The sequence below is a fragment of the Rhipicephalus sanguineus genome, chromosome 3 (genome assembly GCF_013339695.2).
Source record: "Rhipicephalus sanguineus isolate Rsan-2018 chromosome 3, BIME_Rsan_1.4, whole genome shotgun sequence".
In the NCBI taxonomy this organism is placed as follows: Eukaryota; Metazoa; Arthropoda; class Arachnida; order Ixodida; family Ixodidae; genus Rhipicephalus; species Rhipicephalus sanguineus.
Window position 1 is genome coordinate 196,618,506 of NC_051178.1, and position 63,937 is coordinate 196,682,442.

At 45.4% G+C, this 63,937-nt stretch overlaps 3 protein-coding genes and 1 long non-coding RNA gene across 5 annotated transcripts in view; 2 read left to right on the forward strand and 2 right to left on the reverse strand.

Annotated features, from left to right (window-relative positions):
• The first annotated feature begins 37,134 nt into the window (after positions 1–37,134).
• LOC119388007 (U6 snRNA-associated Sm-like protein LSm6) lies at positions 37,135–39,635 on the forward strand. The gene is made up of 4 exons (XM_037655612.2): positions 37,135–37,227; positions 37,371–37,480; positions 37,550–37,663; positions 39,542–39,635. Exons 2-4 carry the CDS (start codon positions 37,390–37,392, stop codon positions 39,574–39,576), a joined length of 240 nt encoding a protein of 79 aa, XP_037511540.1. The 5' UTR covers positions 37,135–37,227; positions 37,371–37,389; the 3' UTR covers positions 39,577–39,635.
• A 4,329-nt stretch (positions 39,636–43,964) lies between these two features.
• Positions 43,965–48,889, reverse strand: LOC125757735 (uncharacterized). The gene is made up of 2 exons (XR_007415494.1): positions 47,345–48,889; positions 43,965–44,812 (listed from the first exon to the last, which is right to left on the reverse strand). It is a non-coding gene; the product is annotated as an uncharacterized LOC125757735 (long non-coding RNA).
• A 32-nt stretch (positions 48,890–48,921) lies between these two features.
• On the reverse strand, positions 48,922–60,628 carry LOC119388006 (ankyrin repeat family A protein 2). Of its 2 annotated transcripts, none has more exons than XM_037655609.2 (7): positions 60,414–60,628; positions 59,850–59,976; positions 58,592–58,658; positions 56,460–56,513; positions 55,549–55,775; positions 51,010–51,157; positions 48,922–49,473 (listed from the first exon to the last, which is right to left on the reverse strand). In XM_037655609.2, the coding sequence occupies exons 2-7, from the start codon at positions 59,949–59,951 to the stop codon at positions 49,409–49,411; spliced, it is 663 nt and encodes a 220-aa protein (XP_037511537.1). In that variant the 5' UTR covers positions 59,952–59,976; positions 60,414–60,628; the 3' UTR covers positions 48,922–49,408. The 2 variants fall into 2 exon arrangements, with proteins under 2 accessions (XP_037511537.1, XP_037511538.1); XM_037655610.2 differs by having other exon boundaries at positions 48,923–49,478.
• Positions 60,629–62,154: 1,526 nt separating this feature from the next.
• LOC119386233 (DNA polymerase IV-like) overlaps positions 62,155–63,937 on the forward strand; it is a 16,238-nt gene continuing 14,455 nt past the window's right edge. The window contains 2 exon segments of the mRNA XM_049414263.1: positions 62,155–62,331; positions 62,333–62,374. Coding sequence (XP_049270220.1) covers positions 62,155–62,331; positions 62,333–62,374 — 219 coding nt within the window.

The following is a 63,937-nucleotide window of genomic DNA, read 5'->3' on the forward strand; positions in this document are numbered from 1 at the left end:
AAAATGATAATATAGCTTAAGAGTTAAATTTTCGCGTCTCACTCACGATATTAAGACATCAGTCCCAGCATAGTATAGGCTGGGCGTCACAGCCAGTATTAAGTCTTGTTCAGCAATACGAATACGCGCTGATCTAGTGACTTAGGCTACGTTACAGATTAGGGCAGGAAGTTAGAGCGAGAAGAACAAAAACAGCAAAAATCGGGCATTTATTTCGTTATCTCCTTATCCTCGTGCATGATGCGCAAATAATCTCTATCAAGGATTTTCAAATAGCTGTTGCGCAACCGGTCTGTTTTTTTTTGTCTTTCACTCACCTTTCATTGTCCCCCTTGCTTCCAACATTTCACGGAAACTGCACCATTTTTTTTTTTAATTTTGCAAACGTATAAAAGCGTTCGGAAGCAGTAAACACCAGCTTTAAGTTGGTGGCGGTATTCCTCGAGCCGCTCGAACCTCTGTGGCTCTACAGTTGATTGCAGTTTATTCTAATGCCGGTCAACCTAGCTGACCTCACTACGACCCGCTTCTTCGTTGCCGAAGGAAGACAACAATGGGAAGAATGAGCTTGCGTCGTAATTGTACATTGGTCTTCGTTTACAAATGTACACCATAATTCACATAATCAAAAAGCGGTGCATGACTCATTCAAGCGTCTGTCAATATCACTATCCAAGCAAATGATTTTATTGCATTGTGTCTCATATTTCTATGTGCAGGGGAGGGCGGCGGGACATACGTAAGAAACGCGCATAGCAAATGAAATTTCCCGCATACCCCAGTTCCTGAATATAGCCGCAACTGAAGTTCGCTTACTTGTGTCTCCGTGAGGGCGAGCTTTTTATATTTCACCTACATTCTTGGCATCTTTGTCCGAAGATATCTGCCTCATAGAAACCGTACACGTATACGATCACCGCAACTATGCATTTGCATTTCTTTATTGGGCACGCACGTTTGCATGCACCGGACAGAGTATAGAAATAGAAAGATCGAAAGATGCACGAGAGATGACGACGCGAGCGGGTATTCATAATGCACGTCGAGTGCGGTGGAATGTCCCCATCGTGAAATACGTGCACTCTTTATGAAAGTGAGCGCGTGGTTTCGCAAGAATCTCATTAAATCGTATATTTTGTTTTCGCGATGCTACGATATAAGTATTCTTGAAACCATACTAAAACAAAAACAAAAACAAAAAACTTGGCTATATATACTATGTCAGCATTCACATGCGGTCTTAAAAACTTGCAGAAGCCTAGGATTGCATTACACATAATTAAAGCAAAAATAACAGCCGTGACAGCATAAGTATTTGCGAATGCTTCTGATGCGAGTAGATGATACTCTAATCGAGACTAGGAATTAAAATAGCCAACGTTGTAAAGGCACCGTAAGGCGTAAGACGGATTATCGTATAGTGGATTGAACTGGTAGAATTAAGTGCAGCCGGAGGAATGCATAGTCGGGACGGTGAGTGAAGTGAACGCGTCGACAAACTGGTCTGATTACAGAATTTAAAGCTGTACTACGGTGGGTTGTCTGGCGCAAAATAGGTTTAATTAGAGATGTCTTACTTTTTTATTTGTAATTTAATCATATTTGGTTAGCCGATCATGATAAAGACGCTTTCCGAGGCATTCTATGCATACGTGAAGTACTCAGTCAAAATCTCACGCGTGTGTTCTTTACGGCTCCTGTGATCACGGTTGTGGTTCAATATACAGGCGATTGAACGGTCAGCCTGCACCGTTTATTGTACATATAGCTAGGATGCCTTAAGTGGGGCGGCAAAGAGTTTCTGCTTTATCACAATCTTAGCTGATATAATTAGAGCTAACTCAGCATAGTCCTATGCTATCCTGGTTCAAAAATCACCTCGGCCATCAATATATTCTAGTGTAGCATGCAAAGTACGACACATATGACGAGCTCTTTAAAAATACTGAGACTGTAACTACAGCGCACTTAGCTGAAATCGCACTAAAGCTTAGACTACTATTCTCCACTGAAGTCTAAACTACGCGCATACTGTCACACACGCCGAGCCACCCCGTCAATGCAGCGCTACACGCAACACAGCTTGCTATCCACAGCGCGCAAAGGGAGGTATTTCCTCCTCCTTCTCCCCTCGCTTGTCGCGCATCGTCAGGGCGAAGCACAACCGCCCGCACGAAGCCCACCTGCACTATATAGGCGTGGGCACCGGGGAAGCATCCATCAACAGCGACTCGCGGTAATAAATAACGCAAGAAAAGGGGAAAAAAAGTACTGGGCCTCGGCCTTTCGGTCAGCGCTTTCCGCGGAGACGCCGGCTCGCGGGTGGGCCGGGTTACATCCGGGTTGCATCCGATATTGCTGAGTCACTCAAATGGAGACGACTTTATTAGACTACCCGTAGCGCCGGCTTGGCTTCCCTGCACGAAAGGCGCCCGGAAAGGAAGCGCCGCGCTTGCGTCAGGGGCGCCCCGCAGCGGCTGCCGGCTCAATTAAACGGGAACCCCGTCGCACGCCTGTCACGCTTCCGCCGGCTACGCACACGGCAAAGGTCGTCGCGTCGCGTGTCACGACACGTGACCTATTGCGTACGCATCGCGGGACACCACGTTTCCCCAAAAATGGTTTCACTCTGCTGTGCCCCGCACTCGTGTGGTCTATAAACTGTCGCGGCGCCTGCAGGTCCACGAAATACGCCACGGGGCAAATGCTACCCGAAAAAGTGTGCGTCCAGCCGTCGGAGAAAACAGTGACGAAGGAGTCACTGAGATTCAAATGATCACTGCATGCCCAGGAGGCTCTAACACAGTATCGTGTTTTTCCTGGATGCTAATTCACTCGCTTGGATGAGAGCACACTCTCAGAGGAAAAGGTCCTGGGACCACGCGTTTTTGCATGCACAGGGCTGCGAAATCCCTCCTACTCTTCTTAAAGCCGACCGGGCTTCTACGAACGCTTGTGAATTGTTAGCGACCATTCCTATGCGTGTTCACATTAACGGCATTTTTGTATTTTTCTTAACTTTCCTTTTTCTTATGTAGCCTATCTGTTATATTCTCTTTATTCCTTCCCAACTGTAGGACAGCCTACCGGAGCCATCCTTGTTTAACCCCTTGCATTTTCTTTATTGTTTATCGATGTCCATCTCGTATTATTTACCCGCTCCTTTTGAAACGCCCTCTATAGGATAGCGATTGTTGGCCTGCTTAGCTGAACTTTCCCTACGTTCCATCCGTTTCCGTTACATTTATCTATTCCGCCCACTTACCTCTATGGGAATGTTCGGCTTCTTTTTTATAAACGCACACGCATAATTCAGAATGAACCACCGATGTAGTCGGCTATCTTTTCATAAAACAATGACCGCCATACCGCCCTGCGAACGTGAATGTGCAGCGCAGCTGCGTCTGCTAGCAGAGAAGTACGCGAGCGCGAGCGTCTGCTGCTGGTTTAGGGGCCTGGCATTTTGCGTTTACGCCACGAAATATTCCGATCAACGAGACGTATGCAGCCTCGCTGTAAAACGGCTCATTAGGAAAGATTCGAAAATATGATTGTCTAATCGCTTTAACACTCCTTTTCTGCTATTATGTACATAACTTCGTATTGAGTGAACGTCCCCACTCGAACAAGCGTGAGGCCTTTCAGCTCTTTTAACTTTTTACAATTGTATAAAGTCAAATATTGCGAACTACGCAATGCCGCTAAACAAATATATTAGCAGTAAAAAAAAAAGTTTACTGAGAATGTGAGGAGACATAAAAGAGCGCGCTGCAAGCATCATGACGCAGCCAATACAGACGCTGTATCAGGCCCTACCCTGCGGATCGGGAGCAGGGCGCAGTGCCGAAACGTGGCGTGTCCCGCAGACCGTTAGTACCGTGGCGTTATTGGTATAAGCGCCGGGGACCGTCGAGGAAACGTGGCACGTGCCGCGCGCGTGTTCGGCGCCGCCGGCGTTGTCGCGTGATTCTGTCCGACACTGACACCAGCACACACGATCAGTGGAGCCGACATTCCCCGTACTCACGGACGTGTAATAGAAAGAGCGTTGCGCGCTCGCTTAGCTGCGGTTTTGTTGCTTCGATTAACGGCGCGGATAATATTGCGTCCGCCCTCTAGCCCTACCGCCGTATCTCCGCGAAACCACGAAGAGCTCTTGATTTCAGGTGGCTTGGTTCACGAGTGAGCAATATGGATTCATCTGACAATGAGGAAATGACGCAAAAACACAAAGAACACGGCGCAGTGCAGAATCACGCACTATGGTCTCCATGCGCTTCTGCTCAAATTAAAGGCCGAACTTATGACGATTATGATTCCGGAACTGAGCGCTCGACTGGGTTCTGGCTCATAGCGCTACCACAAGTTTTGAAATCAAAGAAAAGGGCTGTGAACCTGAAGTCTCCATAGTTTCCCCATTCCATGAGCGTAAATAAAACGCCTCCTCGTACACGAATCTTGATGGCATTCGGTTTTAATATACTCGAGAATTCTTAGCATTCCTCCTTTCATTACTTTTCCGACTTCACTGCAATGAACCAACATAACCCAACCGGCCGTACCTGAAAATCAGGATATTAAAAAAATTCACAGGGCTTCAACACCTTCCAGATATCACATGGGGGAGGCAGTTACTTAAACGCTTACGGCACGTAGTCATACCTTCCCTGCTTCTACATGGCAGTGTCCTTCCTCTTGATTAAAAAAAAATTAGCAGCTACAACGTGGCAGGGAGTTGGGATTAATATTCGGGGTATGTTAACATAACTTGTTTATTGGACATAAACTTGCTCATGGGCGATCTCTAAATACAGTTTGCGTCAGCTAAGCTAGTCGAACACTGTCTGCTGAAGTTCCTTAGGACGACATCATCCAACGCGATACGGCACGTATTCTCTCTATTAATGGCATCTTATCAAAATGCAGCGTATTAATTACAGGATTAGTGTCGGCATAAGGCAAACACCTATTTAGCAATCACGAGCTCACAGCAGCTGATGTTTCATTGGAAAATCAGGAAGCTATCCTTACGGTTATAGAGATCATTATTGGGCACCATTATCATTATAGTGTAAGGAACATTTTCTTTGTGAAGTAGAATAAATAATCTAATCATATCCGCTTGAATACTAATGAGGTACCTTTCCTAAATGTGGCTCATCTTATACCTGAGTCGATACCCACTGGTACTCGATGGGGCGGCTCCTTTTATAAAATAAAATGCAAATCTTTTTTTTTGCCTTCATGGTCGCCGAAAACTCGTTTTGGTTAGCATATCTAAGGAAACTGTGGGTCGAGCATATCGTGTATCTCTTAAAGGTAAAAGAACATGTCATGAAAGGGAAATGACAGCATTGATGACGCATGCCTAACACCGAAAGGAACGTTAGATTCAACGCCTAGTACTTCCAGGCAGCGTCAGGACTTAAATTTGTTCAATAATCTTTGAAAGTTCTATATGCTATTCAAGGTATAGAAAATGCTCTGTGTACATTGCACTTCTCGAATTAAATTGTTACGTCGTGTGGTTAATGAAGTCCTTAATTCTTGGCTCTTCTTTTTTTATTTTACGTTTTCTTGCTCTTCTAGAAACAGTTTATCATCCTATTACTTACGCACACTGGCATTATAGTGACTGTACAAGAGCCTGAAGAAATATTTGCGTTCTTGTCAAAAAACATTCTCTCTCTTTGTGTGTTTACATGCTGCACCTCAATAACGCCATGTAAGTAAAGAAGCACGCTTTACAGGCAGTAAGCCATCGGAGTTTTAATTTGCGAACGCGTGAGTGTTTACCCATATTTAGGGAACAAGTAGCGTTTAGCGCTATGAGAAATGAAACTGGAAGTGCACCTTAAGTAGCATTCTTCTTACAATGAATGACACGGGGCAATGATAACTCGAACGAGCTCACGCATCCGACTGGGGTCTCTGGGTTCACATGGCGGTGTGTATGTGGGGCATGGTAGCCGACTGGTCGGAAAACAGCGTACGCCCCTAGGAGGGCAGAATTTCAGGACAGAACGCAGATGCCGCGCGGAAATTGGGGGCAGCGCCGTCGGAAGTCAGGGCAGGAAACGGGTGGATGACGACACCGGAAGTGGGTGGAAGCGGCGGCGGCTGCGTTTGGTTCGGGAGTTAACAGCCGCACAAGGCGTGGTTCGAACGCCGCTGCTCACTCTACGGTTATTTGTCTGGACCTCGTGTTTTAATCGGAAGCCACTGGGGGGCGCTGACAATGTTTGTTACTCTAATTCAGTCGCCCTGCCCGGAGGGATTTAATAGCATCCGACCGGCAACAGCCGTCATTAAGTGGCGTGCTCTTTTGCAACTTCTACCACTGCCCTATTTGTTTTCATCTGCACTTCCTTTCTGTTTGGAGATGATCGATACGTGTTCCCAAACTTGAGAGCGATAATATAACACCCAGAGATTAGACAGCTCGTCCGCGTCAATTGAGCTGATTAGCTTCAGCAACTTGACAATGGATGTTTCCATTCCTATCTTTTACAAGGTTGAAGCCCGTTGTTTAATGTTACACAAGCTCTCGAATGAGCCAAACTTAAGCTATATCGGCCGGAAATTAACAAAAGAGTTCGGTGCCTCTCACGTCACTATTTCTGACGGATTTAATCAAGTTTAAACAGTCTTATTTAACGTAGTCCCCGAATGCGTGGATTCATTTAGATTCGCAGAAAAAAAAGTTTTTTTTCATTTTTTTTAATGCTAGACATACAACTGTAAGCGAATAATGGCTAAAACTTCGGGATAACTTGCATTTACATTCTTTCTTTTTTATGTTTTAAAAATTGAACTGCCACATCACTCATCCGTTTCACCTGCACTGCTGTGCCGAGTCCATCGGGTTTGACGTATAGCAGAGATTAGATACATATAATACCGCTCGTTGATTAGTTTGGAAAAGATATTTCGAAGTTGAAAGGGTTGAGGAAAAAAAATAGACAAATAGACTGAAAGGCTGGAAAGGGCGAGCTTGCAGATTGACTCACATCCAAGGAATCTCTGACGAGGAATGAAAGGAAAAAGATATAGGCAGCAAACTTTAATGAGAGGTTGAAGAGCCCGCGCCCACGTGCGTGAGTAATAAAAAAGAAAGCGGGAGCCAGGATATAGAGTAAATGAGAACGTATGTAGCGAATACAAGCCTGATACGGCGACAGCCTCTACGGTGCGGTATGGTCGTCGAAGCATGTCGAAGCAGGCTGGGTTAGATGGGAGGCACACGCCCCCCAGATCCTGCGATGGGTATCAAACGTGCCAGACCGATACGAAGAAATAATTTACGTGAAATTGTTCTTCAGCTGAGACTGGAAGAGTTTTCAGGCTGCACGCTATATTCTGAAAAGTTTTGCCGATGAACATAGAAATATACCATTGCGTTGATAGCATGACGTATTAGCTGTGAGATGCAAAAGAAAACGGCTGTTACACCCTGTTTTTTTTTTTTTTTTTGGTATCGGAGAGAAAATTGCGGTATTTTACGCATGCTCGATGTAGTACGCGAAGTGGTTAACCCAGGGAGAGAGAGAGAGAGAGAGATGGACTACTTCCCTTTATAAAGACTTTGGTATTTCTCCTACACGACAGCGTACCAATATTTTCTTTGTTCTCTGCTTGATGTCCTTTTGAAAATTCTCCGTTGGAGTTCAGTGTTCTTTCCATTTGATTTTTTTAAACAGGGCCCTGTTCGGCTGCAATGTACAAACATCCAAGCCTAACTCTAAGCCATGCCTAGTTTCTCGCTTTGAAATGTAGGGTGGAACTGATATCGCAGCCAATTTTCTACAAAGGTTCAGACAGATTCATCACTTTTGTAGATAGATTTACATATGCAAAGTTCCTCCAAGTTTTCTATATATTTATGCTTTGTGCCGTATGAACAGGCGTAAAGTACTTTGCGTGGAATGCTCGTGACATGTGTGTGTGTGTGTGTTTCCGCTTTAATATTTATTTCTACCTAATTTCCGTGTCTGCATTACTTCTGAAGCTGAGTCGATCGCTGTGTTTTGTGCTTGTTTGTGGATTTATTATTACGTTGTCAGACCTCTGGGTTCGTATTATTCGCATGTTTGCATATTTCTGGGTTTTTACATCCATATATTTGTATTCGCGGTTTGTATTATTCGAAATTTGTATTAAAAACGACTGATCATGCATGCGATTGAGCAGCACAGTCAAGAAGCGACAGCTTGCGTATATACAGATCATGCTATCTCTATGCCGGTGCTGTGATGCGATGGACAGTTGGACCACGCGTTGACGCCACAAACCCTTCATGCCAGTTATTTATGCGCTTAGCGAAGTATGTTTGGTCAGTACCTTTGAAATGTTTTATCTGCTTCGTGAATCAGCGTTAGCAAAACATCTTTGTAGATCCAATCAAGTGATGCATGAAGCGCTGATTAAAAGGCTTTAATGAAATAATGTGTCATTGTTTCCAGGTGCGCGCGCGATACTGTTCACGTTCTCGTCTCAGCGCAAAAGGGCTGTGTCGACTGGTTTCGCGGAGCCGTGCTTTCAAGATCTGCGGCCGTCAGTTTCCAAGCTGCGCAAACCGGGCGACTGCGGATTGCATGCACTGTTTATACGGGGTCAGTCTTCTTTACTATTATAACAATTTGCATAAACGTAGCGAGTGCTTCGTTACTCAAATTTAAAGTCGTCACAGCATACCGTCTATTCGACTTCCTTCGGCAAGAAGCAGCTCGCCAGCACTTGTCGTTTGATAGCCTTCGTCATCGCATATATATATAGATATATATACCCCTCTTAGTCGACTACCTGGGCCGAAGTTTCGCGGTCGTCGACATCGTGGACCCTCCGTCCGCCGCACGCGTCACAATCCCACGTGTCTTCCTTGCCTCCGATCCCCACTCCGCTTGCGACTCGACCAAACGTTCCCCGCGATTGCGAGGGACGAGATGATCGAAGCCGCCCGGAGGAACGAGCTACCTTCGCCGCAGCAGTAAACGCAATAGAGGGCAATAAACGCCACCGTAAATGGCTGCTAAGGGTTCCTCCCCTTCCCCGCCTCATCCGCTCTATACGAAGCCTCAGCTACCGTGTGGTCTCTCTTCCGCGAGTCCCATAAAGAGGCAAACGATGAGGGCGTAGACACGGACGCTTCTCTGCTGCAGGGAGGCCACTTTTCTCTAGCTGCAGAGCACGCAGGCTCTGGTACTGCGGACGGGTCGAAGCAATAGCGTTGGCGCGAATATGACTCTCGAAGTCGGTTACATTGAGTCTATATGGAAAACATACGACAGTGAAAGAACACTTTAAAAATATGACTTTGTCGTGCATGCGTCTTATTTAGGAGGAGTTGCCGTGCGAGCATTCCACCTAGGGAATTCTGCGGAGTGGTCGGTTAAAGGCAAAAATAAGTACCCCTAAAACGTGAATTCTAAACCATAACGTTTCTCAGTAATTCAAAGGGTTACTGATATACTGCCACGGCGGCTACATAAAAAAAAAAATGTTCTTTTCTTTATGTAGCGGCCTTGGTATTACTAATCGAGCACTGTTGCGAACCACAGGCTTTTTCCTTTTTTTGGGGGGGGGAAGGTGGAAAAGCGTAATAAATTGATCAGCTTCCGGGATAACTTCGCACATTGTATTCGCGTAACTCCCCAGTCCAAGCTTTAGCGTTCAATACACGTGATATAGCACAATATAAGGCACTCACGACGGTTATTCAGCGGAGCAACTTTCAAGGACATGTAGTTTATGAAGGCGCCTGATTATTATGTACCTGTCATCTCAACATGTCATCTTAAGAATTCTGTATGACCAGAGCAATATTTGCCGTGGTGTTTGTATCTGTTTTCCAGTTCGTTATGGGATATTTTAGTTCTCCACACGCAGCTATTGCTCATCTTTAAATCACAGAACTATTACTAAATATAGGTGCTTGATTCTAACGTTCGTAATCTGTTGATGCTTGCTTAAGGTGTTTTGTTAACGATTCATTCGCGGTCGAGAAGTCGCCTTCTTTATTGTGCTTCTGTATGGATCGCCTGTGACTGCCAAACGCGCGCGATCGCCAACATGGCTCTCCATATTTAGGCCTCCGCAAAAAAGAAAAAAAAAGAATATGGACTAGACATCCTGCACACTGCCAGTTTTATGACCGGACATCGCGCCACAGCAAAGCCTGTACAACGTAAAAAAAATCAGCAAGAATAATGTGTCAGAGCAATATTCATTTCATGAGCAGTTTGTATTTCACTGGTGTTCGTTGCCAAAGCCAGTATACGGTGGGCCCCTCAATTCTCCTTTCCAGCAGCTCCTTTTTATGGCCGCTATTAAGGGAACTAACTGCCTCGTAATGCGTCCATCGTGTTCCCTGCTCCGCCGATCCGGACGTCCACTCTGCGCACAATGAAGCGAGCGGCTGCGGCAACTGGATCGAGGGCACACACGGTGTAGCGTCTGTTCGATGCCTGTCCAATGCCGGTGAAACTGACACTATGAGTACGTGACATGATAACGCGCGCAGTGCGCACTCTCGTTCGGCCTGCCGCAGATACGGTTTGAATCAGGACGTACGCGGAATATTAACGCAGTTTTCAAACAGCTTTCGTATGTTCCACAGTCTTCTTGCCTCTGCAGGGCTTCCTTTCATCTCCAATTGTCGCAGCTAGGTGGGCTGAATTTTAATATGTCCCGTAATTAATGTCTCAGCCATATGTTTCAACCATAGTTTTCAACCAATGAAGTAAGGCTGCAGCTGCAGTGGGTGACGTTGTTATTGTAGGGAATAAGGTAAAGTGTCGCTTCGCTATGTGTTTTGAGTTGGCCTTTCTTAATTTTGGATTCGAGAGAGAAAAGTGCAAGTACCGCGTGCTGGGATAAAAATGCTGGGTAAAGGGCATGCAAGAACTCCGCACGTTCTTATGAGATCTTTCTAATCGTCTGTGAATATATTTGAGACCGAAGGTGAGGGATGTAAAAAAAAATGGTTATAAGTAAATTAAATTCAAAGCTAAATTATTCCAGTATTTTCGTGTATTTTTGAATAATTATAGCTCCCCCATTCTTATTTCAGGAAACGACCTTGGTTTACATATAAAGAACTCATCTTATAGTGTTGTGCTCCGATAGAACAAAGTGTGCGTGCGCGTTATCCTCTTACTCCTCTACAAGATTTCCATAACAAAACTTTAAAAAAGCGTCAAATATTAAGGTGGAGGAGGTGACTAAGAGCCTGCAGTAACTGTCCACCTCATTCAGCATGCGCATGGAATATTCACCTGGAACTCTACCACGCCTCGTTAACAGAGGGTGACTGCTGAAGGCTTGAGACATGGTAATCTCCTGAAAAAGTCCAACACGCTGACACCGCTAATCATTATGCTCAAAGTGCTCTTGAACGAAATGTTTTCTTGTACATAGCAACTGTATACCTAGTGGTCTAAGTGTTGGTTTTAATTTGAAGCGACAGTAGGTAAACGTAAAGTTATTGTAGAGTAGGTGTTGGAAAAAGAAAGCGAACACTTGCTGCTTGTACACAGTTGGCTAGGCGTTTGAGCGAAGAAAGCTACAGCTTTTCTCAGCAGTGATGCGTCTTGTAGCCTGCTTTCGGGACGTTGCTGAAACCATAGAAGGAACTTCCGGCTTCGCACATATGAGCCTTTGGTCATGTGCCTGGCGTAACAGCTCCGGCAGTGCTTTCTCTCCGCCAGGTTGCCGTCTATGTGTAACGGAGTTTGCCATATATAACGTGGCGTTGTAGGTCGCATCTTAAAAGAAGGTAGGCGTGAAAGCACGGATACAGACCTGTCAATCCGGCACATGGGGGTCTACGTGAGAGATAATTGTTCAGGCATTTTATTTCGTCTTTACGTAAGTTAATCTACGGCTGGCTGACGCATGCGCTTCCATTACTATCAGTACGCCAGGCCTCAACCGTTAGACGCATTTCCTCATTCTTGTACCTGTATAAAACTGCGTATTCATCGAATTTCGTCGCGCATTTACACTCTCGACAATGTAAAGATAGATTAGATGATGGGCCTCTGGTTAACGCCCTCTTATGTTCTATTAATCTCTCATTAACACCGCCGCCCGCCTGCCATAAGTGGCCGCAGCTAAAGGGAACTTTATATGCTACCCCTGTATGGCAATCGGTAAAAAAATTTATGTGTTTTACGGAACAAACGGCAGTCCGCCTTTTGTTTATTAAGGGCGAAGCTCCTCTTAGTCTAACCTTGTCACGTCTCCGTTGTCCGGCGTAACCACCTTTGTAAACTGCCCACTACTTCGTCTTTGCAAACATCCCACTACGATCCATCACCGATCCATTACTTCACCGACCATAAAGCCGTTATAATGAAGGGGGAACGGAAGCCACCTTTGCAAACTGCCCACTACTTCGTCTTTGCAAACATTCCACTACGACCCATCACCGATCCATCACTTCACCGACCATAAAGCCGTTATAATGAAGGGGGAACGGAAGCCACCTTTGCAAACTGCCCACTACTTCGTCTTTGCAAACATTCCACTACGACCCATCACCGATCCATCACTTCACCGACCATAAAGCCGTTATAATGAAGGGGGAACGGAAGCCACGTCTAGCTACCACTTACGATTAATAAAATTTCTTGTATAAATATATACAGTGTTTGTCACGTCATTGGTGATGTACTGGGCTATCGCTTTGATTACAGCTGGGCGAAACCACTGAAGATTTCACGGTGTAACCATGATTGCTTCAGGAGCTTCGCCCAAGCTCTTCATCATTCACCCGTGGATATGCTGTGAATTTTTTACCTGCTCATTCTTTCTCTACACGGCGGCGTAAATGTTACCTAGCTTATTGGCGAGCTACAAAACACATTAATGGGGGCAACAATACATATTAGTACGACGACGATGGTAGCAAATGATATGGGCGTCTCGGGGCTGACGCACAGTACGTGGCGTAGCCAGGGGGGTAGCTTGGGGGGGGGAGGTTCCATCCGCCTGCCCAGCCAAATTTTCGCATTTTGTATGTGCATATGTAAATATGCGAACACATGCAAACACACGAACGACAGTGGGTGGGTGGGCAATTTTCCACATTCGTTTAGCTGCCTTGAAAGAGAGTGGAAAAGCTGCAGAGCGTGGAGGTAACACGCGAAGGTTATTTCAAAATTTGTGAAACATTCTTTTGCATATCGCGAGTGGCGGAACGTGTAACGGATTGTGTTCCCTTTACAGTATCTATATAATGGATGGATGGATGGATGCGAAACTTTATTGTAAGACCTGAGGTGCACGACTCGTAATTTTTTCTTTAACATGCACTTATCCTTCCCGTCATAACGGTAAGAGTGATCAGGCTTATCGCCGTTAAAGCATTGACAAAGCGAACGGCTCGCTTCTGCAGATACAAGGCTCGCGCGCCATGTGATGCGTTCGTCTTAACCGGAGCTTGCTCGTTTCGGCGCCGCGTGCATTTCTCAGGGTAGCTGCCGGTAACCGGGGGGACCGCGCTAATGAGCCCAAGAAGCAGGTAAACAATCAGCTCGGCTGGAGGCAATTAATCACCAGCTGCCGTTGTGTTCACCGACTTCATTTATCTTGTGCACGACCGCCTGGAGGCGGAGATAATTAATTAATTAACGACTCACAATTATTTTCGCTGCTCGTTAGCGCTCGCGCGAAAAACAATGAAACCGTTGTTTTCTACCCACTTTGGGCACTCCAACAACGAAAAGACCGTTTCGAACAACAGCAAATATTCACAGTGTGTATGCGCGTCTGTGTGTGTGTGTGTTTTAATTGAACGCCATGTTCGTGACAACCAGTAAGTTTAGCCATTTCTTAGGCAAGTTTTGTCCAAGTATCAGCCACGCACCAGACATTAGTTGTTCGAATGTTGCGTTTTATTCAGTGTACACGTATATGCTACTGGTTTATACTGTATAGTTACTGGCATGCGCGCAATGCGTGAGATCGGCTGCGTGACTTCGAGCGGAGAAAGAAGGAGAGAAAGGTAAAGGAAAGGCAGAGAGGTCAACCAGATGAAATCTCCGGCTATCTATTCTGTAATCGGGAAGAGAAAAGGGGGTGCAAAAGAATGAAAGAGTAGAAGAGAGTCTGTAACGGTGATACAGAGTCATGACAACAGCAGTGGCTATCCCACCCTTCATGGGTCAATCTGCATGTACTTTAATGAAGCGTAATTCGCATAAATTTGCGTGTGATGCTTTATTTCAGGAAAAAGAGATAACTAAGGGATGAAAAGAAGGCAGTCTACCTGTTCTTGCGCCAAAGTTGTAATCTTTATGTCGAGCTTCCCGGTATCTTGACATTTTCACTCCATTTCGTCCCCCACGTCAGGCGTAAATGTCAGTCAGGTCGTTGGGAGATCAGTGCAAGCGTGTTGAGTCTGATACCTGTCAGTGAGACGCTGAAAACACCGTCTGGAGCCGACATATCTTTTTTTTTTCATGGGCACATCATACTTTCTGTACGTAACGCGCGAAGGCGGTACAGGCGCTCACTGCTCAAAACTTTATGAGAGCTATGCCAGCGCACGACACGGCTTGGCAAACAAAATCACGTAGGCCAGGGAAATAAAAAAAAAAAAAACCGCCAAGGGAAGTGACCCATCGTAATGTACGGCGAAGTCGACAGCGAGAGAATTCTAGCCGCCATTTCGAAAAGCGAGGTCGCTTACGCGCTCTCCTCTGCGCGCTACCGTTACAGAAAGTCTCTAAAACCTTTAAACGGACGAGCTGAAAACATAATAAAATCAAGAGTAAGCAACGACAAAAAATAGGTATAAATAAAAGGATTGGGATCGCCAGATAAAAAGAAAGCAACAGGACATGAGAAGTGCGGACGGCTGGCCCGAGCAAGCGGCGGGGTCCACCGGGAGTGTGGACTCTCCGGCCAAGCAGAGCCAGTATAGCGAAGGTGACAAATCACGAACCGGGGGAATCATGAATGATGAGGCGGAGGGGTTCCTTCGCCGCTACGCACGCGCGCCCTGCTAGGCTGCATCCATGAGTTGAAGCGAGCGCTCTTTCGCCGAGCCCACTATAGCGGTGGTGGCCGCTTTGGTCGCGGGTGGGGACTGCTACTGTAGGCGACGTCGGATCCCCAGGAGACCCACGGCGAGTCCCCCTGGGCTGCCGGCGCTGGTGAGGAGAGAGGAAGAGAGACGCCGTAGTGGAGAGCCGAGCCCGTTCACGCTGTATATGTGTAGTAACTACGCGGCAAGCAGTGCATATATATGACTGCTAGTTCCAAGCACGGATGGCAAACCGAATAGAGACGGGAAAGACGAGATCGTCCGATAAGAGTAGTCACTTTCGCGCAACTCGTCAAGCGTACGCGCTCTGATGTGGTTGTCGATCGTCCTTTGTATTTTCCCGTGAGTACGATGGCGGAGCGCAAATGGATGCCTGTGAAGTCGCAGAGGTTACATAGAGTATACCACCGAGAGGCTACCCTGTATAGACAAGAGCTTATATATATAAGGACGATCCGATCGCTGGTCGAAGCCACTGCCATACTGCGGAATCGAGAGGCGGCTTGTCTTGTATTAAGGACACTTTTCTTTTCTGCGATCGAGTTGTTTGCGTGAGCGTCTTTGTTACACGAACGTTGCGTAATTTTATTGTGCGCTGGAATTTATTATCGACTTATTGCCCTTAAGTTCCTTTCTCTGTTCTCTCTACACCACCTTCATTTATCTGATTTATCTGAAGAAAGAAAGAAAGAAAGAAAGAAAGAAAGAAAGAAAGAAAGAAAGAAAGAAAGAAAGAAAGAAAGAAAGAAAGAAAGAAAGAAAGAAAGAAAGAAAGAAAGAAAGAAAGAAAGAAAGAAAGAAAGAAAGAAACTACAACTGTTGAATTTTACGACATAAAAAAGTCTCAAATTTCGGTGTTTTACAAGTGTTTACTTTGTATTTTCTCGTCTACTCTTCATATTAATTCAATAATTTGCAACCATGCTCACATTAATAAATGACTTACCGTTAGCTTGAATATACACTTCCACTTGTAATGCTTCAATATAGCGACCGTTAAGAAAGTTGCGTTACACTGTTGTAACAGGTGCTTAGCCAGTCAGTTTTTATTAATGCCCCAGATTTTGGTCCCGTCGTAAGTATTAAGTGCGAAGCATTTCTTAGCGAACCAAAGGCACTTTTATCGTTAATATCTATCTATCTATCTATCTATCTATCTATCTATCTATCTATCTATCTATCTATCTATCTATCTATCTATCTATCTATCTATCTATCTATCTATCTATCTATCTATCTATCTATCTATCTATCTATCTATCTATCTATCTATCTATCTATCTATCTATCTATCTATCTATCTATCTATCTATCTATCTATCTATCTATCTATCTATCTATCTATCTATCTATCTATCTATCTATCTATCTATCCGCCTACGTCTGCGCGCTTCGTGGTCCTCTCTGTAGCTTGGCATATACCGAAATTGTCATAGGAGGACATAAGTGCATGACGAACACGATGCACGGGTCACGAAATGAATAACATGACTTGCCTGCCGCGTACGTCATGAAACCCTTTCCACCAGTCACGTGTGGCACACACCTGCATAACATGGGCCGTGGAATACGGGTATGTGCCACAGGTGATTCACGATCTATCTCAACCGAGGGACAGTGAAAATATACTTGGGAAATCTTAACGAGATAGGAGCCCGTGTTGCAAAAAATACGGTGCCGTTGGCGACAGCGTTTTTGATGAGCGAAAAATCCCGATCGAATGAAATACTAACAGTCATAGCTCTAGCAACAAAACGAACCCAGGCATTCTGCGTGGCAGTCGAGTATTCTACCACACAGCCGCGGCAGTGCTTCAGATTGCTTAGGAAAAAGACGCTATCAAGCGTCATGTCGGTGGTCGCCATGTTGGCTATCTGTATTTATAACAATGTAATAAACATTGACGCCGCAGGTTATAGTCAAGCACTGCTCGAATACGTCGACGACTACTACATTGATTTGTAGATCATCCAACCGAAGCGTGCATTTCGTTGCGATAAAAGTGACATCGCTTCAACGTGAGTTTCGACCTTACTCTGAACCACGAGCTACCCATTACACGCCAGTATAGTCGACCTGTCTGCCAAGCTAACGATATACGCACAACTATTAAATTTACCCAATCAATCGACCTCGCAACGCTTGACTCAAAGCAAAAAGTACGGCATATAGGCTCCTACTCGCCGACTGCTTCGCATGAAATCGATTCCCACAATGCGTGGGATCTGCCGAATTTTTTTATCCTTCTTGCTTTCCACTGACTAACTCGCAAACCACTTAAATATAATTTGCTGCAGTCAAATGAGTGTGAGGCGAAGCCGAATTCAAGTCAGTTCTATACACACTGAGTCAGCTTGCATCCTGGCGTACCGAATGAAAGAAACCTCATAGTTAGCACATTATAACCCCTTTAATACCTGTATTCAGTTTTCTAAATTGAAGTTTGCCTATACTGTATACAGCAGGAAGAGGTAACCCATTTTTGAAATGCTGTTGACTTAAATTTCGGCACCTGTGCAGATTCGGAACGCTGACAATACTCTCCGCCCACCTGGCTGACAGGAGAGTTTGTGGCTAACGATATACGCACAACTATTAAATTTACCCAATATATATATATATATATATATATATATATATATATATATATATATATATATATATATATATATATAAAGAAAACCTTAGTTAATACAACGGCAAACGACCGCAAAAAATATGTAGCGTGATTGGCATCAGTTCAAGACAACATGCGTAGTAAAAGAGCGTAGGTAGCACTGCTAGGACAAACTCAATAGCAACGAATGACAGAGACGTAGCGATGGCGGGGCGAGACAACATGGCGACTGAAGGCGAGACAAACCAGCTGCATCAAGTAAAAGAGAAACAACATACCACAGCGCGGCATGCGTGTTGCCCGAAAGAAATGTTGGCTATAGGACCCACCGTTGTATCTATACGCTGTAGCCTGACTTCACGTATACGCGACACTAAATTAACCTAACCTGTCGCCTGTGCTATGCATTCATAATGCCAGCGTGCCGGGCGCAGCTTCATAAATCAGAGTGTTGGTGTTCTTTAATATGAATTGAAACTGAGAGCTCATTTTTACAAGTCCTACCCGCTCTCTTGTCAACAACAACGTCACGGTAAGCCCAGTGGTGCTTGAGCGTATAGAGTTAAGCGTTGCTTTTTCGGGTGTATGGCTCACGTCGTGCGGTTGTAACGCTCACCGCGTTAACCCTTACCACGTTTCTGCTGAAGCGTTGTTTCGTTCATTTTCTGCTGAGAAATACGGAGGTGGATATTGCGACGCTGCTGTACTCTCGCCTGAAACGTGTTCTCACGATGCTGTCGCAGCTTTTTTTGGGTGTCGCCTGACAGTGCATGTATATTCTCCTGACTTGGCATACAGACAGTTACGCGCCTGGTATCCTCAGGACGTACATATTTTTTTTGTCTTTCATTTCTCGAACACAGACATATTTCTCGAAACCGCTAAGTAATACTGCATAAATTTTCCTCTAATATATGTTTCTTATCTTGGCAAAGTATCCACGAGGCCCTTGATAAGGTGGAATGCGAGTTCAGCTATCAACAAAACTATAGAAACAGGATAAAAGACATAAACTGATACAGATGATGACGACAACGACAAACCACAACGTAATCAATAACAATGATAACAACGACGCCGGCGACAGCAACAATCAAAGCAAAAACAAGTGGAATTAAGTTCCGCTCATTCAAAATAACAACAGGTGGAATAATGCTTCATTCACCCAAAACAATGACGACGGCAACAACGCTGACGACAACAGATGGAATTACGTCTCGGTTATTCAGAACAACAATTCAGAACAAGTTGACAAATCAGAAGGCAAGACAACCCTCCGCCCCTCCTATTCGCATTCGACCCGAAATAGCTCATCAGGTTAATTGTCTGAAATTTAGTGAGCAGTGTGGCCGCGAAAAAAGTGAGTTGCGTTGGACAACATAGCTTTAGGACTTTACTAGGGGTCCGTAAGCGATCGCGCCTTCCATATATGCGGTCTCATGGTGTCGCTTTCTACAGACATGTTTAAGTACATGGTAAATGTCTTGAGTGCATGGAGACACCACGCTAAGCTTAAATTCTCGGAGGTTGCTTACCCGCGAATCCGCGTTTCGCATAAAGCACCTGTTTCTTCTTACGCTATACTCTCGCTAGGCTTTTGCGTTCGCTCAGAGACTGAAGTCATGCTTCTCTTGGCCCTCAGCCGCGCATGTCCGCTACCTTCGACAGCCTTCTCCTATACAGCGCCTCGTATGACGCCGTGCACGAGATCAAGAAAGATGACGCGCGTGCAGTTTCGAACCTTCGCTGGTCTAATGTAGCCACTTCTCCTGACTCTTCTTCTATTCGCACGTCCTACGCGAAGTGCAGGAGCGCAGGCTCGGGTGAAGAGAAGCGGGCAAGCCCGTAGGCGTTGTGGAAGGGTGATTTCATGCTTCGCCTTCTTGAGTATGCCGATCTCAGTGCAGCCTGAGCAGCGAACGCGGACGACACTCGCGGTCTATACCTGCCACCCCGCGTCCACCGCAGTGAATAAAAGCAAAAATAAAAAGATAGAGTGTATATCGAAAGCGGTTTCAGGGACGAGAAGGCTCCCCTTCGGCAGATGGGACCATCTATCTCGCTGCACCTCTCATAAATCCAGGTTTCGACGTCGACTCCGCAAACTTTTGACAGGTGCCTTCCACGCCAGACTTTGCCATCGAGTGGCGGCGACCCGTACATTTCTTTCTTCTCCATATTACTCTCTTTATTTATATCTTTTCGGTGCCTGGCGCTGAGTTGACGCGCACTTGGTTCTGTGCCTGCGTGTGAACCAAGCTATCCGAGTAGGATACAGGAAAAATGCTCTCGGCTGCACGTGCTCGCGCGCGAAAATCCGTCTTTTCTTGGTTTACTACTACTCTTTTTGTTTTTTGATATGTTTAGATTTTGACGCAAAATGTAAGCGCGCATGCCTAAAGCTAAAATGGTGAAAGGCGTGGTAATGGAGGCACCGGAAAATGCGGAGAAAAACGTAAGTAAAAAAAGCAAACAAATCTTTACAGATGATAAAAGCTACAAGCTCACGTTGAATACTGCCACTACTTCGAGGCGCCTCTATCCGAATTTTTATGCTGAATGGCGGCGTCATGAACGACCCCTTCCCTTCAACGAACGCTTTCATCACTACACAGCGCCTGATACTACACATAGCACTTCGGCCTTAGTCAAAGAACAACAAAATGCGCAGTTATAATATCGGTTTTGTTTCGCCATTGCATATTTCACCGCTGTGTATAAGGGGAACTTGTAATAGCAACCCGACTTAGTTGTTTTCGAAAACAATATTTGAAACGGCAGTCCGTCGCAGTGAGCGGTTACGGTGCTTGGCTGGTGACCTGAAGATCGCGGGTTCGATCCTGGCCGCGGCCGGTCGCATTCGATGGAGACAAAATGCTAGAGCTCCGTGTAGTGTGCGATGTCAGCGCACGTTGAAGAGCACCAGATGGTCGAAATTTCTGGAGCCCTCCACTACGGCGTGTCTCGTCATCATATTTATTTATTTATTTATTTATTTATTTATTTATTTATTTATTTATTTATTTATTTATTTATGATACCTCAAAGGCCCCTAAAGGAAGGGGTTTTACATGAGGGGTGGGCATATCTACAAAAACGGTTCTTCTATGATGCGTTTGAAGATGGCTAGGTCGAAATGAAGCACTGCCTTGGTGGGAAGGTCATTCCAGTCCCTTGATGTCTGGTTAAAGAATGAGGAGGCATGGGAGACAGTGTGAGCTCGAGGGGGGTATACGGTCTTTTCGTGGTTGATCCGGCTTGAGTGGCGATGTGCGGGAGCAATGAGATCGGCTTGGGGTGGCTTGTGAAAGAACTTATGAAAGAGAGAAAGGCGAGCGACTCGACGGCGTGATATAAGGATGGGAAGGTTGGCTTGGGATTTGAGTTTCGATGAGCTAGAGTTGTAGGAATAGTCCAAAAAAATGAAACGTATGGCACGCTTCTGTACTGATTCAAGCATGGTAAGGTGATTATGTTGGTATGGGTCCCACAGGGCACTTGCATATTCGAGCTTCGGTCTTACTAAGGAGCAGTAGGTTAGAAGTTTGACTGAGGGGGGTGCTAATCGGATATTACGTCGCAGGAAACCAAGAACGCGATTAGCAGAATTTGTTATGCTGGTTATGTGGGTGTGCCATGATAGGTCAGAAGTGAGATTAATTCCTAAATACTTGTAGGTGTTAACAGCGGATATTAAAGAGCCACTTATTATATAATCGCGAGCAGGGTATGACTTCTTTCGATGAAAACTGAGAAGGGAGGTTTTTGATGCGTTTAATGACATGAGCCACTTGCGGCACCAATCTTCAATTTGACTGAGGTCAGATTGTAGGGATAAAACATCGTTATTATTGTTAATAGGGCGGTATAGCACGCGGTGTTTTTTCGCGAAATACCCCAGATATTATAATATTTGAAACGGCAAGAGAATGGCAATAGGGCACGAAGTGGCGTTTACACAGGCAAGAACAGCTTTCTAGCGCGTGCATGTTGTACAGCTATACTTACGAAAAAGCGTTCTGAGCCCATATGCACTGGTGCTTTCGCGAGATATCTGCCACATCTTTCTCCAAAAGCCACACGTTCGCACGCACAGAGAGAGAGAGAGAGAGCCGTAGCGAAAACATTGTGGCGTTAACAGTGAGCTAAAAACTCACCTTCTGCTTCAAAAATATTACAAAGAACGTGACAGATAGTTTCTGCATTTACCACGTGACCGCATCAGCAATGGTACAAATATGCCACTTTCAAGTTTGTCACCAAAGTATTCTTCGCCCTCCGCTGACGCATTATTGGGAGTCACTGGCGGGATAACCACTACAATGAGCACGATTCGTGCCTAAAGACAAAGGCAACTCCGTCTATACATGCAACTCCGTCTGTACATGCAACTCCTCTATACGTGCATAGGAAATGCTGCATAAATACTGCGCACGCGTATTTAAAGGGTGCGCAATAATCCTCCTTGTAGAACATAGTCTATGACTCACTCTGCTGTTGATATGAAACGAGTCAGACAACTCTTTAGGTCACAGCGCCTGATCGTACTTTAGTGACGGGGAAACAAGGCTTGTCACTAAGCGCGGCAACCCTATTCCCTGTTACAGCAAGAATTTAGGGCGTCCCGTTGTATTGTACGCGTGCGTACATTCACCGAGTTGCAGGGCAGAGACATCGGGGCTCCGGCATTCGTGCACCATGCATGTCGTCCACGCCCGGTATAGGCGCCAGTGGCAACATTCCTACGCCGCGCGTGGCAGGCCGTCCGCGGCGTCGGCACGGCTGATCCCCGGACGATTAGGCAGCCGGAGTAAGGCTTAATCCCGGATTAAGCGTCGGCTCCGATCGACCGCCGCCGTTCCCGACGCCCATCCATCAGGAAACCAAGGGGGCGCGCTTCAGCGAGGCATCGCATCGGCGCATCGAGGGGAAGCCGAATGGCGTGGGCTTCGAGGCCAGTCAGCCTTACGCCCTGTGGCGAGGGTTTATTACCACCACCCCGACACCTCTTCGAATCGCGCGCACGTGATTCGTTCGCTTTTGTTTTTATCAGTGGGTCGCCAATAAGCGGGGTCTATACCGAGGTCCATACAGGGCAGACGACGGCTTGTTTTGAGCGAGAGCTCCATGATAGGCATTGAAGCGTTACAAATTACCTTAGCGCTGGCCACAATATGTGTTCAGATTCGTTCAGTGTGTGTCTATTTTTTCATGACCAAAGTGAAACCATTTCATGCATTGATAGGTCATGTTTTGTATTCCCAGATGTGGCCAGAAAGCCGGCACCCAACAGGTGCCGTTAATAGAGAAAAAAAAAAAAGAAAATTTCGGCAACACCCATGTCATGATGCACGAAAGTCTCGCTTTATTTCAAAATATTCTTTCTTAATGCGATTAGCAATAAATCAGTGTAACGAAACACCGTCTCGTTAAATTCTTCATTTCTGCGACGCCGACTTCATATTTCTGTTGCCGACAACTTCATTTCTTCCTCTTCCTCTCCTTCTTCTTCTTGACGTTAGATGGCTCATACCCAATACAGGAAATTGGCCAGGTTTTTCCAATATTTGTATTGGAAATTTTTCCAATAAGTTGTAGCAAGTAACACTACCAGATCCTACACCGTAACTAAACCCTGTCCACGTCACTTCTTTCTCGACACTCGGCCGCTTTTGACGGTGACTTTGTCACTACACTGCAGTTCTTTCTTTTCTCTTTGTCTATCCGTTCACTTATTCCAGTGGCACACAATCCTGGAGGATTGGTCAATAATGTTCACACGTGCAGCTGTTGATGTCTCAACTCGTGAACTGTATGTGTAGCTGAACTAATATTAGATTGTATGTAAGAGCCTCGTTAGCTTCTATAAAGGTAAAACCCAGCTTGAGGGTACTATCACGCAGTGTGATGTTCGTTTTCTTCCGCTATAGAAACTTATCAACAGTGACACATGCGGCTTTCACATCGGCACTACGGTTGCGATGTCGGTCGATGTCGCCCACGTGAGAGCGATTCGCAGCTCTACAGGCCGAACATGCGCGTGTCACTTTTTTCACCAAACGGCGCTCGTGCTGACAACGTATGCTGAGCGCTGCAGTCTTCATCGCCGCCTTCACGACGGTCAGAGCTGCCGGCTAAGCATAAATACAAAATGAGGGGGCTACATTTATAGAAAAAAAAAGGTCAACGCGAGTGGTAAAAAGAGAGAGGGGAAGAAATAAAGAAAGAGAGCTCAATTTAAATTTTTACACGAGCACCAGGCCGTGACAAGAATAAGCAAAACATTTTTTTCTCCATCGGACAATTTTTTTTAGGCCTGTGGAGTCCAACCGATGCTTATGATGCATGCTGTCCTTTCTGTTCACAACTGTTGTCCACTTTGGGCTGGACGCATACTTGAAATCACCCATCACCAAGAGTTACAGGCACTGAAAGGGCAAGCGTTGAGACGTCGAACGTCGGATTATCGGATTATCACCCTTGTGAGCTTTATTTACATGAGCGCTCGGAGGCATCACCAGTCAGTCGTCGGAAGGTCGGTCTCTTGTGTGTGCGAATACACTCGTTCTTCTCACGATCTATCTGTTGTACGCTGCCTTCACATTCAGTGTTCTTCATGTGACATGCACCTGTCGGCATCTGCATTGATGAAACAGCTAGTCTTTTTGCATTTGGTATGTAGTAACGCCCAGTAAAGAGTCTCTCAAGCCGTACCGCCTTGAAAGGCAACGCCGACGCGAAGTGCATTACACTCCAGGTGTCACACCCTCCAACCAGGCGAGAACCTTTTCGTAACTCGAAGACCTGCGCCTCGGCGGCCGCGGTCTTTTGGACACTGGCTCGTAACTGTCGTCACTGCTACTCACTGTACTGGCCGTCGAATGGTGACTACGGAACGCACGGCGTCTCTTGATGTCGAAAGTGTTAGGTGCCCTGCCCCTTGACCGGCGTCGCCTCTTCGCAACGGGACCTTCGTCGTCTTCGCCGCTGGACGTTGACACATTTCTGTACCTCCGTTTTCTGTTAGGACTGTCGCTTCGCTCGCTGCTGCTAGATGAAACGATCATGGACGATCGGTACCTCTTGCGGCCCCGTGCACCTTCTTCGCTGCACTCGCTCGAGACGTTTGTTGACTCGTTCAACGTCTCGGCACTGCCGCGGCTGGTACCGTTGCTTGTCGTACTGCTTGTCCCTTCATACGACACGTGTTGACTTTCAGTGCTTTCACGGCTGCCACCACTTCCATTGCGGCTGCTTATCGACGAAGTGGTCAGAGAGAGGCGCAACATCTTAGCCTTGCAGTAGGCGCTGCTGTCGCTGCTGTTGCTGCTGACCGAACGCCGAGGTGCTGCATCACTGCGAACAGTTGTGCTACTCAACTGCGCGCTCGACGAAGCCGGCTGTTCGTCGTCATCGCTGTTATTAGCACTTCCGGTGCTGTCCGACGATCCACCCGTACTAAAGCTACTTTGAGACCTGAATTGACGTCTATAGTATTTTGTACTGGTCGTGGACGGGCTCTCCGTACTGCAATGAGGCGGTGTCGCTGATGTCGTGTGCGAACCATTGACGACCGCCGAATCCGTAGCTGACCGGTACCTGCTCTTCACCTCAGGGTCCGTTTTGCTCGTCATCCTCGCGGTTTTTCGCGGCGAGTCACCTGTTTCTCCCAACCCAGCATCGTCTCTGGTGTTGGACTCGCATTCCGATTCGACGGACTCTTCGTCGGACGAAGTCCTCGGTGTCCTTGGTCGAACTGTGGACCGTCTGTGAGAAGCTTTCGCTTTGGCTTCGCTAGTGGCTCCAGGTTTCTTGTTTGCGATCGCTGAGGATTTCGAGGTGGCCTTGGACGGACCAGGCCGTGCGCTGGACTTTCCGCCCCTAGGACTCATCAAACGCGCTGTCTGCTTTTGACGCAAAAACAGGCTCACCCTTCCAGTTGCCTTTCAAGCTGCCCGGACCAGGCCCGCAGGGCAGAGATGCCACTTCGCTGCCGGAACCGGCGTCCTTCAGTCAGAGCCGCATCACTGGTCGCAGAACAAGGCGGCCACTCCTTCCGCTGTTATTTTTTTGTTGTTACTCTGCATTCTCTTCTTTTCATCACGTTCGGAACGCGCCGCAGGGTGCGACAGGAGCACGTGCCACTTTTAAAGGAAGATGACTCTAGCTGAAATGAGTGCAACGGCACGGTGACACTTATATACATGTATTTTTGGCCGTTTTTCTTTTGTTTTGATTTTCCCCTTTAAGCTTTATGAAGATAGCCTCTGATTAAGCTTTATGAAGTAGTACTGGTTATGTGTAACGCATAAAATATTAATTTTTAAAACCGTATCTTTCAAAAAGTGAATTCATTCTTTGAGAAAGGCACCGTCCGATTCATGGCCTATCCCCCTAAGTGGGTTGCGCCAAATGTCTGAGGAACAACAACAACAACAACAACAACAACAACAACAACAACAACAACAACAACAACAACAACAACAACTTCCACTTCCACTTCCATTCTTCGAGCAGCTAGGACAGGAAGTTTGCGAAGCCACGTGCGATTTTTTACGGAAAACAAAAAGAATAGAATGTTAAGTTTATGTACAATTTCGCTGTTTCAACCTATTGGCTTCTTAATTTATTTATTTATTTATTTATTTATTTATTTATTTATTTATTTATTTATTTTCTTCTATTTTTTGAAAATCTGGATTGTACCAGTGAATTTATTTTTAAACCATCCATTCCTAAACATATTCGGATTGTAAAACAATTTTATTTCTAAAATAAGGTACCACCCGTTTCATGGCCGATCCCCCGCGGTGGGTTGCGCCAAGTAGCTGAGGATCAACCAACCAACCAACGTTGATTGCTGGATTGGACTCTCGAAACTCACGAGACATCCACAAAGACACGCTGATCACATTTCATGAAACTTGCACACATTACAGACGCCAACGCCTAGCATATACACCTGTCTCTCTGCCCAGAACGCGCCAGAGATATATTGTGGTGGCAACTACAAACTCGCACGTTCCTTACCCCGCGAACTCTGCACTTATTTTTCCCTGCCACATAACCGCCACCCAAGTGTCGCTTCTGCCCTGTCCAGATAGCATATCTGTCGCATATCATGTGGCAGAGTCCCATCAAATCCCCGCGCGCAACCTCGAACCATTAGTTAGCTTAGTCGGTAGGGCGTCGGGCGCTTGCCGTCGCGGCCGCAACGTCGTGGGTTCGATTCCCAGCGGGGTACCTTTTTCTTGGTTTTTTCTTTCTCACCCGTTGGCGCCCATTTTATCAACGTCATATCCGTGACGGATGTACTTGGTGGACCCCGTCATAAAACACTTTCGTGTTAAAAAAACAGAAAATTCGTAAGTAAGGTCGAGATGAGAGTTGTACGCGATTTGTGGTGTGCAAGGTGGCTTCGCGGCGCTGCTTTCCGGTAATGCAAGAAAGATGAAATGTGGTTGAACAATAATTCCTGGGTGTCTTCTTTTTCAAAGTTTTCCGCGCACTGTAGTGGCGGTTACGGCTTACGTGCAGAAGCGGCATATGCGCGAGGAAATACGGTAATCATAAGAACACTATCTATGTGCTGTTGGGTATATGTTCCCGAATAGACAACATGGCGGTTGGCAACTGGACGCACCCATTCTTGGTCAGCACCCTAGAAAAAGCTCGCGCATGTTCCTGGAGAATAATAAGTTACAAGAACTGAATTTTCGTCTATTCCATCATTCTGACCAGTTCATTATGTTCAATTTTACTCGCAATCATATAATATTATAATCCTTGATGTTTTACGTCCAAAAACCACGATATGATTATGAGGGACGCCGTAGTGGATCCGGCTCCGGAAATGTTGATCACCTGGTGTCCTGTAACGTGCACTGAAATCTAAGTACAGGGGTCTCTAGCATTTCACCTCCATCGAAATGCACCGCCGCGACCGGGATTCGTTCCCGAGACCTTCGGGTCAGTAATCTTGCGCCACCGTGGCCGGTTACTCCTAACCATAGTTCAGCGAAAAAAGCAGAGCTCACTCAGACTCATTCAAGAAAAAGAAATATATCTTACTCTCAAAGCTCACTCGAACTCAAACTAACCAAAATTTTCCTCAACCGGACTCAAACTCACCAAAATATTACTCCCCCGAGCTCACTCAGACTCAGACTCACTGCTCGATCTGAGTCTGAGTGAGTCGACTCATGAGTGAGTTTGCCGACCTATGCTCGTAACAAACGAACTTTGCTCACGCGGCACTGAGAAGCGACCACAGCACTGGCAGAGCGACAAGGTCGCCCAAGCGGAATCTTCGGCCGGAACAACTGAGAGTGAAGCGGGAAAAAACAGTGTCGCTGCCTGGAAAGCGGGCGTGCATCGGCGTGGCGATCGCGGATCGAGAAACGCCCCGACGGCAACGCGCCCTTTTGTCTCGTGCGGCAACGACACGCGGGCCCACGGTACCGCGTCCACGTTACACGCGCTCGACGCTACCCTATTGTTCCGCGCCACAGGGGGTAGTTAATAAAAGACCCGCTAGGGGGGCTCGCTGGATGATTCCCCTTTTCGCCTTTGCCTCCCCCACCTCCAATGTGGGTGCGCGTGCCTGCAGCGGGCGCGAGGATCCTGAGATTGCAGTCATGTTTCGACCAGAGGCCCGGCAGTGTGTGGCTTCGCTCCCCGCTCGGCGCTCTCCTGACTCGATATCTTGTTCCGTACACTTCACGGCTTTATGGCTTTCCTCGATGACTGTTTCGCTTAGGGAAAGTCAGAAGCAGGTAACGCCGACGGGGAACTCCGCCGTGGTATACATTAGAGGCTAGAGTGTTGCGGTGCTAAGGACGCATTTCCCGGCCTAGTGGCCGCATTTCGATTGGAATGAAATGCGAAAATTGCCTTGGTTGAACGCAGTTAAAACAAGTTTGTCGAGCGATATGTCGGTTTTGCTTGCTTTGGGAAAGGACGATACATGGTTTGCTCGCTCTCGACGCAAACACGCAGTGAATAGATGGATGGATGCTATGAGTGAACTTAGATGCAGACAGCGCCTCTGGTGGTGGTGGCTCGAAAGACTGACCTTGAGCTGCTGTTCGTTTTCGTGAACGCGCCACGCTAGCGTTTCACTGATGTTATTTGGCCGGCGTTGCAACGACACGCGAGGCGCGTGTAACGAAGCCCGTGATCAAAGCGCTCGTACGCTGGAGAAACGTTGGCGCGAACTCATTGACGAGAAGCTTATGCCACCTCGCGAGCAACGCGAAAACAATTTTATGTTTCAGTGACGCAGCTCAGAGACGCAGGCACGACCTTGGGTGATTATGAAGGTTAGATTCACGAAACGAGCCGTTCTCTGGGTTTGTGCCCGGATGAGTATAGAGTCGTCGCTCCAAAACACACGTGTACTTGTAATGAAAAAAATTCGTAAACAGGGGGCGGCTGCTCGAGCCGGACGTTTCGAAAAGTGGACTTGTCTTCCTCAAGGCTGGAAGTTCCAGCCTTGAGGAAGACAAGTCAACTCAAGTCCACCCAAGACAAGTCCACTCAAGGCTGGAAGTTCCAGCCTTGAGGAAGACATGTCCACTTGTCGAAACGTCGGCTAGAGCACTCACCCCCTGTTTACGAATTTTTTCATCGCAAGCTTCCATCTTCCACTTCCTGTCGTGTACTTGTAGATATATAAATGCACGTTAAAGAAACCCACGAGGTCAAAATCAATCCGATATCTCCTAATGATTTGTGAATGCTAATAATATGTTTTTTTTTTCGCCAGTAAAACCCCAGAATTTAATTTCCTTAGAGGATCTCAATACGCGGAATGCTCTGGGCAAGTTCGGGGTATCAACAAGAACATCTAACGCAGCAGTTGGATACCTTGCATCTTATCTTTCACATAACTTCCAATACTCTATTAAGAGCCCTATCTGGCCTAGCAATTCGAACAAAATGTTTTAAATGCCCACTAATTCTATTAAATTTAATTTTCTGTTTATGTTTCGTAAGCAAAAGAAACATAGGCTAGGAAGACGGAAGACAAGTGTCGTGTCTGTGTACTGGACCGTCATAAAAGAATGCAAGTCGAGCAAACGCGAACACAAGAGAAGGAGACAACACAAACGCCGACTACAAACCGAAAGGGCGCAATGCGGAGGAGAATAAGAGAGCAGACAGAGAAACATATCTGCGCATGCGCAGGCATGGTTGCACCACTTGTCAATCCGGCGTACGTGGGTGTCTACACGAGACATAACTATTGAGTAATTGCATTTTATTTTTATGTTATTCAAAGAATGGCTCATGCATGCGCTCCCGCTACTATCAATATGCCAGGCTTCAACCATCACATGTGTTTCTTCATTCTTGTGCCTATATATAGCTATGCGCATCCATCGAATTTTGGCGTGCACTTACGCTCTCGACCATGCAAAGATTAATAGACCGTATATTTCTTTCTGTCGAAGCTATCGTGCCTGATAAGTAGTACCCCGCAAACAGTTAATAAGGCTATGTTATACGCGTGTCATATTTGCCGTCACGTCCTTTTTATTATTGTATATAGCATGTAAAGCATATGTTCGCAGACGCAAGAGCTGTTGGCTACATCATACGGGTCAATTAATGTGCATAAAAATAGTGCGACAACTATCTCCACTTTCTCAACTCATGCTATAGCCCTAATAACGGGTTTAATTCTAAGTAAGTGAATTATTTATTTCCTAATTATTACTTAATGACGAACACGCCGAGAACGTGCACAATGAGCGGAAAACGCAATCGGAATTTCATTTAGTGTAATATTAAGTCAGACGACACTGAAACATAGACAGAAGCTTCAAAGGGCACAAGTGAAGCAACACTCGCTACACGATTAGCTAAGCATCAACGAAGTTTCTGTACATAGGCAACCGGGACGAACTCGGCTATTCTCTCAGATCAGGGTTCTCACACTCACGTCAGCCAGCCAGGGGCGTAGCCAAGGGGGGGGGGGGGGGTTGGGGGGTTCAAACCCCCCCCGAAATTTTTCAATTTTGCTTGCGTATATATACACGCACACATACAAACGCACGCACGAACATACATAAAGTATGGTCGAACCCCCCCCCCCCCCCGAAAAAAATTTCTGGCTACGCCCCTGCAGCCAGCGGTCCACAGCCAATAAATAAGCGTGTCAGCTAATGTTGCCATTTGAAATTCGAAAGGAAGCCTTTCCCATATCTAAGGTAATTTTTTAAATGTATTTGGAGTCAGGATTCGAGAAACGTCGATACCAATCTGCAGAAAGACTGAAATCTTGACGCCGATTCTGAGATTTAGTTTTTGTTCCGCGGTTACGTTTCAACGCATGGTGACCACATGGGTTGCTTCACGAAAAGAATGCTTGAGACCAGTCATATCTGTGTAGCTCATGGACATACTTCTTAAGAAAAAAAAATTGGCCGCGTATCTGCGTGCTTCGCTGCAAATGTCGTGTAAAGACGATAGAAGAGGCGCTGTGTGAGATATGGACGCCATCTGGCAATACGTCGGGAAACATGAGTGCTGTGTTGCGTGCTGGTAGTCCCGGCGCAGCAGCAGGCGAAGACCTTTGCAGAGAAACGTCCGCACTCAACGAGTACTCTCCACACACTCTTTTATTTACACGTCGCCTGGGTAAAACAGGAACGCCAGAGCGACGCCCACAACCGGCAGCCTGAACGCCGCCCACAACGCTGCTTTTTCATTTTTTAAATATTTTTTTAACACGAAAGTGTTTTATGCCGGGGTCCACCAAGTACATCCGTCACGGATATGACGTTGATAAAATGGACACCAACAGGTGAGAAAGAAAAATTGGCCGCGTATCTGCGTGCTTCGCTGCAAATGTCGTGTAAAGACGATAGAAGAGGCGCTGTGTGAGATATGGACGCCATCTGGCAATACGTCGGGAAACATGAGTGCTGTGTTGCGTGCTGGTAGTCCCGGCGCAGCAGCAGGCGAAGACCTTTGCAGAGAAACGTCCGCACTCAACGAGTACTCTCCACACACTCTTTTATTTACACGTCGCCTGGGTAAAACAGGAACGCCAGAGCGGCGCCCACAACCGGCAGCCTGAACGCCGCCCACAACGCTGCTTTTTCATTTTTTAAATATTTTTTTAACACGAAAGTGTTTTATGCCGGGGTCCACCAAGTACATCCGTCACGGATATGACGTTGATAAAATGGACACCAACAGGTGAGAAAGAAAAAAACCAAGAAAAAGATACCCCGCTGGGAATCGAACCCACGACGTCGCGGCCGCGACGGCAAGCGCCCGACGCGCTACCCACTAAGCCATCGCGGGAGATGCACGACACGGCGCGAACGCGCCTTATATCTTTCACACATTCTCTTTCGCGGAGGGCGGAGCGGGGTGGTGCCGCCGTCTGTGAGAGGTGAAAAGAAGTAATACTTCACGATCGACACTTACTAGCGCTTACTCCGAGATTGCCCGCGATATCTGAGGTCATGGTTAAAGCGTCTCGATACCAGAGCGGTAGAGTGGCCGCGCTGGCGTCGCCGAGGCACCCTTGACGCAGTTACGTTCTTTGCCTTTGGCTTCGTGTTAGCGTGCGTCGGCTCATCGGAGTAGTGCATCTTCCACGTGCACCAACGGGATTTCTCCGCCGCCGACTGCTTCAATTGCGAGAGCACCGACTAACAAAACTGCTGCAATATGCGTTGCAGAAAGGACGCGATTTCGACGGGCGAATGTCGTGCCTTTGTGGAGCGAGAGCAGCGCCTGCAAGACAGAGGCCAGCGGGACGCACGCGTTTGCGGCTAAGGCTACGAACCTCTACCTCCCGTGTTGCTGAAGCTCAGTGCGTGTTATGTATGCATGAGCACAGGCGTCGGCTACCCATTACTAGAAAGCGCACACCGTGCCGTTTCTCTCCTTAATTGACGACGCTTTGAAGAAGTGCATACCGGGTACCAGTGTTGATTATGAGCTTGTTGATATCATCCTTACGCGGGATTCACGATTCGCTTTGTCCAAATATATGTTCACACCGTCGGCTACCACAACAGTTTAATCATGATCATGGGCATTAGTCGTAGCGATACAGACATGCTGTCAACATGGGTGCATCCACGGCAAACGGTGCTATAGCTGCTAAACACGAATAGACATTGTACAAGCTCTCATATATCATTACACAATAAGCACTACTTCTGTGAAGACACGTTTCACTTTCGTGTTATACCGATTCCTATGACGGAGGGATCAGCCATGTTTTTTCACCTTCTTGGCCTTCTCAAAACTAAAGTTTTTCAACACCAACCCATGGCATTCGTACAGTGCAATACAGAACCGAAACCGAAACACAACAATGAGCTCATGCGAAGGGCACGGAGGAAGGCAAATTTCAGCGCAGTCGCATTTTCAGCTTTGTTGAAACAGCGCTCACTAGACGACGACGAAGTAAAAGAAGGCACAGGACAGGCAGCGCCTGTCCTGTGCCTTCTTCGTCGTCGTCTAGTGAGCGCTGTTTCAACAAAGATGAACGCATACCAACTCGCTCAAGCTTCCATTCTTATGCATTTTCAGCGCAGCTTAAGAAACTAGGGTCCTTAAAATTACGTATGTATGCATTTTCTATTAAAGGAACACGCCACCTAATACTTACCTAGTGATGTTGCACCTCAGATATGCATGATATTTACTTTTTGATCGACAACGTTCACAAGTATGAACAGCCGAACCAGTTCAAGACGGCTGGCCCTTGGGCAAGTGGTTCAACTTTGGCCGAGTGGCTGAATCGAGGGACGTGCCGACAAACAGAAAGACAGACAGACAGAAAGACAGACCAAAATTTCTGCGTTTAAGTTCCCCAAGAAAGACTATCGTCTTTAAAAAAATACGGGACGAACACAGTCATGTGTGGGCCGCTAGCGAAAGGTTCGCGTGCCGCAGGCGCCTGTCTTAGATTATAAATGCCTATCGCAATTTTCGAGGCTCAGTATTGGAGTAAAGAACTAGCATATTAGCGATCAAAAGAGTTTCAAATACCAGAAGGTATTTTCATGGCATGTCCGTGTGGCGCAAGAGAAAGAAGCTTCTGCCAATTTTCCCTTGCATCGTGAAGGGTGCTTCGCTGTGGTTACCTTTGATGCGGAGAAGCACCTTCGAAGACGACGCAGACGGGACGTGGAACTACGCAAGCGCTCTGCTCAGCTTTAAACGGTTCTTGACGATAATGACGGCCAAAGGCCCCTGATGTTGCAGTGCAAGGACTGTTTACTTCCCCTCTTTACTCCTGGAAAGCCAGGGACCAAAGGCAGACCATTTTGAGAAGCGTGTCATCACTTCCTTTTCCTTGTTTATCCACCGTGAAGCATGTTGTCTTTTGGAGTCGACCAACTGGGAATGGGGGGAGGGGGGGTCTGCGATGGACCTTCGTCCCCTTAATGGGGAACCCTGCGCACGCCTATGACAACAGCTACTCAGATCACGGTCGGAATGAAGAAGTAGTTCGGTTGTAGACTTACATTTGTCGTTTAGAAGCCTCGATTTTTAAATCGGTAATACTGCATTACTGTGCACGTTCCAAGCACGAGAGGTTTTCTGGGCTACGACTATACTCACATCGGACGAGCAAGAATGAGTTCCTAGCCTGCTTTTCCTGACAAAAAAACGTTTCATTCATTCATTCATTCATTCATTCATTCATTCATTCATTCATTCATTCATTCATTCATTCATTCATTCATTCATTCATTGCTGTTAACCCCCAGCTTTATGGATTCTCGATGCTATCTTGGTGAGTGGACAGAGTCCGTTACTTACTACCACGCTACGCGTTGCCGGACACAACTCTGTATATTAGACCACACTACCTACAAAGAACATGGGCTTGGTTACCCCCGTGACACTTGTGGTCCGATGTAGCCAAAGGCAAGTTAAAATGTCGGCAACCGAATTATCATGTGTGTGTTTCCTATAACCGTCTCACTCAAGACTTATACACATTGTTTATGGGTCATTCCACGACAAACGTCCCAGCCATTTTGAAGACCACCTCAAATGTATTCTAAAAAAATCGTGTTGGTTTATTGAATTGAAAACAGGGAGTTGCGAGAATATTTCGGAGAAAAAAAAATTCGGTCACGTGGGAGCCTTTCGATTTTCGCAAAATGTTGTCTGAGTGTTGTTTGTCAGAAAATTTATTCTGAGAATATCTTTTCTCGTTTCAATACCAAATTTTGTTCAAATATTAAGCGAAGGTGTTCGTGTAAGCTGTTCGAAGCTCAATAATATTATTGGAATTTTTCTGCCACAAACGACTGCATAAACTTCGCCAAAATGTCCTATGTTTGTATTTTTTTTCTTGCAATATTGCACTATATATGAATATCCGAGTACTGAATACTTACTCTGCGGAAGGTATATTTGGCGCTAAAAATATTTTCAGACTCCTGAAGTTTCTCAATTTTACGAGAAAAAATCACGAATTTGAGAGAATCATTATTTTGGTCCACATTGAGACGCAATTTACACCATGTGGCGCTCCAATAAAAAATCAGCTTTATACCTCAATCAAAAGCAAATAAATAGTTCTTCTTGTATGGCAACTTTTATCATTAAATTTCTTGTTTTAAACAAGGGTCTAGTGGTTATGTTGCTCGACTGCTGACCCGCAGGTCGCGGGATCGAATCCCGGCTGCGGCGGCCGCATTTTCGATGGAGGCGAAAATGCTCGAGGCCCGTGTACTTAGATAAAGAAACCCGGATGGTCTAAATTTCCAGAGCCCTCCACTACGGCGTCTCTCATAATCATGTGATTTTGGGACGTTAAACCCCATCAATTATTATTATATTTTAAAGGAAACAAATGTTGAAGTTCGCCATTGACGGCAATGGGGAACTTCAGTGAGGAAGCCGCCGTATTACTAAAATTGAAGATAGCCGTCACAGGGGCAGGATGACAATATTGTGATCAGTTCATGACGTTTAAGATCATACTGGTTCTCTGAAGATCATTTACTGCCTATGACAGTGAGAAGAGGATGCCATATGCTGGGAATGTTCTCAATTCCACATTTTGTACAGATCTATACCAGAACTTCCTGAAGTACATGTTCACTTCTTCCGGTAGGTATTACTGAGTCTGAGTTTTTAAATTTACATCGCTAAAGGAGGAATTTGGTGTTTTATTCTGCACACTAGGAGAGTATAGGTAAGGTTACAATTTACAAGCATTTGTGTCTTTCTATCTCTATCTCTCTCTTGCTTACACTTTGTAAGCGTAAGCAAAAGAAAGATATACGCTCATAACTCGGATGGGCGAGAAAACGAGTACAGAGAGAGAATGAGATAGAAAGACAAAGAGAGAAATAGAGAGAAAGAAATGGAAGAGACAAAAAAAAATACCAAGACATAGAGAGAAATATATAGAAGGAAACAGACACCAAAACAAGAGAGAGAGAGAAAACAGAGAGCAAGATAGAAAGAGGCAAAGAGAGAGAAAAAAGATGGAAAGAGCGACAAAAAAATAAAGAAAGAAATGGAAAGAAACAGGCACGAAAAAGAGATAAAAACAGATAGAAAGAGTAAGAAAGAAAGAAAAAAATAAAGAGAAACAAGGACGGCCGCCCACTTCGCTGTTGCTTTTAGCCTTGCGCCACTAGTGCAAGCTGCGCAACTTTTTTTTTATTGCGATAGCAATTACATGGACAGTCTCGACGGGTTTTTGCCGTCGGTGTCGCTGTCATGTCCTTCCGGTATGAAGTCCAAATTGATAAGATCCCCCCGCGCAAAGTATGTTCTACCGCGGGTAAAAGCGCGCGAGCGGGGGCGACGAACGCGGCTGAAACAGAGATCAAACGAGCCGGCCCATTTCCGTCGCTCGGAGGATGCATGCGATAACATCACCCCGCTCGGGAGGCCTGCCGTCGAAGCAGACAGGAAACGCCCCGCCCGTCTTTAACGACCATGAAAAGACGCGAGGTGGGGGGCGGAGGGGTTGTTGTCGCGCGAGCAACCACTTTGAACTTTGAATATAAGGGCGCGGTCGCGATCGCCGGCGCGCGTGCTATCTCGACTCAGCGTTTTGTAGTTACGAGAGATCGGATACAATACAATTAGCTGCCAGCCTCACTTTGTGTAACACTACAATTTGTTGCTATCGCATTCATTGCTTCGCCCTTGCGGTGAAACTGTGACTTTTTAACCTCCTTGGCCCTGGCTCCGCCGCTCCGCTCCACTTCACCGCCTTCAGCCAGCAGAATTATGGCTTCCGAGATTTGTGTTTTTATCAAACGGTGTCTAAAGCGTGGTCTAAAGCATTGCAGCCATGACATGTTTTCAGCTCCCAATGGTAAATCTGGTTCTCACGGCAAACAAAAGCACGGTCTTTAAAATTTGTAGAGAAATTCATTTTGAGTTTAACACAGCCTTTTCCCAGAACTTGAGTACGCCACAATGGGCTAGGAAATCCAGTTTTTAGCCATCACAATCCAAAGTTTAATCCAAACGAAGCGTTTGTTTACGTTGTTTGCACGCCAATTTTCTTGCCGCTACTCGTATTACGCCGCTTGTTTTGACTAAGGCAAGTAACTTACCCGTTGGTATTCTCATCCTATGAATAAGCACTAGCAGATTTTGTAAGAATGGGATTTCGCCGAGTTAATGACCACCATTAACTTTTCGCAGTGTACAGCCGAAGTGCTCAGTAGTGTTGTATTTATGCAGGTAATTGCGGAGCTCAACAATGAGTCGACGCCAGACGCCCAGCGAATTTTTGAAGCAAATTATCGGACGTCCTGTTGTCGTCAAGTTAAACTCCGGTTTGGACTACCGAGGTGAGGCTTGAGTCTGAGCGCCATGTATAAAATTGCGGACGTTTATGATCTTTGCTTCTTGTCTACCAGGTGTTCTCGCGTGTCTTGACGGCTACATGAACATTGCTCTTGAGCAGACCGAAGAGTACGTCAATGGTCAGCTGAAAAACAAGTACGGCGACGCATTCATACGAGGGAATAACGGTAAGTAAGCGAGGCTGGTGAGCTTTTCACCCGACAGATGCACAATGAAGCCGTACTTATTGTGATAGTTTTGGGATTACATCTAAATGTGACCAGCAAGACAGGCAGCTTAGCAGTAGCTCCACGGATGTTCGCACTGTCATACACGCGAGTTTTGTGTTCCAACACCAATTGTCATGCCATGCAATTTCTTCATGCAAGGTCCCAGGATCAATGCTGCTGAGTACATTGAAGTGTTGAATGTTGTAGAGTAGTCTTAGACTGAGCAGGTCACCTGAAAGTAACCGTTAATCTCCCAGCGGAACCCTGCGTCAGTGCACGTGGCATCGTTTATGCGGAGAACTTCGAGGGGCTCGTTCCTAACAGTGTGTTGGATTCATTTGGTTCGTTCATGCGAAGTTACTTCAGATATGTGTTCATAGTGTGGGGCACTAAAAATAGTCCTGACAACATCGAATAGTCCCTAAGGGCAGTCATTGTGGACACAATGGTCTCCATTTGTAAGAAAAACCTTGCTGGGGCCAAATTAAGGCCAAGACCAAAGCTAACGGCAAATTGAGTGAAATCAAATAGAAGGGAGCTGGTGACCTTTGTATCAAATATGGGTGGCTCTTGTGATGAGCGAGAGCATAATGTATTGGTGTGATGTTCACCATTGAGATGCTGCAGAGTCCAGAGTGGCAGAAAATTTGGCAAAATCCAACACAACTGCAGCACACATGCAGCAGACAAACAATGATATTGGCAGACAGTGGAATAAGTGATTAGATGACAGAGAAAATGAGACGACCAATGAGGGAGTGGCGTGCAATGCAGAGTACTTGCAAGTCCGGTCCATTCTATAAAGTTCTTACTAAAAAAATATAGCATACTAAAGAACGTACAGAATTGGGTTCGATACCACATGGCTGTAGGAAACCTCCTGTCAAATATTACAAACAGTAGTAAGTTGGGTAGCAAAAAAACAGAACAGAATTATGTTTTAATAGAAGAAGATTGACACAAATATGGTCAAAGGTAAACGAAAGCTATGTCTATGAACAACGTTTTTAGAAAAATCAATATAAGCCTAGAAATTCAGTAAGGAAACACTTTTTAATTGATCCAGTTGATGCATTCCAAATAGATAAAGTGGCAAAACAAGCAATATGTGATCCATAATTACTTTGGATAACAGGTAGCGAAAAATTTCGACACTATGCAAAGCAATTTCCCCTGAAGAATGATCAGGGGAAATTGCACTTGACGGTATGTGATATTTATTTCAACTAGTACTTGGGAGTACATATAAAGAAGCTACAAATGAGGAAGCACTGAAGCACTATTTCTATGCGAACTGAACATACATATCCTTATTCTATTGTGTTATACAGTGATCGTGTACATGTGCTTTGTCTCTTTTCCATTTAGCTTTCCTCAGCCTAGGCCCTTGCCTTACACCCGGGTCAAGGTGTCCAACAAGATACTTGCTCTGGTTAACCTCCCTGCCCTTCCTTTCTTTTCATCCCTTTCTCTGTAGGCTGCAATAATGTAGCATTCCTTTCACTCCACTCAATCTGATCTACTGTCATCAACCGGCTGATTGTGGTGATAACGCAGGCAGAGCACAGCTCAGATAGAGGAGGAAGCAATAGAAGGACATCAGCAGCAACAGTCATTATATTATCCCACTCCTACTGTAATGGTTTTTCTAGAAGAGGAGTCAAGTTTTTCTTCACGTAGCTGTTCAGTCACCCATATTTAAACATGTCTTTCTTTTTTCATTCAACTAATATGGACTACCGGACACTGTCCATTCTAACGTGGTTCAACTTGTTTTTTTAATATACTCATATATCATTGTGAAGTCTCACAGAATTTTTTTTTCCTTTGTTTCAGTTTTGTACATCAGCACACAGAAGAGGAGGATATAAAGATGAAGAGCGTGGTCAATGAAGACCGCATTTGTTGATGTATGTCATGTGAAAATATACAAGTCAACAAAAGTTTTGTTTTGTTTCCCCCCAAGCTGCTTGATGCACGACTACTGCAGCTTACAGCCTCTGATAACAGACGACACAGAAAGGAGGCAAGATTTCATTTGCAAGTTGACATTACCACGGCCGCTGGATAAAAAGCGCACGGGTACGGCCTGCCGCGTGCTCCGAAACCGGCGTGACGGGCCTAGTTTCCCGGACCACCGCCGCGGCGCCACCAGGGGGGGACGGGTTTCGCGGACGCCCGCGGGATCACATGCGCGGCGCGCTTGCGGCAGTTATGCTTGAGCGCGTGCGTCTTCATGTTACGCCCGAAATATTCTCCTAAAATCCATCTAGCGTGTACACATCAGTTAATTACCGATATTTCTTGTAATACTTGCAGCGCTTGGGAATTTTTGTTCTTGCCTTGCCCAAGATGCAACTTCGCGCACCAATCGCTTTTTGCGGAAGTAATCGCGTGGGCATATTTTTCTGGTGTCCTAGAAGACCACAACTAACCAACCTGGAGGCGCTGCACCTTTCCTAATGCATCGAAATTCTTTATTTTGGCTCTGAGTATGCTGCTTCAGATTTAAACATTTCATTTTGAAAAAGTGATCTCAGAAACTGCAGCGGCCACTGTTTATTTGACACAAAATAAGATAAACTTCTTCCTTCTTCCAAACATGTTTATAGTACACATACGATACGGCATCGCATGCAGCTGCCATGAAATAATGCTTATCATAATTATTGTGTGACCATCTCATAGAAGGAGATTCGAATCACTTTGAAATTTCAATGACACATCTTCAATACTGACAATTGGGCGAGCTGTTATGGATTAATTAATATGAAAACGGTCAGACGGAAAGAGTGATGAAAAGGCCGAAAAACACACGAACACAACTGCTTGCATTCCTGCGGTTTTCAGTATTTCTGTCTCTTCTCGTCACGCCGTTTTCATGATCGTGTAACGAATTCAACAGTGAACATAAAATCTGGACAAAATGTGAGAAGTTAGTTTACTTATTATGAATTCAGGGTTCATCCCTGCTAGCTGCAAACGGCGGCTTGTTGCAAACACCACCTTCCCGTCTTCTCTTATCTCTCGTTTTTTTCTAGTTCCCACCTTTCAGCCCGCGGCACCTTTGCCATCGGTTCCGGTTGTTTCCGAACGCTGTCGCGTTGCGGTGGCGTGCGTTGCCCCGCAATGCCATGTGGTACTGATGTTGGTTGCCATGAAAAGCACGTGTATTCCTTTTATTCAGAGAGTTGGGTTGTCTGTGGTCATTAGCGGTACGGGGCACGGACTCAAACTTACCTCAGCGAAACATGCAGAGACAAAAATGTGCAGAAAAGCGGCTGTTGGGCGACGACAAGATTTCATTTCAAACAAATATACGTGGCAGCCAACACACACATTGCGAGCGACTCACAGGGACAAAGTTAAGGTGGGTCGCTTTTGACAGCTATACGGTAAACAAAAAAAAGTGGGGGAGTGGGGGGGGGGGGGGTAAACGCTTCTTTATACTTGTCTCTGTTTTCTTCTTATTTTTAATTATTGTTTTGTTATGCCTCCAGCTTGTGAGCCCAAATTTTGGCTTCCCTGTCTACTTCCAGTCTGTGCAGGCCATAAAACCTTTCGTTTTGGTCCTTTGATGTTAACCGCTGTACAGGCACTGGCGAATCTTCGTTGCACACCAACGTGATAGTCTTCTGGCAGTCTCCATCATCGGCCTCCAGTGATCGGCCTTATATATACATCAATTTGATGACATATTGCCCTGCTAAGAACTGTCAAGAAATTTGCAAGCCACTTCTAATGAATATATATTTCCACAGCCTTTTCAACAAAGTTACGAGGAATATGCGTCACTATATTTGTACAATTCGCTAGTATCAAGCATCCGAAGCTGAATTACTTCTCGGCACAGTATCATGTATCAGACATCATGAAAAAGATTCAACATATGTTTTTACGTGCACTTCCTGTGTATAAAGACCATGAACGTGTATTGTCAGATGTTTAAAATAAATACCTGTCAAGCATTTTCAGCTAAGAAAACTCAAAGGTGCTGAAGAAATGTCACGGAAATCAATATGTTAAAATAACAAACGACGCATTCATTACACGCACATAAATATAACAACCACTTTTTCACACATTCAGCGCCATATAATGTTGCTACGCGCATTGTGGAATATTCTTTCAGACGCAAAGCAAAAAGTTGGTCCTGAAAAAAAAAATGCCGAGCTCGGCACGTACACGGAAATTTAAATGGCTATTTAACCAGATTACGCGAACGGACTCAACTGAATGCATGATATGTCATGACTGCGATAGATGAGATAGAAAAAAAGCCGGCAGATCCCACGCATTGTGGGAATCGATGTAATGCGAAGCAGCCAGCAAAGAGCTGCATACATCGTCTTGTATGTCATTGAGGAAAATGCGTGTCATGGTTTTCATGTTAACTCCTATTATTTATGTTCGTCACACAGTAACGTCGCGCAATACCAACTTGGGGGTCGATCAACCTAGAGAAACGGCCGCCAGGGCACCATGAGCGTGGCACGTAAGTCATGCTGTACATGACATGCGTGTCATGACTTTCATGTTAACTCGTGTTATTTATGTTCGTCACACAGTCACGTCGCAAGATACCAATTTTGGTGTATATAAATCTAGCGAAACAGCCGCCAGCGCCCCATGAGCGTGGCACGTAAGTCATGCTGTACATGACATGCGTGTCATGATTTTCATGATAACTCGTGTTATATATGTTCGTCACATGGTCACGTTGCAAGATACCAATTTCGGTGCATATCAATCTAGCGAAACGGCCGCCAGCGCCCCATGAGCGTGGCACGTAAGTCATGCTGTACATGACATGCGTGTCATGATTTTCATGATAACTCGTGTTATTTATGTTCGTCACACGGTCACGTCGGAAGAGGCCAATATTGGTGTATATCAAGCTAGCGAAACGGCTGCCAGCGCACCATGAGCGTGGCACGTAAGTCATGCTGTACATGACATGCGTGTCATGATTTTCATGATAACTCGTGTTATTTATGTTCGTCACACGGTCACGTCGCAAGATACCAATTTCGGTGCATATCAATCTAGCGAAACGGCCGCCAGCGCCCCATGAGCGTCGCACGTAAGTCATGCTGTACATGACATGCGTGTCATGATTTTCATGATAACTCGTGTTATTTATGTTCGTCACACGGTCACGTCGGAAGAGACCAATATTGGTGCATATCAATCTAGCGAAACGGCTGCCAGCGCACCATGAGTGTGGCACGTAAGTCATGCTGTACATGACATGCGTGTCATGATTTTCATGATAACTCGTGTTATTTATGTTCGTCACACGGTCACGTCGCAAGATACCAATTTCGGTGCATATCAATCTAGCGAAACGGCCGCCAGCGCCCCATGAGCGTGGCACGTAAGTCATGCTGTACATGACATGCGTGTCATGATTTCATGATAACTCGTGTTATTTATGTTCGCCACACGGTCACGTCGCAAGATACCAATTTCGGTGCATACCAATCTAGCGAAACGGCCGCCAGCGCCCCATGAGCGTGGCACGTAAGTCATGCTGTACATGACATGCTTGTCATGATTTTCATGTTAACTCGTGTTATTTATGTTCGTCACACAGTCACGTCACAAGATACCAATTTTGGTGTATATCAAGCTAGCGAAACGGCCGCCAGCGCACCATGAGCGTAGCATGTAAATCATGCTGTACATGACATTCGTGTCATGATTTTCATGTTATGACTTGTCATTTATGTTCGTCATACAGTCATGTTACACCATACAAATTTTGGTACACATTCGATTAACCAAGCGACCAGGAGAGCACGAAGTCGTAGGCGGCTAGATAGATAGATAAATAGATAGATAGATACGGTCAAAGTCGCAGAAGTTCGCTAAGAAATGCTTCGCATTTAAAACCGCTTAGAACAGCTGAGTGAGATCGCTGTTGTGACCACCACCAACTAATTTGCTGCGGCTGCTGCCCCAACGGAGCCGCCGGCACCCGTTTTCCTTCCCCGCCCCGTCGCGCCGCAGCGGCCGCAACTGCAACTAGGGCCAACACGCGCTCTCCCATAGAAAGCCGCCCGACGCGGCAGGCCGTACCGTGCGCTTTTTCATCCAGCGGCCGTGACATTACACTCTCTTGTCCATTATCGCTACCGTAATTGTAGGGCGGGAAGTCGCAGGCTTACGTCATGGTGTTCATGGTGCCTGAACACCGTCGATGAACAGCTGTGGCATTAAAAATTGGCATGACCACCATGTAAAAAATGCAAGCGAATCAGTTTTGTCACATTTTTCATTTTATTCCGTTGGGACTGACCATCAAGTACTTTTGTACAAAACAACATTTTACTGTTGCAGACACAACAATCACTATGTTGTGGTCTGACCACAGCCATCAGTGTTACATGTTCAATGCGCAAACACTGAAGTAGTACAGCTATACAGATCTGTAAATACTGCATCATGTTCTTGTCTTGTTTGGCGTAGTGTTTTGCAGAGGTGGGAAAACATTGACTAGCTACTATAATACATCATTAACGTGATTACACAACACACATAAGTGGGATTTTAAGGACAGGTATCCGTACCTTCGCAAAACCTCGGCCTCAATATATTGGCGGCCATCACTCTCACAGGCACATACACTAGTCCTGCCATGTCTATTGCCATCTCAATGCAGTGTTCACTGTGCATAATATAGCACTGACATTCCTGAGCTTGAGCCATGTAGAAACAGCTTCTGTTTCTTTTCAGCAGTATGTAAAACAAAAGACATAGGCAGCTAAGCTGCGAGTGATCGAAGTCGACGGGGAAGTACAGCCACATCACAAATGAGTTGCAAAATGGTGAGTATCGGCCACTAGAGAACTGCTGAATCCACCAAATGGTGGTCATTGAAATACAACTCTATAAGAGCAACTCCATAATACACTGCCAAGGAGATTGACATCAGATAGGCATTCACACAAAGAAGGGTACTGCTTTACAAGTGGACTTTTCTGTGCATGCAATACCTACCTTGCATAATGTTATCTGTTCGGAGTCACTGGCGTATCTCTGATTACGAACTAAGAATTGGGTTTCTGAAGTGCAAGTGAAAGTGAGGTTGGACTGGGCCAGCGCCTCCTCTATTTTTCTGTGCCTGGGCAAAGTAGTGGAGTGCAATGGGAACCGACCGTCGGCGTTAGTGCGGCTTTTAGCCGCCGGGCGCCGCCACCGAAGTAGACCTGCTGACGCGTCGTCGCTCACGGAAACGAATGCCATGGCTGCATTCGAAGCTGCTATATGGTTCAGTTTTCGGCTGTATTCGCGTTGTTAATGAAAACTTGTAAACTTAAATCATGAAACGCTTGTCGTTCTGGGCAACCAGCCCATTTCGAAGGCATGTGTCTTTCGCGGCTATTTGATCGAGACGCTCGCGCGTCGTCTGCTAGCCCGATAGCGTGCGCATGCCAGTGATTATTCGGAAAATTGTTTTGTCACCATTACGTTCGCTTGACTGAGAGTCGGTTTTTGACTGTCTGAAAGTTGATTTTCGAAAGCAGCATTTGCTAAGAGCTAATACTGAAAGCTTGGGCGCTTAAAGTTCCTCGATGTGTGCTGCCGTCTACTGGCGTAGAGAACTATATGCAAGCCTGGAGTTTGTGCGCTAAATCGCATGAAATGTCACTGGACTACTTCCAGGGATATACGTGATCGCCCGTTCCCTTCGTAAAATTACATTTGTTGCCAAAAGCAACAGCTGGTGCCAGAAAAAGAGGAACTATGCCAAGTGATTCCACAATTTAAGAGCTTCAACCAGTTAAATCATGGTGGTACGAAAAACAAAAAAACAGCTACATACGCCGCGCGCTTCCTGCAACACTGACCGATGTGCGTGAACAGACGCTGTCGTTCTAAAGTCGTAGTGCCGACCCTCAACTTGAGTGAATGTGAAAGGCGTGAAAAATGGCACGGCCTGTTGTCAGTTGCTTGAACAAGTCGTTTGTATTTGTCGACGGATTGTTGTAGCCTCAGTATCTGGCTCCTCAGGTATCTTTCTTTTTTCTTCCATTTGCCCTTTTCGGTAGTGAGCAAAGTATAGAGGCCGAATGGCTGTCGACCTGGACGCTTTTGTCGCATGGGGCAGCCTGCTCAGCCTTCTGCACTCATCTATTGTGACACTGTACATAATGATTGTCGGTTGTTTCGCGGGTAGTGCACGTGGTGTCCATGGGCTCAGATTCTTCAGCTTCTGGACCTAATGTCAGCGCTGCATGCACATGACGGCGATCGCGAGGCAGCGTTGCTACTGGTACTGCATCCATTGGTTGACTGTTCGGACGCAACACGGTCACGTTTAGAGATACTTGGCATGCTTGGTTCAGTTGTTACCTTGGGCTGCAAACGTGAAGGGTAGTCTGCAAAGAGTGATGCTACTGCATCCTTCGTAAGCCCCCGCTTTTTATATTCTATGAAAAATCTTCGCGTCGTAAACGACGGCTGCATATTCTAGTGTAGTTTGAAGATGTATTAGGAGACCAATTATCTCGCCTAATTACTGTAAGCCACCTCTACCGAACACCAGCGGCAGCTGGAATTTCATGGAGGGACAGCCGAACAATGTATTAAAGCGAAAGCCTTAGATGCCTCATCAAACGCGAAAATTGACCGTCGGCGGCGTCAGCACAAGTGATGCAAAAATAATTACGTGATGACGTCATTATATGACGTCACAGATCATAAAATTTTGTGACATCATGGTGACGTCACATCACATGACGTCGTCATATTACATCTTCGCTTGGTCAAAATGGGCTGATCATGGAGGCAGTGCATGCCTCCGCTGATGTGCAGAAAGCTTGCACTGCCTCCGATCCTTGAGGCTGTAAGAAAACCAAGTTAGGCGCAGAAATATCTCTGAGGGAGGCAGGGAATGTTCAATACATTGACTGGAAGAAAAACAAGAAGATGGCTTTCGCCTTTCAGTCGTCTTAGATGAATGCATAAGGGACCCTGTGAGATTTTTTTTCTTTATCAAGGAAGGGAAATAAAAAAAAAGACAATCGTGATTTCTTTCAATTCCATTTGCAGAGGCGAACACAACAGTATGACATACTAAGGCATTGGGGCGGTTGCAATAGCCTGAAATAGAAAATAAAACGCGAATACTATCAAACTCAAGTGCAAGTGTCGAACCGGCAGCACGGACTGACAGACTGCCTGCGGAATATGTACAGCAGGGATGGAAAGACACGCGAACATGCGGCATCTGCATCCTTTGCTGTTTCGTATTTATTTTCAAGTGGTCATAGCCTTGATGATTGATGGAAAGACGACGTCATCCACAACACAATAAAAGACCATCTAGCATCTTTTTATTGCCACCACGGTTAGAGCGTGATGAAAACAGCGCGCCGCTATGTTCGCGTTTGTTTCCATCCCCCTGTACCTGTGAAAGCTTGCAAGAAGCATAAATGCAATTTAACTCGGATGCAAACACGAATTCATGAGCTTCGTGATACGTGCGGCCATTCAGCGCCAGCTTCCCGTAGTCTACTTGCACAGCGCCACCATGCGGCAGCGGCGAGCGGACGCGGAGCGCGCGCTCGACGGCCCGAGGAGAGCGTTTGCCCAGGCACTGAAAAATAGAGGAGGCGCTGGCTGGGCTGACACACAGGACAGGGAGATAGGGTCATTATTGAATCATTTGCATAACTCCCATTTTCAAGCACATGTGGCAATGGCAATCGCCATGTTAAATCTAGGTTTATTCTGCTGCAAGTGGAGAGTTGCAAACACAGGATAACTTGGAAATGACAATCCATGTTAATGGGGCCAACAACCAATGTTATGATACCTTCTCTCTCTCTTTTTGTAACACTAGAAGCTTACCAACCATAGCTTTTCATACTGCAGCGATAACACTGTTCAGGAATTCCTACGCTAGAAGCAATGAGGCAAATGCGATAGTTTGGCAGCAACAAGAAATTATTACCTTTTGTTTATCAAGCTAAAATTCATGTGCTTCATACTTTTTTATTTGTTGAATTATTTCACCAATAACAGCTACATGCTTTCATTGCTATCTGTCTACCCATGCTGGTCATATACAATTCTAGCAACCATTTTTTTTTTAGCCACGCCAAGTTCTCTAATCCAGAACGACACTTTCATGGCAGTCAAAGTAATTAGACTCTTGGTATGTAGTTCAACATGTCATCCAAGCATGTTCCTTTAGAGCCGAGTGAGCTGGAACCAAATATTTGAGCTTGAATGTGCAATCATAACTTACACCGGCACAAACTTGAGTATGAAGCAGTAAAATGTGCACTATAATGCAATGAGATATGACACGATCTGTCAATCCACTTATTTTGTGTGTGCAATACCACTTGAATGCATGAACTTTCCTTAGATTGCACTGTGCACACAGTAAAGAGCAAAGCTCTATAAAACAAAGAACAAAATTTTAAACAATATGCATTGTGCACTTAAAAGAAGTCTATTTGCATACATTAACCTGCAATCATGCAGTAATAATACAGCTTTAGTACCACAGTTTCAGTGATGTCTCGTGGCATATCTTGTTTTGCAAAATTTTGCACAAGTCTAAAATTTTAATTTCTACTGAAACCATGACCAGCATGCTCGATTTTATCAGTAGGGATCGACATTTTCACCAAAATATCGTGTCACATTCGGGGCAGTTGCCTATCCCTTTAACGTGACTTTACTCCAACAACAACACGGTCGCCTGCGTGGCCTTTTAGCTTCATTTCTTTGTGCACCATTCACCCAGCCTTAAATAAAGCCTGTTAGTCTTAAGTGTAGGCATCATGCCTCAAAAGTAAAGCTTTCTTTGTAGCAGCGTATGCATTTCGATGATGAAATGTTTGAAATGTGGAGATGAGGGGGGCATGTGTAGAGTGCAGCACAGATATATTGTGTCGGTGCAGACCTGCGCACTACAGTGAATACACATCTGTGCTTGATTGTGGCACTCGGTGCACTTATTAGGTAACACTACAGAGATGATACAAAAATAATAAACGCCCATTGTCAATGATGAGTGATGCAGAGCATGAGGACGGTATAACTGAAAGATAACAAGCTCAAGAGTGATGACAGTCTAGTAAAGGGAAACCTCACTTATTTCAGCAATCCCCGCTGATGGTTTCTGCATAGATTTTTTTTCACCAGACATTTATTGAATTGATACCATAGTATGGTATCAATGATACCATAGTATGATACCATAGTATGGTATCAAACGGTCATGGTGTCTTCACTACAATTAGCACAACCTTTGATGCACACTCGATGCTTGTTGTCAACGTCCATCATAAAGGCCGCCTGGCATTGCAAAGAGCTCTGCAGTTACAGACAAGACTCTTTTCTCCTTGTTTTCTGTGCACTGTTTTCTTCTAGAAATAATTATGCACCAACTTGCCCAACTTGCCATTTTGGTACAATGACGACCATTGCAGAAATTTCAGTACCTACATCGACGCTTCGCTAATCATGCCATCTGATGCAGCATACTACTATTACAACTGCTGTCCATTAGGCAGCACCGGTGTCAAAAGTTCACACCTCGTGCAGTTAACCGAAAACGTTATCTGCAGAAGGATTGCGTGAATAAAATGGGCAGATCACATTGCAAGTGTCCAGTGTGCAGCTCAAAAGCATCCACACAATGCAGCACTGTAGAAGTCCAAATGCTCAAAATGGCTTCTGTCACAATAGCGATACTGAACCACATCTCACTGAAGCAGCTTCAAAATGAAATTGTCCAAGACTTGCTGCACTGAAAGAAAAATACAGAAATGCAGTTGATTGTAAATGTGACACTGGCAAAAAAAGAAGTGACACTTTCGTCAATGTAACAATGAGCAGCCAAGGAACTAGTGATAAGAAAATGTCAACAGAGAAGAACCATTAAAGAGTACAGCTGCCCAATGCTTATTCAAACATGCTCGCTTACACAAACTATTTCACAGCACCACAACACATCCCCTGGTATAAGGATGGCAGAAATTTCTTACATATTGCAGTGCTTCATCCCGTATTTAGCAGGTGAGTGTGCTTCAAGTATAGACATCTACTGCACTAACAACTATAGGCAAACCTCAATATGACCAAAATGGTAGAATCGGCAATTTACTTGGTTACATCAAAACCACATTATATGGATTGACCTCTTGTGCGAAATAATTGCCAATGGACTTTTTTTTGCATGGAAGGTGCCACAAAAATATCCAAATAATAGGGCAGGATTAAAAAAAATGGTTTCAATAACATACAAGAACTCAGTGTTTTTAATCTGAAAGACGGTGATGATTCGACGCCACGTTGACAAAGTCCTCTTTTCTCAGCGGCCCTACAACACTTGTAAAGCCAAAAGAAATGCAGGTCTAATGCACTACAGTTGTCAGTGTAAGTGAAGCTACCGTGCCCATTCTGCTGCTGCTGCATGCAATAAAAACATGGATTGTTTGTTGCCCAGAGTGGTATGACACCGAGTGCCATGTTCACTGAACTGAACCAGTTGCTCTCTACACACTCTGACGATAGCACAACATAAACACCTGTCGCACACAACTAAACCAAAAGAGCACCTGTTTGTAATTGCATGAAAGTGAGGCAACAACCTGAATTGAAGGGGTACTGACACAAAAATTGTGGCTTGCCATTTTTTTGCTGCAATACGTTGCTGGGGGCCTGTTAGTCATAACAAAGCACATCGCTTGCTGCAGTGCGTGACAGGTAATTAATTCCAGTCTGTTTATTACCGACCAGTCTCAGTTTCAGTTTGGGAGAGCTCCGAGAATGACAAGCTGCCGGGTGCAACTAATGCCACATAGTGTGTGAATCGACACACCGAACCATGACGCACTTCCGTGCTGCCTGCATCATCTGCTGGCATTCTTTCACCTGCCGCATGTGCTGCGCCATCATCGTCGTCATCACCATCATCGTCGTCTGGTGGCAATGACTTTCTTGAGGCTTCCACACTAGCCACACATTCGAGGCAGGCACGGGCTCACAAATAGTAGCCTGCTGGCACAAGCATGGCAAAATCACAGTGATTCACCGCAATCACATTTTTGGATTTATGATACTGTGAACACAAAACTATGAGGTCACAATGCCACCAGATTCATTGAATTATGCCGCTCTTAAAAGTCAGTCTTGAATTATTGTGAAACAACTGTAATTTGCAGGTTTTAGCTAGTGTAGTTTATAAGTGGCCATCCCTAGTAAAAGCCTCGAGGTTTTCGCATCGAACGGTGACACCATGCCAGCTGCAGACATGCACAAAGCAATAGCACACTCACCTTGTCGTGCACTCATTGTCACTGAAAGGTCATAAGCAGTGTCAAAGACATTATTCTGAGCACACATGTCAGCGCCACTTGACAGTAATTCTTGAGCTGTGGCAGCATGGTTTCCAAGGGCAGCATACATTAGGGCAGTGTTCCCTTCCTAGAACATACAAACATAAAAACTTAGAGGACGATTGAGCTTCGCCTTCAAGAGTACGTAGAATGCGATAGTGTAATTGGACCCTGTTCACATCGCCTTCTCAATCGCTAGCCTGGCTTCGCTTCTTGGTGGGCACCTAAACCGTGCCACAAGGAAAGGAACGTCTGTGCGCCTGTAAATCGGGCCTTTCAAACTATCCTGGATTGCCTACTTCAAGTACAGTTGCGAAGTGCCCACTACAAGTCTGTATGCACCTAAGCAGCTGCACACGTTGATGCTGTTGTTGATAATAATAATTGATCATGCTTGTGCGCTTTGTAATTGATGGGACTTTAAACCAACCACTCGTCACGCATTTCACATGTTTTGATGCCTGGTGTGATTCTACGCTTTTGCCACACAATATTACATGTGTTAATGACACTCCTCACAATACGTAATATTCATACAGTGTTTTTTTTCGAAGCAATTTTGAGTACGGGGTGGCTTTGTCATAGAACACCTGCTTGCCACGAAGGAGTCCTGGGTTCAACTCCCACTTGTGGGGTCTGAGCGATAACGCTGCCGCTCTCGGAACACACGGAGACAGTTCACGCGGTCATGCACCAAAGATGGACGTTTATTAAACACTTCTTTACATACGGCAAGCTCGCCGGCTGAATCCTATACAAACTAGTAACACGCTAAACCTTATACGCTGACAATGAATACTGGGAAAACATAGCACACACTCAAGACAGCATAAGACAATACACCATAACATAAGACAACATAAGACATAGTACAATACAATACACCATGAATGCAGCGGCGCCAATGCACAACTCACCACGAGGGCCCGAGGGAAGCGAGCCGCGGTATCGTCCCCCCGGACCCACCGCGGCACACGTCCGTCCACGCACGCCGCCACACCCCAAAAGAGACTCTGCTGTTTCTATGCGCCGGCCTAACTTCTCCGCGGCGGCACTGCCGGTGCCACCGCGCTAATTCCAACGCGTGCGAGCACAGCGCCACTGCTTGCTCGACGGCCGCTGCGGCCTATCCGTGAGACGCGCGTGCGCCATGAGGCGCAAACAACTTTACAAGGGGTGTTAGCACCCATACACACTCAAGCTATAGATTTCTTTTGTCATTTCCTTGTTTGCATCTATCTAGAATTTTCACTCACAGCCAACGCTGACTCTCGCTCACAACCAGCGACGCCGACACCGGAATTTCTGCGAAATGATCTCTAACGCTATTCGCAATGCCCACGAACTATAGGTGGCGCGCCGTGCTTTTCAAGATGGCGCCAGGAGGAGGGTCAACCCGATTGTTAGCATAGGAACAGATAGGACGTGCGGACGTACGGACCATGCCACTTTCACCGGATGAAGTTATGAGCTGCGCTGAAATGGATATGAGACTAAAATACTTTCCCAAACCATGGAAAGTGCTAAGTACTCGCCACCTAATTATTTGCTGCGAAGTGAAAGGTTATATTTCAGCTCCGTTACCGTGCATAACGATGCTTTGCGAAATCCTGTGCGTGCTACATAAACCTGTATGAACTAGAATTGACGTATGAGCTGAACGGCACTCCGAGGTAGTACGTACCGAGCCTGCCTGACGGATTTGCCGCAGTAGTAGGCCGCCAGCGAGTAGCGCCATCGCTGCTGCGCGTGATGATGGCTTGCAAACATAAAAGTGTTCTGCGATAATACTCCTTCGTCATTACTTGCGCAGTCGGAAACGCGGAGTTACGTCTTCAACGGAACACAAGCATTTAACATGCCATTCAGTAGCGCTTGTGTCACAGCCATGCTGAGACTCTAGCCGTGTGTACTTCACTCGCATGTTGCAGGTTCGATCAGCACGATCGAAACATGAATATCGAAAAGAATGCACACGTGTGCTTTTCGCAACGTCGAAGAAGTTCGCCGAGAGGCGTGAATTGTGGCCGTGACTGCACGCTCCATCGCTCTAACCATTTCGCTTCGCTGGTCGAGCTCGAGCGTGTTGGCGGCATGCAGCGCTCCATAATATCCACAATAATTGTGATATATGCAATGCACAAGAGGAACTATGCTTTTATTTTGATCTCGCTCAAGGATATTACACATTAAATACAACCAAAGTGACTTACGAGTTACGAGCGTGAAAGAACATTAACGCACGAGGGGACGTGAAGTGCAACTGGCTCGTCGTGAGTTAGCAGTTGGTGGTTCATCGTCGCTATCTCTCGGTGCTTTCACAGTCTTCTACGTCCAGTGAAAAATCCTCGTCGTCAAGATGGTTTCTTTCAACATCACTGCTGAAAGCAATCTGAAGAATTTCCTCCGCCGAACGACTTCGACCACCCCGCGTCACCACGTTTACAATTAGAGAGACGTCTGGGCGCGGAGAACGTTTTGCTCTCAGACCGGTCAACAAGCAAATCGCTTGCAGTGTGCTGCCACCTATCAACAAACGTACAAAAACAAGCGGCGCAGCGGTGGCTATGAAACCCAACACCACCAACACACTGGCGAAGGACGGCGTGGATGGAAAGCGTTCGCTCCACGAAAGGCGTCGAGCAGACACGTCCTCGAATGATTGAAACGTCGCTCGCATGATTCCTAACAGCGCTTTGCTGACAAAGGATAGAGGCCCTATTTTAATGTATCGCCAACTTGAGATCGCTCAGTTATACATGAGCACATCGCGAGCCCGCGCGACCTCCTTCCCGCGTACAGTGTTATGGGACTCATGCACTACAAGAAACACTGACCAATTATATATACAAGTAAAACAGGATGAGCTTCAACTGAACATGTCAGACGATAACATTTAACTTACCTACGTGGCTACAGTAAGCCTTGCGAAGCTGATAGTATGTGTACACTGTGGGCTAGCATTGAAAGCGCGAGTTGCCACGTATTTTCACGAAAACTCCGCTTCTCGCAAGAACGAATCAGATTTCTCGTGTCACGGAGGGCCTGGTTTGTTCACTGACGCAGGGAACATGCAAAGTCGTAGTGTTCCTTTCTTACCAACGCGTTAACACTGAGCCTAGCACAGCCGAACAAGGGAGCGACTGCATAGTGCCGCCATTTTGTCGTCTACTAACCCTCCTCGAGAGGACGCTCCTCGATTCCGCTCGGTGGCGCGACAGTCTATGGGCATTGCGAATTGTGTTAACCCTTTGACACACTATGTACACAATTGTGTACACCACTTGTTTTTGCCATTTGTAACGACTAGGGGCTAACAAAAAGCAAGATACATCAAGCTTTGGATGAAATGAACCTCCTGCATAATAAGTTTATCTTCACTGAACTTTATTTTGCAGTGTATTGTTGCATATGATCAGTTTGCTGAAGGCACTACACTGTTCGACGAGTCGTTCGATGTGCCCCTTTCCGCGAGCCACGTCAAAAGTACAATTTTTCTTTGCTCCAAATGGACATACCCGAAAACGAATTTGCACTATATTTCTGGCATAAGATTTCATTCTATTAATGCAAAGACGGAGCATGAATGACTTCACAATAAATGGATATTTAACTACAACTGAATTAGAATTAATTACTATAGCACACATAAATCAACGCATTATGGCATTATTTTTGTTGCAATAAAATATCGAGTGCCTTGAAATAACGTTGTATCGATTTGACGCATATACAGACAGTTCTTGATAGGTGGCGTCTGAAAAGGTTAATACAAGTCTTGAGACTCAGCGCAGTTATGCTTTCATATATGATCTGTTCCTTCATGAATATAGCTATGGTGAGGTGAGCATTAGGTTGAACATCATTTAGTAACTTTCATTTCTGAAGCACTGCGGAAGAAATATGCCCTTGCAAATGCTTTTTGAAAAGGTACAGTAACTGTTTTGAGGCATAATACTGCCTCATGCTTATGCCCAGTTTGCTAGGCCTAGCCTCCGAAGGCCTACAAAGTGGCATCAGAGCTCTACATAGCGACAGTGGTCCCTTTTCTGTCCTTGCTTTATGGAGAAATGCACATACAGCTCCAACAGGCTTGCACACATCAGTGCCAATATTAGTTGTTGGCTAAAAGAATCATCACCGATTAAGACAGCTGCTTGAACAGCGATAATTCAAGCATTTATATTCAGCCAATATGACTACGATTGGGTGCACTAGATGCAGTACTAGTAACCTCAAATACACCATCTGTCTCGTTTTTTTTCAGGCACCTAACCTGAGCACAGAGCATCTCTATGCCTCCCAAAATGTGTTCTTAGCTAAAGGCTTGGGATAGTCTAGTATGTAACAGAAAGCTAGGAACAGCAATGTGCATGAGCACTATTTCTTGTGTTTTTGTTCTGCTTTAGAGTCAGGACCACCACACATGTGCACATAGTGTATCCCTGTAATGTTCCAATTCCAAATTGCACTGCTCACCTGGTCTGCCTGGTTTGGGCTGGCACCGTGTTGCAGCAGATAGCGCACAACGTGCGAGTGCCCCTGAGCAGCAGCGAGCAGCAGAGCAGTCTCACCCCTGAGGCCCTGTGCGCCAACCTGTGCGCCCTTGGCAAGCAGGTGACGCACTGTTGACAGCTGGCCATGTGCGCTGGCCCACAAAAGTGGCGTCAGGCCTGCCTCATCGCGCAGGTCCAGCCGCTCAGATGCTGCGCAAGATAATACGTGGTGTAAATAGACATGGAAGCAGTTGACACATCTGGTGAAACGCACTCTGCCATTGGTAGCAAAGAATTCAGACAGCTTCTTCATGCAAGTGCTGTCTGGGAGCGTACATAATCTGCACAGACACAGCAAAAATGGAAACGGTATTGTGCCAATGCGAGGATCAGCGTTTGTCCCCTGTGCATTCTTACTTTGTCCCGTCTGTTTATGGGCCAACAAAAACTATGTCCCTTCTGTCGCTTTGTGCTTACTTTCAAGTGCATGGCAATTGTCTCTTTTGTAAAGCTTCCTTCATGTTCGGAAATTTCTGCAGAAATGATTTTCCAGCTTTTAATGTGTCTTCATATTTGAAACTATGCAGCAATATGAATATTCTCGCTGCTAGTCAATTTTAATGATAAGCAATTTTGAGAGGTGTAGCTACAATTTTATTCTGGTGGGCGGAGGGGAGTGTCTACACTTACAGGTGCATCTGTCTGTGTGTGTGTAGGGTATATACATACAATGCATATAAAAATTTTGTTTGGGTGTGGGGGGACAAAGCTTGAACCCCTCCCCATGATGATGTTTCCCATAAACTCTCCAAAAGTGAAAATACATATGTACAGTTCTTGTTTATATTGAGAAATATTGTGAATATACAAGAACAAGCTCAGGATGTTACACACTTATCTGATCTGGTGAGATCTCTCCCTGCGCCGACAGCTGATGAATGCAACGCCCTGGAAAAAAAAAAAATACAACAAAATATTCTCACACGGACCACAGAAAACATAAGGACAAAGAATACAGTTCTACATGTACTTCTTTCTATGAGAAGAAAGTTAGGAAACATGATTAAGCTGTTCACAGAGTCATCACTCAACATTTTCAAAAACATTATTATGAGAACTTAAACTGTGCTTGGGATGAGACACCAGAGTAGAAGGAGACAGGACGAACGCAGACTAACAACTGATTTGTTAGTCTGCATTCGTCCTGCCTACTTCCACTCCGGTGTCTCGTCCCAAGCGCAGTTTAAAGGACCCCTGACACCAAAATTGAAACCTCGAGATGTTTTTGTTGTTTTGACTTTCCTGTATACGGGGATACATCTGACTGATTATTAGTGACGGGCTGCTCTCGAGGTAGTTTTCGTGAGGGGACACGCGCTTAACAGGTTTAACCCATACCGAGGCACCCACATACTTTCAATCTCTACCGCGCGCGGGGCCCCGATTTGAAAAACCGCTCTTTCAACGTCACCACAGCTTGAGTGCACGTGGTCTCTGATGCTCCCCCACATGGGGCGCTAGTTTCTTGTGGTTTTTAGGCGGGCGTTTTGAAGTGATGCTAAAATGGTCACAATTAACTACGCTAGAATTAGTTATACGATACGCTAGAGCATTTACGATTTAACTTAGGGATTGCCAGACACAAAACTACAAATTACAGTAAAAAAGTCACCAACAAAAATTTTGCTGTCAGGGGCCCTTTAAGTTCTCATAATAATGTCTTACCAACTGGCCCCCCCAACACACGCTCCTTGATCTTCAAAAAGTTTGCAAAACACTATAAAATACACTTTGTCTAGAACTGCTGAGATGAATGTAGACATTTACAAGCAGATTTAAAGGGTCAACAGGCTGTAACAGATATTCACACCACAATAATTTATCTAAACAACAGCATTTTAAGAAAAGGATAGGTGGAGTCAAGGTGTTGCTCCCTGACTTCTACTGCTGCAGATACTAAGCCAATAAACGTACCTCAGCTTGATGTTCAATAGGATGGAATGCTGAAAATTTCCAGCATGTAGGCTCACCACAGTTACTGTTGTGCACACGCCCGAAGACATGTTCGCTGCTTGGAACATGCGCTGTTATGGCAAGTCAATCAAGAACAAAATTTTTTTATGCTGCCAACAATGTTGCTGCACCTCAGGAGAAATAATGATTGAGCATGCAAAGCAGCTCATATTTAGTAAGCTAAATGCAGGCATGAGAAAAAGGACCTCTAATAAAGGCATGTATTTGTCACATCTTGGTATTAGCAAGAAATATTTTAGATGTTCTTATTATATATTATTTCATTAATTCTGTGCTGTTATATCAAGGTTAACTGTATTGCCTCACTTCTAATAAATGTTAAACATCGCTGGAGCTCATAAAATTTACATTGCTGACACTTGCATTAACATGTAGCCACTATGCATTTAATGCCTTTTTCATATAAAGTTTGCACACCACCACATCCAGTTCTCTGGTTCTGCTATCGCCAAAGTAATGGCCAGACATCTTGTAGTGACATTCACTGATTGCTCAAGAGGCTAAGGTAAATAAGTGCCTGCAAATAGGATGAGATCATTTACCTCAACTTGTGTATTGTATAAGCAAGCAGCATATTTGGCCCATTTCTTCCATTCTTAAAATTTCAGAAAGGAAGAGATATCCATACTCAAATTGAAATTTTGTAGTGCATAAGCTGCTACAGAAGCAATACATATCCATAGATGAATACCATTGTGTCACGGGTATTTCACCAAGTTTCAGTTCAAGTATCTCAGTTGTGGGTACCTCTGTCAACTGTCCTAGTAATACTTTGTGCTGTCTTGTTACATCACGTCACTGTATATATTACGAGATCAGGTGTCCATTCTTGCCATGCCCTCCAACCGCATTTGCCTGCATAAGTGCTGCCCTGCCAGTAACATTCTTTGTTTGGCCATTTCGGCCTCCCCCCTTGGATTTGTCAGTGACACAAGAAATAAATTGTCACGCACAAGCACGTATGAATGAATAGAAGAGCATCTGGCACTCACTGAGGGGAACAACTTGTGTCTGGGTAGGCACATTTCCACGTTGAAGATTGGTCAGGACAGTTGATGACTGCAAAAAGATTTCATTGTGGATGAAGGCACACTCACAATTATAGGCTGAGCATTGTGTACCATCTCAGATAGCAACTACAGAAAAGAACAGCAATCAAGACATTAGTTTCTAAGTGCTCTTGTTGAAAGCTTGTAAGAGCATTGGAGAAATTAGTACCCAAACCAGTTTGCAAGCAAGGCATCACACTAATCTTTCCAATATTTAGCGTTCAAATCAGTATAAAAATCCCTTCCAAAAAGCGGAAGACGTTTTGCCATCCCCTTTCGTGCTCAAAATAATACAGGGTTAAATTGTCCATTAGGGGCGTCACAATGCCTTGTGTAATCAAGGGCTTTTTTTAAATAAAGGGACTAACTTTATGAGCTTTTATGGTCACAGACACAGAAGTGTGAAAGCTTTGTGCCAAGATCATATATACTCATTTTTGTACCTGATGGTTACACTGTTGGACAAATAAGAATGAAAATTCAGCAGTTCCTATGGCTACAGCTGTGGCAAAGCCTACAAAGGCCTGCAAGGTGGAGAAACTTTTCTGGGAGGGAAAAACTGTTGCCAGTTCTTCAACTACAAAGCTTTCATCCTGAAAAACTCATGTGTGTTTCCTTTGAGGTGTTCGTGCTACAGTAGGGTGGATTGCAGTTTTTCCACACCTTTCAGTCCCTCTGGCTACGAACTCATTTATGGCAGCAACAGAAAACTTTCAGAGTAATACTGAGAGTCAGCCTAGTCGGAATAAATTCATCTTAACAATATTTGCGTGAAAACACAGGGACAATGAAGAGCAACACAAGGACATTCGCTTTTCCTTGTGTTGCTCTTCATGGTCCCTGCGTTTTCACGCAAATATTGTCAGGCTCTTGGTCTGGCACCATCTTCTGAAGAACACTCCCTTGCAATGCACACATCGTTCATTGTTTTCATCTGCCACATTACCATCTGGTGCGGCCTATAAAGTAAATGCACGAAACCACCTGTCCCGAGTTGGCGCAGAACACAAAAATTTCATCAAAAACTGTCGAGCACGACTGTTGCACAATAACTGGGGTTGGACCAGTGACAGTGGTCGGAGGAATTGAACTTTACTCTGCACATCGCTGAGGTCTGTCTGTGTATTAGATGAATTAAGAATTCATACACAGCCAGACCTTAGCAAGGAGTCACTAAACGTTGCGTACAACCATGGCTCACCTTATAAGGCGTGAAAGCGCTCCTGTTAGTGTCTCCCTGGAGAGCTGAGCTGCCCTCGGGCCTTGATTGCTCGATGAGTGTCTCCGGACATACGTGAGGCATGACACCCTTCAGGGAGTTGTCTCAGCTGCAAAGAATGAGAGCAATGCTGATATTATCCGTAAACACGATACCTTCAGACTTCTATGCTTCAGCATAGTTTCTGATCTTTTCTGACCAATCTTTTCTGCCAGAAATATGTTTACCACACAATTCCTAAAGACCATACAGTTCGCGTTAGCGAAATCCCACGCACCATGAAGACAATGTAAAGAGAGTTACCTTGACTGCCCGCCGTTTTTAAATGTCAAAGGGTGTTATGTGAAAGCTCTCAACATCATGACATGAAAGCCGCAGTACAAATGCCAACAGTCTGTGTAGGATCGCAGCGCATCGTGAAAGAGACTCCGCTAACGTGATCATTTGCCGCACTCTTTGCCGACTACGTACTCGTGCCAGAGAATGCGTTGCCTTTCATTAGCTAACTAGTGTACTATTAAAATTATAGAAAACTAGCTGCCTTACTCGTTGCGATGGTGCGCCTCTCATTCATGGCTTCGCATCAGCTGCTTCGTTCCATGTGTGAGCGCTTGCTTTACAGCTGTTCACGGTCGAAGTCGACGGAGGGCCTTTCCGATTTTTTTAGGTGTTCCGTGTTTCCGACTTCTCTTTCCGTGCTCTTTCCGTCCTTTCCATGGCTTCTCCTTGCCTTCGTTCTCTCAGACTTAACTTCCGGAAGCAACCACAACCACACAACCACAACTTCCGGTGATTCCTGGCGCATTGATGGCGCGCTTGTTTGGTTTCGCGACATTAGCGTTTTATGCACAGTATAGTACTAAATTTACCTCTTTCGGTAGACAACTTATGTGGCCATTCGGTGCGAAATTTCTCAGACGCACATTAAGGTGTCCGTTGCCGATCTTCGGCTGCATCAGTGATCTCGCCACACCGTGATTATTAGGAGGTTATGGAGGCGCGCGGTGAGTGCTCATCATGTGTGATCATTTATGTTCGCACGTTGGCGATTTTGTATGGCTGAAGTAATAGACACTTTATGGTAATGTTATCGTTGCGTCAACATTGTAAAGAAACGAAACAATCATCATCCGCAGCGATCTTGTTTGCTCAGATCATTATGCTCAGGCCTTCACTTGATCGGGATCACGCTTGACAAATTTTTGATGAAGCTACCAGAGGAAAAGAAATATAGATCAGGTGTTAATAGTGGGGGAAAATGTTGGGTATCACGTCAGCCTCTGTCGAGAAACGATGTACTCATGCAAAATCTGAAACGCTCTCTTTCGGGCTTGACCAATGGTGCCTGGACCAAATGATAAAATATCTAGTGCTAACAGGGGCGTAGCCAGAAATTTTTTTCGGGGGGGGGGGGGGTGGGGGGGGTTCAACCATACTTTATGTATGTTTGTGCGTGTGTTGTATGTGTGCGTGTATATATAGGCCAGCAAAAATCGAAAAATTTCGGGGGAAGTTTGGAACCCCCCCTCCCCCCCCCCCCCCCCCCCCCCGTGGCTACGCCCCTGAGTGCTAAGTAACTAAGCCCATAGGGTAACTTAGGTAACTATGACCATGAGTAGCAATGTGCCATAGGGATTGCACTAAGTATGTTTCTTTCAGGATTACAGCTTCAGCAAAAAGGGAGAAATGGTGTGGTTATTGCTCCTCCCTGCATTACACATAAAGCTTCTACAATGTGAGCCAACACTTACTCAAGTAAAGGTTCAATTGCAGTATTAAACGTTGTAGAAGGGTGGTTGATATTTCAAACAATTACAGTGTACACGACTAGACGTTCCTCAGGAACACCAGGGACTAGACATTGCTCGAGATTACAGACATCTCTCTGTAGTCTGCTGCAATAAAGAAAGAGCATGTCACAACCACCAAATAGTTGTGTTCAGAATATTGCAACAGCTAGCAGTTTAAGGTTATGTATCAAAAATATCTGTGGGCCCACTAAGCACTACCTTTGCCAAACTTTCTGCAGTTACATTTAGTGCAGGCCCACAGTGCAAGCCCACAGGAGTCCACTTTCTGGCAACATAATTAAGCACTTCAAAATGGTCAGCAAACATGATTATATGTGCCACTTTGTTGCAAATACAAATATGTCCAGCCCTGGGCATTTCGTGCTTGTGTATTGCTTTCCTTACCCCCCTAAGCACAATGCACAGTGAAAAACTTTTGCACTTTTGTCACATTTTGCATAACCTTGGATTAACACTTAGTTGGTAATTAATATTTTATGACAGATGTTAAGATATTGGAACTAAATGCCAGCAAGGCAGGCCTTCAAGGTATTGACAAGGATCATGTCAACAAGGTCATCCAAGAAGCATCGAAGGGAACGCCTTATTATGAGCACCAGCAAAAGCGTCAGAAACGCATAAATGTGAAGATTGATGCCATGCTTGCCGAGCTGGAGACCCCTGAGCCCTGCACACTTACAAGCGTCTCAGCACCAGGTTAGTATGGCAGCTTGTGCTTTTTTCTTTCATTTCATTACACATGCAGCAATTATGCATTCCTTGGGCTTCCCTCTTTCTTTCCCCCCTATCTTCATTTCCTCTGTTTCCCCCTTCCCAAAGGAGCAGGCAGGCGTGCCCCTTTAGGTGGCAGTTGTCAGCCTGTTTCCTCCCTTCTTCCTCTGTGTCTTCATGTTTTATATGTATTCAAACCAAATAATAATAATAATAATAATAATAATAATTGCTCAGGGTTTACTTGTCGATTATACATCATTGGTGGTTCTTGCTCAGAAGACGCACATTTTACTCACAGTTGTCTGATCACATGGCAGCAATGTTAAATAGAAAAGCTGTTAGATGTAAAAAACAATTTTAGTCCACCTAAGTTTCGCACTGTCGTGTTTGGCAAAGGTTTTATGATTGCTGGAATGTCTGACAGTACTGTACCACTCCATTCGCAATGGTTGGTAGCCCATATAGCACAATCGTAAATGGGCTAATCATCAAGCATCACGAACTTACCCTTATGTTTGTTCGTGTCCTTTTGTAAACAGCCAGACAGACAAGTACACACACCATGTTTTGGCAACATTGCATTTATTCCAAGTGTGAGGTTTCTCATGCATAGGTCGGCAAAAATGCGTAGCTCACTCAGACACACCCAAGGAATATATTTTGCGCTTAGAGCTCACTCAGACTCACCAACATTTTCCCAACTGGATTCACTCGGACTCGAACTCACCAAAATATTACCCAGCCGCACTCACTCAGACTCATCACGGCTTGATCTGAGTCTGAGTGAGTCGACTCATGAGTCTGTTACCATATAATTAGCTTTTTCGACCATAGTGTCAATGCTATTTCACACTAATGTCTCACATAATTGGTGCTCTGTGTGGCGCCTTTTGATCTCGTGTCTTCAAGTACAAGTTATCAGTGGTTGCAATCCAGTAAGGACATGTTTTATTGAAAGACTTAACTCACACGAGATATTTTTATACAGAACTTGCTGTGAAAAAGATTGTGGGTGGGGGAAGGTCAGGGTACCCTCCCCCCTCTCTGTAACTCACACCTTGATCAATAAATATTGAGCTGGCGTATGAGTGCTAGTGCGTTGAAGTATGTGTGAGTCGACGTGAGTATAAACATGAGCCAACATAAGGCTGATAGCTTTTTCTTTTGATGCGATTAAACAAAACACTTGCCAAAGTTGCAACAAAAAATGAATTTATGACATTTCGAGACCGCTACAGGTCTTTTGTTCACATACTAGGGACCTAAATTGGGCCGTGCCTTTATATGCGTGGAACGTAGCGCAACGATCTGGTTTAAGTATCAGGTAGATTTCTACGTGTCCTATTAAAGGTGTGAGGCATCAACTGGATTGATAATGTGTTAGCGTCAAAGGATGGCCGTAAATGGCGTCAAGTAAAATATACAATAGAAAACGCAACGCACGGTTAAAAGGGGAAAAAGGAAGTGAACATTTAATTATCAAAACTTATTTACAACGTAAAACTCATAACCCAAAGTCTCATACGCCATCCGCCAAATCGCACG

Excerpts from the sequence above, each read along its gene's own strand:
- LOC119388007 (XM_037655612.2), top strand. The coding sequence starts at position 37,390 with ATGAGTCGACGCCAGACGCCCAGCGAATTTTTGAAGCAAATTATCGGA. Across the intron at positions 37,481-37,549 it reads CTCCGGTTTGGACTACCGAG|GTGTTCTCGCGTGTCTTGAC; the intron begins GTGAGGCTTGAG and ends CTTGTCTACCAG. Across the intron at positions 37,664-39,541 it reads ATTCATACGAGGGAATAACG|TTTTGTACATCAGCACACAG; the intron begins GTAAGTAAGCGA and ends CCTTTGTTTCAG.
- LOC119388006 (XM_037655609.2), bottom strand. The coding sequence starts at position 59,951 with ATGCCTCACGTATGTCCGGAGACACTCATCGAGCAATCAAGGCCCGAG. Across the intron at positions 58,659-59,849 it reads GCGCTTTCACGCCTTATAAG|TCATCAACTGTCCTGACCAA; the intron begins GTGAGCCATGGT and ends ATCTTTTTGCAG. Across the intron at positions 56,514-58,591 it reads GACACAAGTTGTTCCCCTCA|GGCGTTGCATTCATCAGCTG; the intron begins GTGAGTGCCAGA and ends TTTTTTTTCCAG.